A 72,089-nucleotide genomic window follows, 5' to 3' on the forward strand; every position below is an offset into this window, starting at 1 on the left:
GTGGGATTTATTAAACCACCGGGTAGCAATCTCTAGGACGATGCGTCAGTCGTGGCTTGCTCTAGAGCAGAGAAGAAGCACGCGATCTTCTTTTTCCTCCAGATTGAGAGCCGCTCTTGCTGTCGACCTACTACGTGCTGGTGGCATTATCCCCCCTTCCGAAAAGGAAAAAAAACAAGTCCCAAAAAGAGGAAAGAAAAGTACATAGCATCACCGTGATGCTACTACATAGGCACGTGAAAAAGAAATTGAAAATTCGGATAAAGTGAAAGTAAAAATTGAAGAGCATGCCAATATAAGAAACGTCAATAAACGAGAAAGCAAGTTCACACAAATAAACAAAAGCACAAAGAATGCTGTACGGTAAAGGAAAAGTTACGAGCAACGCGCAATAAATGGTTTCATGCGCAACACATGAACGACGTCCGGCCTCAGTCGTGTCCTGCTCCGTGCATGGGGTGTTGAGTCCGTAACCACTTCGTAGTTCTCGTTACTGACGCGGCGTAATACTTTATATGGGCCAAAGTACCGGCTCAGTAACTTTTCACTAAGGCCACGGCGACGGACGGGCGTCCACACCCAAACTTGATCTCCGGGGTTGTAAAACACTTCTCTGTGGCGGGTGTTATAACGTCGTGCATCTGCCTGCTGTTGCTGGCCGATGTGCAGTCGTGCAAGTTGCAGGGCTTCCTCACCACGCTCTGTGAATTCTTCGGCGTCAGTTGCCAAATCGTCTTCGTCTTGACACGGTAGCCTAGAGTCTAGCAAGGTCTGCACTTCGTGGACGTAGACGAGCCGAATAGGCGTGAATCACGTGGTCTCTTGCACGGCGGTATTATACGCGAAGGTCACGTAAGGTAAGATGTGGTCCCATGTTTTGTGCTGTACGTCGATGTACATTGAGATCATGTCTGCGAGGGTCTTATTCAGTCGCTCGGTAAGTCCGTTGGTTTGCGGGTGGTACGCAGTTGTCCTTCAGTGTCTGGTGTTGCTCAGTTTGAAAACTCTTCCTAAGCTGCGCCGTGAATGCCGTCCCTCTGTCCGTTATTACACTGGAAGGAGCACCGTGTCGTAACACGATGTGGTGCATTAAAAATTGTGCTACCTCAGAAGCCGTGGCTAGTGGGACCGCCTGCGTCTCAGCGTAGTGTGTCAAATAGTCTGTCGCGACGATCACCCATTTGTTGCTGTCCGCAGACAGGGGAAATACCCCGAGAATGTCCATGCCGACTTGGTCGAACGGCATGCAGGGTGCTTCGATGGGCTGAAGCGAACCGGCTGGTTAAACAGATGGTTGCTTTCGGCGCTGACATTCCCGACAGCTCTTGACGTACTGCTGGATGCTTGCTAAAAATCCTGGCCAATAGCACCTCTCTCTTACTCTGGCAAGTGTCCTTGAGTAGCCCAGATGACTGGATATGGGTTCGTCATGGCAAGCGAAGAGGACGTCATCTCGCATGTCTCGAGGAACCACCAGGAGCTAAGCACGGCTGTTCGAACGAGCGTACTTCTTGTACAGCACACCGTCTCGCAGGCAGAACGGCGTCAACGAACGGGATAAATGACGTGGTATGATAGCGCCATGGCCCTCTAAATGATCAATGATTGGACAAATCTCTGCGTCATTTTGCTGCCGTTTGCTGAAGTCTGATGCGCTAACGGCGCCCAGGAAGCCTTCGCCTTCCTCTGCTTCCTGACTGACGACATGAAGGGGTGCGCGTGACAGTGTGTCAGCGTCTTCATGCTTACGGCCGAACTTATGGACGATGGTGACATCGAATTCCTGCAGCCGCAAGCTCCACCGTGCTAGCAGTCCTGAAGGGTCACGCAGGCTTGCCAACCAACAGAGCGCGTGATGGTCCGTCACTATCTTGAAGGGATGACCATAACGGTACGGGCGAAACTTTGTGATTGCCCACACGACTGCGAGGCACTCTTTCTCTGTAGTGGAATAATTCGCCTCGGCACGGGATAGAGCGGCCTGCGTAGGCTATGACTCTTTCGGCGTCCTCTTGAGGCTGCACGAGCACTGCACCGAGCCCAATGTTACTAGCGTCGGTATGGACCTTCGTGTCAGCATCATCATCGAAATGAGCGTGAACGGGCGCTGATTGCATGCGCTGTCGCAGCTCATCAAAAGCTGCTTGTTGCTCGTGTTCCCAGCCAAACGGCACGTCGTTCCTTGTGAGACGAGTTAGAGGTTTTGCTATCTGTGAAAAGCCATGAATGAACCGGCGATATTAGGCGCACAAACCAAGAAAGCGCCGGACGGCTTTCTTATCGACAGGAGCTGCTAATTCGGCAACAGTGGCAAGCTTGTCCGGATCGGGCCGGATTCCTTCGGCGCTAACTACATGTCCAAGAAATTTTTCTTCTTTATAGCCGAAGTGGGCTTTAGTGTGAGGTCCGCTGATCGGATAGCCTCCAGTACGCTGCGCAGGTGGTGAAGGTGCTGCTCGAACGTGGTAGAGAAGACCACCACATCATCAAGGTAGACAAGACAAGTCTGCCACTTGAGCCCTGTGAGGACAGTGTCCATCATTCGCTGGAAAGTTGCCGGCGCTGAACACAAGCCAAAAGGGAGCACTAGAAATTGGTAGAGGCCGTCTGGAGTCACGAAAGCTGTTTTCTCATGGTCTCGCTGATTTGCCTCGATTTGCCAATACCCGCTTTTGAGATAGAGAGAAGTGAATTAATGGGCACAACGAAATCTATCCAGCAAATCGTGGATACGTGGCAGCGGATGCATATTCTTTTTGGTCACGTTGTTAAGCTTTCGGTAGCCGACGCAGAAGCGCAGCGACCCGTCCTTCTTTTTGACAAGTACGACTGGAGATGACCACGGGCTGTTAGATGGTTCAATAACGCCATCGCCAAGCATCTCGCTGACTTGCGTACGTATGGCTTCACGTTCTTTAGCCGACACGAAGTAGGGGTTCTGGTGTATCGGGCGTGCGTCCTCGTACGTGATGATCCTGTGTTGAGTGATAGACGTCTGGCGGATCTTTGAGCAACTTGCGAAGCAAGACCTGAACTCGAAAAAGAGCACTCGTAGCGCAGTCAGGTTATCGGTTGACAGATCAGGATTGATGTCAATATTACTCATTGACGTGTCGGTGGTATCCACTAGTACTGACGTGAGACAGTTTGTGACGTTTGCTACTTCGTGGGCAAACGCTATCGAAGTGCCACGGAACAGATGTCGATGCTCGTTGCTAAAGTTGGTTACGAGCAATTCAGATCGGCCATCATGAAGGTGTATTACACTTCTAGCTACACAAATGCCTTGCTGCAGGAGGTGTTCTAAAGTTGTCTCGGCCACCACATCGCCATCGCCCCAACCGCAGCATGTTACGTCGACTAGAACACTTGCTCGTCGAGGAAGCGTCACGCTCTGTTCAGAAATACGAAGTACGTCGACACGCTTTCCGTCATCCTGCACGTTGATTGCTCGCTGGGCTAAGAACGTGACGCGGCGCTCTTGCAAATCAATGATAGCTCCATTTTCCTGTAAAAAGTCAACTCCCAGGATGACGTCAAGGGAATATTCGCGTAGAACGAGGCAGCTTGCTACCAATGTATACCCTTCGATCTGTACTCTAGTTGTGCAAGCACCCAGTGGAGTAACGACGTGGCCACCAGCTGTCCGAATCTGCGAGTTGTGCCACGGCGTGATGACTTTCTTCAGCTGCGTTGTCAGTTTCCCGCTCATTATGGAATAGTCGGCGCCGGTGTCGACTAACGCATTAACTGCACAACCATCAATTGTCACTGCTATGTCGAGTGAAAGTCGGCCATCTTTTGCAGCAGTATGTGATGTCGGACCGGTTTCTGTACGGTTCTGCGTCAATAGGAGGTCTTCAGCGCTTCGACGTTCAGCGACCCCGCCCAATGAGGTCGCTTGGGTTAGTTGTCCCGGCGGGGGCTGGAAGGTCGTGGGGTAGAATACCGCTGGGGCGTTGATGAAAATCGCCTCGGTGATGGCGAGCGCGACCTGCGCCCGGCAGACGGTGGTGCATGCTGCTGGGCGAGGTAGTTTTCGAATTCGCGCGGTCTCTGGTAGTAACGGGGTGGCGGTGAGTACGCAGAGAAGCCGCGAAGCCCAAGACGGCGATATGGGCACTGGCGGTACAAGTGATCAGCTTCTCCACAGTGAAAGCACAGAGGCCGGTGATGAGGTGTTCACCAAACATCAGACTTCCGAGGAGACGTGCGCCAATCGTCGATGTACTGAACTGGTGGCACCGAACGATGGGCGACAGAAGCGCCAGGGACAAAGGGCAAAGGCGGTGGCGTGTACGTGCCTTCGTAGTACGGTATGGGCTGTGCTGACTGGAGTGCAACAGCAGGACCAGGGTGGACGAGTAATGGCGGCGATGCAGCAGGGCGTTTCTAGGCTTCCGCGTAGGCTGTCTCACGGCGGTATTCAGCAGGATCTGGTGCAGCTGTATCAGGAGGCAAGGTGTTCCGGAGGGCCTGGTGCAACTCATCCTTGATCACAGTTGCAATTGAGCTAACCGTAGGATGAGGTGTTACACCAGCCTTTTGCAACTCTTCCCGTTTTATATCACGGATGAGTTCACGTAGAGAGTCGCTGCTGGTTCTAGTGGCGGTGAAAATGTCGGCAGTAGACGTGCCACTGACTTGCTTGTCGTAATGGTTGGATCGCTGCTGCAGCATTTTTTTCATTGTCAAGGCCTCGGACAAGAACTCCGCGACCGTCTTCAGAGGGCTGCGCACGAGGCCGGCAAAAAGCTGGTCCTTGACACCGCGCATCAAGAGACGCAACTTCTTGTCCCCCGTCATTCTTGAATCGGCCCGTTGGAAGAGGCGCGTCATGTCTTCGACGTACGTGGTCACAGTTTCATTTGGCAACTGGACGTGGGCCAGAATAGCTCGTTCAGGTCGTTCTTGGCGATCAGCACTGGCATAGGTCTGCAAAAGTCTACGAGAGCATTCGAGCCACGTCGTCAGCTGCTCGTCTCGGTTTCGGTACCACGTACGTGCCCCGTCTTCGAGATAGAAATAGACACGACCAAGTTTCGCCACCTCGTCCCACTGATTCAATGTGGCTATATGCTCGAAGTCCGCCAATCAGTCCTCAACGTCCTCGTGCTCCGTGCCATGGAACCTCGCCGGTGCCCGTGGGCTTTGCAACGTATAGCGGTTCGACGTCATGCTTTCCGTGCCTGTTGACGAGGTTTGCACCGAAGCGCTGGTCATGTTTGTCGACGTGGTTGGAGCAGTATCGTCGATTTCCGAAAGCGATCCCCTGATTCGGCGGCTGGTCCGATGCATGGGAGTATTGATTGGCACTGGACTCGTATCACCGCTTCCTGGGGGGGTCTGCAGCATCCGTGACACTACCCAGCATCCCCACCAGTTTGTCACGATGAGTCACAAGTACTGGGGGATTTATTAAACCACCGGGTAGCAATCTCTAGGACGATGCGTCAGTCGTGGCTGCCTCTCAAGCAGAGGTGATCTTCTTTTTCCTGCAGATTTAGAGCCGCACTTGCTGTCGACCCACTACGTACTGGTGGCAATATATATATATATATATATATATATATATATATATATATATATATATATATATATATATATATATATATATATATATATATTTATATATATATATATATATATACATATATATATATATGGCATCTTGAGCTTTGGTTATTAACCTCTGCTCTAGGCTCGTCTCATTTCTTAGGGAGTTTAGATGGTTACATAACTTTGCAGCTGCTTTTTTATCATTTTTATATACTTTTTCAGCCACTGAGCCCCCTATCTTCAAACTTTTTCATTGATCAGAAGGAATGCTTCTCTTCTACAGCTTACAAAGATTTGCCTTTTTTTTCCACATCATCTGTCACTTCACTGGGCTGCTTATCATGTCTGTGTTTCCTAGAGGCTTCCTGACGTTTTGCTATAGCTTTCTTAACTTCCTCTTCCCATCAACTCTTGTGTTTGTGTCTCCTTTTCCTGGGTGACATGTCACGTGCCTTAGCAAGGTCTAGCTCAACCAGTCTAATTGGGCTCGTGTATGTCCACTCTGTTTTATTATCCTCAGTGATTACTTTCTCAATTTGTTTAGTAGCTAATTCTATTTGCATTTCTTAATAAAAAGTTTTCTGTAGTTGCTCATATTGTCTCCTTCCTATTTACTTCTCTTCCAAAACTTAGCTTGAAACGTTTGTGATCACTACCTAATCTTCTGGAGCCACACTACTTTAAATGCATTCCCCTGAGCCTATCATACATCCTATGTGACATCACTGCGTAATCTACCGTGGACTGCAGCCTTCCTACTTACCATGTTATTTACCCTTCACACTTCTCAGTACTGTTGCAAAATATCAAACACGCCTATTTCACAATGATATGATTATTTTGCCTGTTGGGTTGGTATACTCATCTATATTGTCTAAGTGCGCATTGATGTCTCCTAGTGTAATTATCTCGCACTCTATTCCTAATTCCTCCATGTGCTTTGATATACACTCTACCATTACCTGGTTTTCCTCTCCGGCCTTTGCTTTCGTCCACAAGTACACCAAACTAAGGAGTGTCATTTGCCCTGCCACTTTCCCTTATAGCCATAAATGTTCTTTGCACTCCTGCTTGACCCTTTGCCAGTCTGTACTTTTATGATTGAATGCCCCATTACCACCCCTTTTTCTGCTGCCTTCTGTTCGATTGCAATATTCCCACGCGTAGTCCGGATTGTTAGGAGGTTGTTTCATGTCCCTAAGATGTGTTTCTACGGAACCGTATACCATCGGCCTCTCCTCCCTTAGCTGTTCTTCTATTCCTTCCTCACTTCAGCCTGTTCCTGCCACCCTGCATGCTAATATACTCCATGTCTGATTTGGCTCGGCCCTATACGCTACGTGTATTTCTGCTCCTGACTTTACCTATTTAGATACTGGTGCCACTTTGGAATTGTAACTGTCCATGTCACCTGTCAAAGATTCTCTTTCGTTGCTTTCCTCGTTACTAGCTATCCTGTACCTCGAAGGGCCGGCATTTCCCCCAAAAAAGCTACTGCACATCGTACAAGTCGCCAACCCACCTCATGACGTAGCCGCCTATCGATATAAATTTTGTCTCCTTGAACCCCGCCCGCCCCCAATGCACCTCTGTGTTTATTTCTGCCACCTCAAATCCTTTCTCTCGACTCATCCGCCATATCTCTTGGTTTGAATTCACGAACAGTCTTTGCAGGTTGCCGTCACGCACCGGTACCTCCGGTATTATGTATATCATTACATGAACCTGAGGAGAAGCGGTGCACATGTCATCGACCCCTTTCGCCAGTTTGGTCGCTCTTCCTGCTGCATCTTCATTTATGACATCGTTTAAACCACCTGAAATCATCTAGAGGTTTCGTCTATCAGCTGTAGTTTTGAGGTTTGCGCTCGCTTGCCTCAGGGCTTATTCGATCTTGTGTCCTGGGAACGTCCCAACTGCAACCCTCTTGTCACCTCTTACCCTCTCTTTGATTGCTCCTGCACATCAATTTAAATTCGAGTCCCCGGCGATTATCACATGCTGTGGCTTCTCAGCTGCAGCTTCCTGCACCTTGGGGTCACTTGAACCTGCGACACCGCCAGCGTTTTCGCCTCCCAGCCCCAACACCACTTCGAAGAAGCTGGGTCTTGTGACCATTTAACCGTCTGAACCTGTTTTTTAAACTGTCTTGCTTTTTCTTCTCCGCCGTTCTGTTCTCCCCTGCCCTTCTGTTCTCTACGTCGTCTGGTCTTTTGTTCACCTTCGCTAGTGCTTCCTCGGTGGACTTCAGAATTTCTCTCGTAGCCCTTGTTGTCCCCTGCTCTGTCACCAACGCAGTCTCCAGCTCGGCGTTTCTCATCAGCAGTCCACTCTGGGAACCATCCCTTTCTTCGTTTTTCCTCGACCTCACATTGCCTGCACTTGGCGTCAGCGTCCTCTCTATTCGTTTCTGCACTTGGGTTCATTTTCAAACCCACCCCACATCTTGAACACTTTACAGCCTTTTGAATCATGTTTTTAAACCAATTGCCCTTCTGAATTGTCTCGCTCAATAACTACAAAATACGTTCCCTGCCCTGCGAAAAAGAGAAAGATTAAGCTTTACCGCAAACATTTGCGTGTGCAACGTACGTGCACCTTCCCCGCTGGGTGGCAAGAAACAAAACACAAAGAAATAAACACACACACATACACAAACTAGTGCATCTTGGTCATTCGCCCTCCCGAAAAAGCCGTACATTGTAATAAGTACTACAAAGATTTTAACTGCCGTCTTGTTAATTTTAAAGGCTAGCTCAAACCATGAAAGAAACGCTTATGTGTGCGGTCGATAGGGAGCGCTCAAAAACACGTCCATCCACCGTGCCAGTCAGAACTGTACGTGCATACAGAAGCACCACCTATAGAAACGCCGCCATCCAGTGGACATTCCAAGGATAAACGAGAGGTGGCGCACGCACACTTTCTTACGGCTTGCGCATGCCATTGGCTGCTACCGGAGAGTGCGAGACAGGGGAATAAGGCTTTTAGTTAACGCGCACTCTGCGAATTTCTTCTTGTTCAACAACGCAGACGAGAAATCTCCCACCGGCACCACCTTGCCGGTCAAAGCGTAAGACATGTTACGTACTACGATGAGGGACTAACGTGTGCCGCTTTAAAGAGCTTCGCCCCTAATAAATGATAGAAGTATGGAGGAGATAGGAAAAATGGACATGGTCGCAAGAGTCGGAGGACGGGGCACCAGTCAGCGAGAGCTCTTGTCGGTGGCAGGAGATGGTGTAGGGTGAGCCAGTAGGCCAGAGCTGCGCTGTCGTTGAACGTCGTGGGGGCACAACTGGTTGGCATGGAATCAAGGCAGCGAGTACCCCATCATCGTTGATTTCAAGAGAGCAATTGAAGAAGATGGGTTATGCCAAGGTGCAAACGGAGGCCGTTCACCGCTCTGAATTCCACACTGTGCCAGCATCGCAGTCTTTCGACAAGATCCACTGATACTATACCAAGAGCTGCGTCTCATGGCAGAGCAGCGTTTAGCTGCCCACATACTTCCCAAATTACTACAGCTCGCTATGCAACCTGCACGAGCCTTTAATGTCAAGACCATCAAATTCGCAGTCATCCACCTCAAGCTCTGCACTCTATCACGGCGATCTGTCGATACAAGCCCCATGCGCCATGGTCAGCGCTGCTCCGACTCCAAGCCGACGCGAAATGACGAACGTGCCACCGCTATTAGAAATGAACGATCAGAACAAGGGCAAAAAAACGCGACATTGAACAAACTCACTGACCAACTACGCACAGTATCAACCGCTCTATCAAGAAGCTGCCCAAGGAAGTTATCTTGACGGTGTCCCTGCAGGAAAATCACTAACCCTAGCATGGATAATAGTGGTAACATTGTTGGCATGCTTATTGTGCCTTATAGCTGCAGTCACATGGGGTCGACATGAACCTTTTATTGCCACTGACAGCAAAAGTTTTGTGCTTTCATTGTGTTTATCATCAAATAACTGATCATCAAATACCTGACCACCGCCCACCCGTATAGCACACATGACGACCAACTCAGAAGAAGATAACCCCCCAAGCGCAATGTATGATAATTTGGCAGGATAGATCACAGCGACGTAGCCGAAAATTATTTTGGGTGGGGGGTGGTTCACACCGACATGAGGGGAACACAGGCATAAGCTTTTTACTGTGACATCACTACAGCCGGTAGTTCAAACGGATGGTGTACATGTATACCAACTCATGAGATTCCCCCTCTCTCTATACGTGTGAAGAGAGTCAGTACTGTAAGAATGATTGATTGATATGTGGGGTTTAATGTCCTAAAACCACCATATGATTATGAGAGACGCCATAGCGGAGGGCTGCCGAACTTTAGATCATCCGGATGTCTTGAACGTGCCCCCAAACCTGAGCACACGAGCCTACAGCACTTTCGCCTCCATCGAAAATTGAGCCGCCGCATCTGGGATTCTATCCCTTGACCTGCGGGTCAGCAGCCGAGTACCTTAGCCGTGAGACCACGGTGGCGGGGTAGTACTGTAAGAAGTACTGTAAAGTACAGTGAACGACCGGTACCGTGATCGTTTCGAGCAACGGCACCTCGTCGCATCATTGAATGGACTAGCCTTCGAAAACTCATTATTACGATAACCCACCAGATTGGAGAAGACATTGTTAAACTCTTTTAAGCGTAGATGGCGTAATCCTGGTCGAGGCAAAGTGCGTTTCACAGGTCAAAGACGGTTCGGCTCACAACGACGAATGAGAGGTATACGCAGCATGTATTTGTACATTCATACTCAAGTTTTGGTCTGTTTACTCTGCTTAGCGAATTTCTTACTGTCAGTGTCTGTGACTGAATATCTATGGAAAATAATATTAGGTTAAACTCTATATGTCAAACAGCGCTGACAAGGTGGTAGGTTTTAGTCAACATTTTTTTTACTACGTGCATCCGAGCATGCTTGCGATATTCAATAAGTGATTTGTTTATATATGCGGCACGTTGTCAAAACAATTTGGACACGTTACTTTTCGGGCAGCGTTTCAGTGTCACTGTGAATTTTGATAGCAATGAAGTACTCCAATTGCAGAGGTTTTATTGTGAAATCTGCGAGGACAAGGTGATTGATGAGAAATTTTCACTTCGTATCAATTAAAAGTGCACTTGCGACCGGACAACCCCTACTCGCATAAAACCATCTGGTTCCCTGCGTATACAAGGTGTTGCCCATAACTTGAGCCAAGAATTTCAAAACAAAAGACACCTCAGCGGCGAATTGAATTAAACGCGTACTACTCGCACTAGCCTGTAGGCACTCAGGCCGTTCTTAATACTCCCAATGTTAAATAAATAACATATCAGATAGTCTTTCTGGGGCACCTTCGACGCAAAAATTTTGATCTGTCTGTCTGTCTGTCTGTCTGTCTGTACATTTGTCTCTTCGCTCACTGTTACCGGCATCGGGTACTTGAAACGACCGACACCATCCGCAGCGACCACCAATGTTGCTCTAGATTGAGGGTTCATGCTTATGCAATAGTCAATTAAAAATCAATGATTGCGAATGTATGGTACCGCATAACAACACACATATATTCTGCATATGTATCGCTCACTAGAAAACGCACACATACGTAATTTTAAGGACCGTAGCACTTATCGCTGCACTTACCATGCAACGCTTGCACGGAACGGGGAGTGTTTCCAACGCTTCGCTGAGACAAGATGGTGGTGGCACCTACTATTCGCCTCGCGTTCTACAGCTTATCACCTCTGAGACGGGCGCGCACAGCCACGCGCTTTGTTTTCCAAAATAAACTGCCAGATGGCGCTCGTGCCTCACGTGTGACGTGACTTGATGCGCTCATTCGCCTCAGTTTGCACGCTCGAGGCACTCTAAGGCTGTGCCTCCGGAATACCATTCACCAATTTTCTTAAGCAGAACATGAAAAAAATGTTTTGTTCACTTTCTCTACACGCAAGACTATCATCTTTCGACGACATTTGCAGATTACATGCAGATATGGGGCCAATTTTTATGTTTAATTACCTAATTTTTTTAAATTTTGAGCTCGTAACCCAAACTCTGAACACTGAGATGTGGAGAACTTTCAGAAACCACCGACCTAATTGTTTCTTGTACGATACATCTAGTGCTATTTTTTTCGCGTTTTGAAGAAAGTCTACAACAGCACCACAACAGTGCGCTCGCGGTCCCTCACACGGCATCTTTTCACAATTTTTTGTTCGATGCACGGTTTTGTGCGATGTACCCACTCCTGCCATAGCCCCAAGAGGGGCTGCAGTATGTTAAAATAAATAAAATAAAATAAATGAATAAATAAAATTCGCGGGCTTTTTTGACAACATGAAAAAAATAACAGTGCGAGGCGTATCGTACAGGAAACATTTTGGTCGGTGGTCTCTGAAAGCGCTCTACATCTCAGCATTCATATTTTGGGTTTCCAGCCCATAAATAAAAAGTTATATTATTAGGATTTACTATTCAATTAATACGGGGATAAACAAAAAAAGGCCTGAGTACCTACAGGCAATTGAGGGTAGTATGCGTTTGCTTCAATTAGCCTTCTAATTCCCTTTCACTTTAAAACTATTACTCAAGTTATGTGGGACACCCTGTATATGCGCTAAATAACATAAGTACGTGCGAAAAACGCAGAATGTTCTCGTTTATTTTGTAGCTTTTCTCACTCGTCTCACTGAAACGACAGCGTCTCAGCGAGGTTTCTTCTGTCGTTTCCAAGCGTGCAGCCGGAATTTCTATTTTCGTCAACACATTAAGAAGTGTACAGATGATTTCACCGCGCAGCATATTTGCATTCATGTTTCCAGCATTTACACCAGCGTGAACAGGAGCAGCCTCGAACCACACAAAATCTTCAGTGATCAGTTCACCAGCGATAAAGCAATGAAATCCGGAGTTTTTCAGAGCCTAGTGCACCATATTACATTTTTTCAGAACGCGTAATCTCTGCGAGAACTGCCGGCGCATGCAACACGAATTTATTTACGTTCTACTGTGCACCGTCCATGCCTGTTGGTTGTGTGTTTCGAGCATTCTGATGAGAGTTGCTGAAGTTGACTGCTGCCACCAACTCCTTCGTATTCATTCACGTTTGCGGTTTTCATCACAACGCGACACAAACTACCAGACTTCCATATGGGCACGATCACAAACGTGAGGCGTCTCGCGCACAGAGTAAGATGCTTGGCGATCGCGACCTTACCGGCACCTGAGGGAAGCGGAGAAAATGTATACCCGCGAATCTTTCCGTCAGGCGAGAAACAAGCGCTAGTGTTTAAGGTGGAACTTTACTGGCCGACATGTAGCGTCGTTTAGGTTCTCGTTTCTCGCAGTCAAGGTCACTGCCTGAACTTTGCTGAGCGCGTTCCTTCATAGAAATTCGAAGTCATACCTTGAAATATGCTGCCTACATGTATTGCTAGGTTGTTCGTGTCTCGGGTAGATCAGGGCCCTTCAATGAGACTAGATGGTCGCGCCTAAACGCCCTATGTAATAACACTTGATCATTTTTTCTCGAAAGGCGACGCTGCTCCAATTGCACTCTTGACAACTGGCGAAAATGATAATGCAGCTTGACCCAGGTAGGCAGGTTCATCGAAATAATGTGCCAGTAGAGAGCATTGAAGAGCACTTTAACCTTCCAGTATTAACTGCGAAGCATTTCTTAGTGAACTTCGGCGACATTGAGCGTATCTATCTATCTATCTATCTATCTATCTATCTATCTATCTATCTATCTAGCTACCTATCTATCTATCTATCTATCTATCTATCTATCTAGCTACCTATCTATCAATCTATCTATCTATATATCTATCTATCCATCTATCTGTCTATCTCTCTATCTATCTATCTGTCTATCTATCTATCTATCTATCTATCTATCTATCTATCTATCTATCTATCTATCTATCTATCTATCTATCTATTTATCTATCTATCTATCTAGCCGCCTACAACTTTTAGCTCTCCTAGCCGTTGCGATAATGGTATCAATTACCAACCTAATATCAGATAACAAGACTGTATGAAGAGCGTGTTTTACTAGTCGTACCATGAAAATGGTGACACGTATGTCATGAATGTCACGATTTACATTTCATGGTTCTGCTGCTCTTGTGGTGGTTTCGTTCACACGGCATGTTGAAAAACTGGTATGGTATGACATGATTGCATTGCGAACACAAGCGACAGACCCTAACATGAAACTCATGACATGCGTGTCATGTAACATGACTACATTCCACGCTCATGGTGCGCTCGGGGTCATTTCACTAGCGTCACATGCACTAAATTAGGTATTAGAGTTCGTCAATGGATGACAAAGGTGTGTGACTGGTGCAGACGTGATATTCATGAGATGCTTGTCATGTAACAACATGAATACATGCCACGCTCATAATGAGCTGGCAGCTGTTTCGCTAACATCACTTATACCAAATTTGGTATTACGGGACGTGAATGGAAGAAGAGGGTAATATAACGGGGCAAACATGATAAACATGAGCTGCGTGTCATGTAACAACATGACTACATGCTAGGCTCATGATGCGATCACGGCCGTTTCGCTAGTTTCACATGTACTCAACTCAGTATTACCCAACGCGAGCGGACGACCTAGGTAAATTACACATTCAAACATAATCATGACATGCGTGTTATGTAACAACATGACTACATGCCACACTCATGATGCGCTTCACCTATGCTAAACTTTGTATTACGTGCCGTCAATGGGTGACAAAGGTATGTGACTGGCGTTAACATGATAATCAAAGTATGCATGTCACGTGAATACATGACTACATGCCATAGTCAAGGCGCCAATACATTTTGAAGTGACGCGGTGCGCGTGCTTACCAGCGTTCATTTCGTCGCGTCACGCCGGCGTTGCCACGCCAGCCGCCAGTCCTGCCTTATACTGGCGGGCGCGTGCCATGCTGCGTTGCTTTGATGCATGCGCATTTCAGCGCATCCGGTGTTTCTCCGTCACGAAAAGAGGGAGATGCATTGTTGTCTGGCTAATGCATCGGCGCGAAATGCAGCATGTCGCATTTTGCGCCGGTTCCCATCGGGCCGCGCCGACGGACGCTGGTCGCACCGGTCGCGCCTAGCGTCAGACTATAGAGTGCTCGTGTTTTGCTGACGTAGCGTCACTGTACCCAGTGTGTGCGCGCGTCAACGTACGTTGGAGTATATTGGGCCCTTCATGATGTGCTCTTAGCCGTTTTGCTAGCTCCACATATACCGATTTTGGTGTTACGCGATGTCAAGGAATGACGAAATATAGGACTGGTGCAAACATGAAAATCCTGACATGCGTGTCATGCAAGAACTTGACAACATACCACGCTCATAGAATGCTCGTGGTCGTTTCGCTAGCTCCGAAAATACTAAATTTGGTATGATCTGACATGAAGAGATGACGAAGGTAAACGACACATCGAAACTTGATATCATGACACTGAAGTCATGTACGGCATCATTTACCTCCACCTCGTAACGTTGTGCCGATTTTAAAGTGACCTATGAACCTTTCTCATTCGTTCTTCGCATATCATCAATTCTCACTGCACGTGGGATCTGCCAATTTTTTCTAGTCTTTTCTGTACTATTTATTATACCAGGATACATCCCCGTTGTACTCCCGAAATCACGTCAGTAGTGGCTGAATATCGATTCTGGCTGCATATGATAAGTTGCTGCTAGACAACAAGCAATTTTGGTACAATGCAGAGTCTGATAGCGTCGATGAATTGCAGTCGTAGACGTCATTGCTTCATTCCAGGCATGCGCGTCACCCACTTCCCCCCCCCCCGCCCTGCCTCATACCTAAGACTGATCCTGTGTGTTAAAGCCTTGCCATCTTAATCGCAAATGAGCGTAGTTATCTGCATAAGAAAGACGCCATTGAATCTCACCTCTATGGTAACAGCACTGACATTGCAATATTTACGGAACGTTGGCTTCAGCCGCACATTGCAGACCACAAGCTACTACAAGACTGTCAGGCGTATACGCTGTTCACAGGCTTGACAGTGTGGGGTGGAAAGGTGGCGGTATATTGATTTTTATTAAAGAAAGTGTTCCTTCTTACGGCAATAATATGAACTATGAACACGAATCATTCTGTGTAAACATTTCGTTAGCTTCAAGAACGACTGTAATTATTGCTTGTTGCCATGCTCCTGACAGTAAGGCCTCGTTTATTCATGAACTCAGTTCAGTTGTTGTGCATCTTTACTGTCGTTTTCCTTCTGGTAGTTTTACGCTCGGTGGCAATTTTAGTTTTCTAGATATTATTTAGGCAAATTTTGAGTCACAACCGCCAATCAAAAGACTTTCTTGATATAATTCTCACCTTAAAGTTCACTAAAATGGTTAATTCACAAATCCGCGGAGGAAATCTTTTAGACCTTGCTCTTGTATCAAACCCCAATATCATTAAATCACTGTCATCCGTCGATGGTCTAACTGATCACAACTTGGTCCTATTTAACCTCTGCATCTCATGTCCTGTACGCCAGCCCTGCACTAAACACATCAGGGATCATCAGGAACCCGAGACACGAACAACCTAGCAATACATGTAGGCAGCATATTTAAAGGTATGACTTCGAATTTCTATGAAGAAACGCGCTCAGCAAAGTTCAGGCAGTGACCCTGACTGCGAGAAACGAGAACCTAAACGACGCTACATGGCGGCCAGTAAAGTTACACCTTAAACACTAGCGCTTGTTTCTCGCCTGACGGAAAGATTCACGGGTATACATTTTCTCCGCTTCCCTCAGGTGCCGGTAAGGTCACGATCGCCAAGCATCTTACTCTGTGCGCGAGACGCCTCACGTTTGTGATCGCGCCCGTACGGAAGTCTGGTAGTTTGTGTCGCGTTGTGATGAAAACCACAAACGTGAATGAATACGAAGGAGTTGGTGGCAGCAGTGAAACTTCAGCAAATCTCCGCAGAATGCTCGAAACACACAACCAACAGGCATGGACGGTGCACAGTAGAGCGTAAGTAAATTCGTGTTGCATGCGCAGGCAGTTCTCGCAGAGTTTACGCGTTCTGAAAAAATGTATAATGGTGCACCAGGCTCTGAAAAACTCTGGATTTCATTGCTTTATCGCTGGTGAACTGATCACTGAAGATTTTGTGTGGTTCGAGGCTGCTCCTGTTCACGCTGGTGTAAATGCTGTAAACATGAATACACATATGCTGCGCGGTGAAATAATCTATACACTTCTTAATGCTTTGACGAAAAGAGAAATTCCGGCTGCACGCTTGGAAACGACAGAAGAAACCTCGCTGCGACGCTGTCGTTTCAGTGAGCCGAGTGAGAAAAGCTACGAAAAAAACGAGAACATTCTGCGTTTTTCGCACGTACTTATGTTATTTAGCGCATATGCAGGGTGTCCCACATAACTTGAGTGAAGAATTTTAAAATGAAAGGAACTTAGAAGGCTAATTGAACCAAACGCATACTACCCTCAATTGCCTGTAGGTACTCAGGCCTTTTTTGGTTTATCCCCGTACTAATTGAATAGTAAATCCTAATTATATAACTTTTTATTTATGGGCTGGAAACCCAAAATATGAACACTGAGATGTAGAGCGCTTTCAGAGACCACCGACCAAAATGTTTCCTGTACGATACGCCTCGCACTGTTATTTTTTTCACGTTGTCAAAAAAGCCCGCGAATTTTATTTATTTATTTATTTTATTTTATTTATTTTAACATACTGCAGCCCCTCTTGGGGCTATAGCAGGAGTGGGTACATCGCACAAAACCGTGCATCGAACAAAAAATTGTGAAAAGATGCCGTGTGAGGGACCGCGAGCGCACTGTTGTGGTGCTGTTATAGACTTTCTTCACAACGCGAAAAAAATAGCACTAGATACATCGTACAGGAAACAATTTAGTCGGTGGTTTTCTGAAAGTTCTCCACATCTCAGTGTTCATAGTTTGGGTTTCGAGCCCAAAATAAAAAAAAATTAGGTAAATAAACATAAAAATTGGCCCCATATCTGCATGTAATTTGCAAATGTCGTCGAAAGACGATAGTCTTGCGTGTGGAGAAAGTGAACAAAACATTTATTTCATGTTCTGCGCAAGAAAATTGGTGAATGGTAATCTAGAAGCACAGCATTAGAGTGCCTCAAGCGTGCAAACGGAGGCGAATGAGCACATCAAGTCACGTCACACGTGAGGCACGAGCGCCATCTGGCAATTTCTTTTAGAAAACAAAGTGCGTGGCTGTGCGCGCCCGTCTCAGAGGTGATAAGCTGTAGAACGCGAGGCGAAGAGTAGGTGCCACCACCATCTTGTCTTAGCGAAGCGTTGGAAACACTCCCCGTTCCGTGCAAGCGTTGCATGGTAAGTGCAGCGATAAGTGCTGCGGTCCTTAAAATTACGTATGTGTGCGTTTTCTAGTGAGCGATACATATGCAGAATATATGTGTGTTGTTATGCGGTACCATACATTCGCAATAATTGATTTTAATTGACAATTGCATAAGCATGAAACCTCAACCTAGAGCAACATTGGTGGTGGCTGCGGATGGTGTCGGTCGTTTCAAGTACCCGATGCCGGTAACAGTGAGCGAAGAGACAAATGTACAGACAGACAGACAGACAGACAGATCAAAATTTTTGCGTCGAAGGTGCCCCAGAAAGACTATCTGATATGTTATTTATTTAACAATGGGAGAATCAAAAACGGCCTGAGTGCCTACAGGCTAGTGCGAGTAGTACGCGTTTAATTCAATTCGCCGCTGAGGTGTTTTTTGTTTTGAAATTCTTGGCTCAAGTTATGGGCAACACTTTGTATACGCAGGGAACCAGATGGTTTTATGCGAGTAGGGGCAGTGTGGTCGCAAGTGCACTTTTATTTATACGAAGTGAAAATTTCTCATCAATCACCTTGTCCTCGCAGATTGCACAATAAAACCTCTACAATTGGAGTACTTCATTGCTATCGAAATTCACAGCGACACTGAAACGCTGCCCGAAAATTAACGTGTCCAAATTGTTTTGACAACGTGCCGCATATGTAAACAAATCACTTATTGAATATCGCAAGCATGCTTTGATGCACGTAGTAAAAAAAATGTTGACTAAAAGCTACCACCTTGTCAGCGCTGTTTGACATATAGAGTTTAACCTAATATTATTTTCCATAGATATTCAGTCACAGACACTGACACTAAGAAATTCGCCAAGCAGAGTAAACAGACCAAAACTTGAGTATGAATGTACAAATACATGCTGCGTATACCTCGCATTCCTCGTTGTGAGCCGAACCGTCTTTGACCTGTGAAACGCACTTTGCCTCGACCAGGATTACGCCATCTACGCTTAAAAGAGTTTAACAATGTCTTCTCAAATCGGGTGGGTTATCGCAATAATGAGTTTTCGAAGGCTAGTCCATTCAATGATGCGACGAGGTGCCGTTGCTCAAAATGATCACGGTACCGGTCGTTCACTGTACTTTACAGTACTTCTTACAGTACTACCCGGCCACCGTGGTCTCACGGCTAAGGTACTCGGCTGCTGACCCGCAGGTCAAGGGATAAAATCCCGGATGCGGCGGCTCAATTTTCAATGGAGGCGCAAGCGCTGTAGGCTCGTGTGCTCAGGTTTGGGGGCACGTTCAAGACATCCGGATGATCTAAAGCTCGGCAGCCCTCCGCTATGGCGTCTCTCATAATCATATGGTGGTTTTAGGGCATTAAACTCCACATATCAATCAATCATTCTTACAGTACTGACTCTCTTCCCAGGTATAGAGAGAGGGGGAATCTCAAGAGTTGATATACATGTACACCATCCCTTTGAACTACCGGCTATAGTGATGTCACAGTAGAAAGCTTATGCCTGTGCCCCCCTCATGTCGGTGTGAACCACTCCCCCACCCAAAATAATTTTCGGCTACGTCTCTGTGATCTACCCTGCCAAATTATCATACATTGCGCTTGGGGGGTTATCTTCTTCTGAGTTGGTCGTCATGTGTGCTATACGGGTGGGCGGTGGTCAAACTGAGATCAGGTAGTTGATGATAAACACAATCAAAGCACAAAAATTTTGCTGTCAGTGGCAATAAAAGGTTCATGTCGACCCCATGTGAGTGCAGCTATAAGGCGCAATAAGCATGCCAATAATGTTACCACTATTATCCATGCTAGGGTCAGCGATTTTCCTGCAGGGCCACCGTCAAGATATCTTCCTTGGGCAGCTTCTTGATAGAGCGGTGGATACTGTGCGTAGTTGGTCAGTGAGCCTGTTCAATTTCACGTTGTTTTTGCCCTTGTTCTGATCGTTCATTTCTAATAGCGGTGGCACGTTCGTAATTTCGCGGCACGTTCGTAATTTCGCGTCGGCTTGGAGTCGGTGCGGTGCTGACCATGGCGCATGAGGCTTGTACCGACAGATCGCCGTGATAGAGTCCAGAGCTTGAGGTAGATGACTGCGAATTTGATGGTCTTAACATTAAGGGCTCGTGCAAGTTGCGTAGCGGGCTGTAGTGATTTGGGAAGCGTGTGGGCAGCTAATCGCTGCTCTGCCATTAGACGCAGCTCTTCGCATAGGATCAGTGGATCTTGTCGAAAGACTGCGATGCTGGCATAGTGTAGAATTCAGAGCGGTGAACGGCCTCCATTTGCACCTTGGCATAACCCATCCTCTTCAATTGCTCTCTTGAAATCAACGATGATGGGGTACTCGCTGCCTGGATTCCATGCCAACCGGTTGTGCCCCCACGACCTCTACGACAGCGCAGCTCTGGCCTACTGGCTCACCCTACACCATCTCCTGCCACCGACAAGAGCTCTTGCTGAGTGATGCCCCGTCCTCCGACTCTTGCGACCATGACCATTTTTCCTATCTCCTCCATACTTCTATCATTTATTAGGGGCGAAGCTCTTTAAAGCGGCACACGTTAGTCCCTCATCGTAGTACGTAACATGTCTTACGCTTTCACCGGCAAGGTGGTGCCGGTGAGAGATTTCTCGTCTGTGTTGTTGAACAATAAAAAATTCGCAGCGTGCGCGTTAACTAAAAGCCTTATTCCCCTGTCTCGCACTCCCCATGTACAGCCATTGACATGCGCAAGCCGTAAGAAAGTGTGCGTGCGCCACCTCTCGTTTAGTCCTTGGAATGTCCACTGGATGGCGGCGTTTCTATAGGCGGTGCTTCTATATGCACATACAGTTCTGACTGGCACGGTGGATGGACGTGTTTTTGAGCACTCTCTATCGACTGCACAGATAAGCGTTTCTTCTTGGTTTGAGCTATCCTTTAAATTTAACAAGACGGCAGTTAAAATCTTTGTAGTACTTATTACAATGTACGGCTTTTTCGGGAGGGCGAATGACCAGGATGCACTAGTTTGTGCATGTGTGTGTGTTTGTTTCTTTGTGTTTTTTCTTGCCACCCAGCGGGGAAGGTGCACGTACGTTGCACACGCAAATTTTTGCAGTAGAGCTTAATCTTTTTTTATTTTCGTAGGGCAGGGAACGTGTTTTGTAGTTTTTGAGTGAGACAATTCAGAAGGGCAATTGGTTTAACAAACATGATTCAAAAGGCTGTAAAGTGTTCAAGATGTGGGGTGGGTTTGAAAATGAACCAAAGTGCAAAAACGAATAAAGAGGACGCTGACGTCAAAAGCAGGCAATGCGAGGTCGAGGAAAAACGAAGAAAGTGATGGTTCCCAGAGTGAACTGCTGATGAAAAACGCCGAGCTGGAGACTGCGTCGGCGACAGAGCAGGGGAAAACGAGGGCTACGAGAGAAATTCTGAAATCCACCGAGGAAGCACTAGTGAAGGTGAACAAAATACCAGCCGACGTAGAGAACAGGAGGGCAGCGGTGAACAGAACGGTGGAGAAGAAAAAGCAAGACAGTTTAAAAAAACAGGTTCAGCCGGTTAAATGGTCACAAGACCCAGCTTCTTCGAAGTGGTGGTGGGGCTGGGAGGCGAAAACGCTGGCGGTGTCGCAGGTTCAAGTGACCCCCAGGTGCAGGATGCTGCAGCTGAGAAGCCACAGCATGTGATAATCGCCGGGGACTCGAATTTAAATTGATGTGCAGGAGCAATCAAAGAGAGGGTAAGAGGTGACAAGAGGGTTGCAGTTGGGACGTTCCCAGGACACAAGATGGAATGAGCCCTGAGGCAAGCGAGCGCAAACCTCAAAAGTACAGCTGATAGACGAAACCTCGAGATGATTTCAGGTGGTTTAAACGATGTCCTAAATGAGGATGCAGCAGGAAGAGCGACCACACTGGCGAAAGGGGTCGATGACATGTGCACCGCTTCTCCTCAGGTTCAGGTAATGATATACATGATACCGGAGGTACCGGTGCGTGACGGCAACCTGCAAAGACTGTTCGTGAATGCAAACCAAGAGATATGGCGGATGAGTCGAGAGAAACAATTTGAGGTGGCAGAAATAAACACAAAGGTGCATTGGGGAGGGGGGGTTCAAGGAGACAAAATTTATTTCGATATGTGGCTAGGTCATGAGGTGGGTTTTTTTTCAATCAATAAAACTTTATTTTCATGAATATCTATATGTAATTACAGGGATTATTTGGACTGATAGCCTAAGTGGCTAGTGGACGGTCCAATACAATGGGCAACATAAAAAAGTGTACAGGTCAGCTCTGAGGTAACAACATAAAAAAACAAAAAACAATCATATAATACAGATAACACAGTAATACAGTTTTTCTTGCAGAAAAAAATACAATGAAAATCGAATCAAACACACACATGTTTACATGTCTTGACTCCACAGCAAAAATTATTTACATGCCATGTTGAAATTACATGCCGTTTTAATCTCTAGGGGAACCGTGTTCCGTATTTTTGTTCCATTAAACTGCATCAGTCTTTCTCCGTAAACATTAAAACATTTCGGCAGATTGAAATTACCATTCGAAGCATGTCGCGTATTGCGTTTAGGAACTGAAAAAAAGATCAGCAGGCAAAGGTGAATTTCTATGAATTATGTTATTTACTAAAACGGCAATTTTGTAGTCACGCAACATCGGAACCGAGAGAATGCGTTGTGATTGGAAAATATTCCTTACTGATTCACCTTGGCTTATGATTTTCAGTGTACGCTTTCGAAGTCGTTCAAGAGTTTTTAGATAACTGTTGTACGTCACACCCCACGATTCCAGACAGTAACCTATGTGACAATGACACAATGAAAAGTAGAGTGTGCGAAGTATAGCTTGTGGAAAATATTGGCGAGCTTTTATAAGAGAATTGCAGCCATAGGCTACTTTTGCGCACACACTCTGTACTTGCTCATGCCAGTGTAAATGTTCATCAAAATTGACGCCTAAATATTTAAAACAAGGAACTTGTTGAATAGGAGCGTTGTTTATTGTTAGCTTAAAAGATTCAGTGTCAATATGTTTCCTTCGAAAGTGAAACACCATGTACTTTGTTTTAGTGCAGTTAACAGCCAGCTGATTCCTGGCAAACCATTCCAAAATGTTCGATAAATCGATCATCGCGTCATTTTGTAAATCTGCTAAGGAGTGTCCTGTGAAAACTAAAACAGTGTCGTCTGCGTAAATAAGTGCCCTTGACCTCTGTAGGGATCGCGGGACATCATTAATATCAAGAGAGAACAACCCTACTGAAACGTTCCGTATGAAATCTTACGGAAAATATATAGACTCCGTAACATTTCCTTATGCTACATACGGAAAAAATATGGAGTTTTATGGAAATATACGGAAGTTGTATGGCATTTACGGAAGGCTTCTTATGGAGTATAAGGAAGGATAAGGAAATTGTATGGCGTATACGGAAAGCTTATTATGGAGTATACGGAAAGATAAGGAAAATGTATGGCACATACGGAAAGCTTTTTATGGAGTATATGGAATGATAAGGAAAGATAAGGAAACTTATGGAGCATACGGAGAGTTAATGATGGAAGGATAAGGAAAGTGTATGGAGTGTACAGAAGCTTTCATAAGGAAAATGCAGAATGTAAGGTCTTACGGAAATATACAGATTTTGTAAGGTGCTCACGAAAATGTGCAATAGTGTATGAAAGGCATGTGGATTGTTGCAAAAATGTGGAAACTCCACAGTTGTTGTCACATTTTAAGCAGGAAATCCGAGCTCTATAAAGTTATAAATGAATGCAAAGTGACATATATAGTACAAAAGAATAACGCAGCCTAGTCTGTGTTGTCAGTCACCGCTGTTCGCCCTTTTCCAGAATGAATAACACTTCTGCAGATGACCAGGTGCTAAAGTCTGTCACACGAAAAATGTGTCATTCACAAGGAATGACAATAACTGTCATTTTACTTGCATGCTGTCACACAAAAACAAATCAAGCAAAAAAAGCATAACTTCAAGGGCTCGTTTTTTGGTAGAAACAATAATAATGAGAACTAAATTCAATGTGAATGAACTTGTCAATAATAATGAAACTGTTCTCATTAACATTGGCAAAGAGAAATGTCATTTTAAAATATCGGCCATAAGCTTAGCTCTCCTGAGCACCGACAAAAGAAATGAAAATCTATGAAAACTAATTGCATGTAGCCTAAAATAATTTTTATTGATAGTATGTGCTCCTACAATATAAATACAGCTATACACAACTTGCCACAGCTTCACGACAGAAACGAGGTAGGGGCAGAGGAAGTGGTCAGGAAAATAAGTAAGTTTGAGAGCGCAACTGATAGGTACAAACACATAATGGTGCTTATCACTGATGCACGGATGGTCGTGTATAGAGCTCGGTCGTTTTGAGATTGTCGAAAGCATTGTTTCAGACCACCATGCAGATTACGCTTCAATTGTAGTGCTACATAAGACACAACTTATGGGCCAGCTTTAATGAATAAGAAGATTATAGGTTAAACAAATGCTTTAAAATATATCATATCATGGCTGTACAGACGCATACAACCTATGTAAAGCGCAATAAAGTGAGGACGCATGAGCTTCTCTTGATGCTTCAGTCCTACATAGATGCTTCAACTGTGCTGCAAAGAAATTTAACCAATGTCTGTGTGTGCAACATTGTCCATTTTAAACTATCTATATGTATACATAAAATTCCTACTGCGAGTTAAGCTACGTAGCACTCCATAACTCTTCCTTTTATTAAGGGCAATTTTTCAAACAATCAACATTATTCATTTTTTGTCTGATGACTTCGTGCCCGCAATTCTTGGTTTGGCTCGATCACAATTGTGCAGCCCTTATTTTGGAGGAATCAAAAAACATCAACCAAAATATATTTTGGAACTGCTTCTCGGTGATATTGCCTTCCCTCAACTGCCACAGCTTGAGATGAGTCATATAGCAAGTCTCGCGCATACCTAGAGCCTACCCTTGAAGAAACTGGTCCGGCTGTGAAATGCTCCATTTTTCTCAAATAAATTTTCTGGTTTGAGTTTTCTCACTTCTCGAGTCCCTTCACAATCAATCAGACCCATTGTTCCCCTTAGTCCTTAGTTTTGTTATATTATGAAATAAATAAAAAAATTAATATTGAAAATAAAAATCATAATAACTGTTGCGCAAAAAACACAGTCCCACATACGTACTTGAACGCAATATTGCTTTTATTTTGTTTTAGAACCTAAGGCATTAGAAAAGATAGCAGTACAATAAAAACGTTGAAAAAAAACAAAAAAAATTTAAACTTGGCGGGACTCGAACCTGCGCCACTTAGTTGTGCTCGCGTACGTGAACTGAGTGCGTTAGCTTGCTAAGCTATTCGCGCTGAAGGTAGCTTGTTGTTTAAGTTATGTATATAAATTTGCTTTTTACACGCTATGTGTTTGTACATTTATGTACGATATGCGATCGTATCTATTGTTATGTGCATATGTTTTGGGATTGTATATACGTCACATGCTTTTCGCATGTCTTTCAACTATAGATTGCTGCACCGCCGCGGATGAAAACAAGTATTTTTACACCCACACACAAGCTCGAGCAGTTGAAGGTTGTTTCCCGGGGCTCTCTTGCGATTGTGTCGGCCACCACAGGGAATTAGAGTGATACGCCATTAATCCCTGCATCTAGCTGTATTCCACTTAGTAGCTCTATCGCTTGATGACAAATCGAGCGCGGGGCGCGACGCTATTGCGCACGACCATGCCTCGCGTAGCGGCGACATCAGCTGATTGCGCCGGCCGGCTTGCTTCGATTTGCTTCAGAGCAAAGAAATGTCATACCTTGAAAGATTGCATACTGCACTATGTCAAAATGTTGCTGCTTTGTAGCCATCCTATGATTCATTGAGAATTGATAACTCTGATATCACTACTGTAGAGCTTTGCGTCGGCGACACGCACCGAACGTGAAACCGCACTACGTCTGTCGTAGAAGCAGTAGGAGGCTGTCGTCTGCTAGAAAAAAACAAAACAAAGACCTGCGAAAATATTCATAAGTTGTAACTTGTTTTTTGAATAACCGTTTATCACTTTTAAAGTTATTTTGCCAGATAACATACATTTTTTTCAGTTTATAGCAGCGACAGATGTTTTTTTTTATTTTTCTCACACAGCTATCCAAGTCAAATCCATTCACAGCTAAAGCCACATGTTGTTTGTCTTCTTTGTTTCTGTGAGCAGGCCATTTCGGTGCGTGTCTCATGTGTTCGCGCTGCTACACACGAGAGCACGAAATGGTAAATTTACGCAAGGAAGCGCCGTTCCTCGTTCGTGTGATGTGCTAAGATTGCGCCCTATTACCACGGTTGTCCGAGTGCGAATCAAGTGCGAGTCGTCCAAGGAATCGGCGGGTTGGGCGGGCGCTCGAAGGGCTCCGAGGTGACGGCTGACGCCTGTGGTCGCTTCCCTCAGGACAGTGTGAAAGAACCTAAAAGTAAGGGGGACACTTTTTTATGTAGACCAAGTATGCCACTCAGTGCAAGTGTGTGTTGCTGCACTCGAACCAGGCGTCGCGAAACGGCAACCTTACGCGCCTTTGCGAGTGCGGTTGCCGATTCGCTTTGACAACGCTAACGCCAGCAGAGCCATGGCGCATCGGCGCGGCCTTACTGGAGCTAATTCGAGACAACTGCGGCAACGTGCATGTGTATGGTGATCGATTTTTTCATATGTGCAATGTAGTGAGGAAGACGCACACGGCGCTTGCTACGTTGTTGATTAAACGAAGCCTGCAGCGCCATTTCATGCAAAGCAGCATTTTGTTTACGTTCGCGGGCGATACAATTTGTAACTTGGCTCGATTCACCTAGCCAACCGCCTATGTGGGTTGATTAGCATACGTTCACGGTAGAGCGTTATTATGCCCCTAAACAGTGGCGTGTGCTTGTTGAAAGATATAATGTGTGTGCCTAGTGTAGAGAGAGAGAGGTGTTCGTGCAATCTGCATGTGTACCTGCAAGACGCCTTTGCTTGTAACTAATAATGTACCGGCTAGCACCTACATTGTACGCCTGACTTTGAAGAAAACTTGCATGCACAATGTGAGATTTTGTAATCTGCCAGAGTTGCTTTTTATAAAATAATACACTGCCAGCATGTTCAAAATTTGTTTCGCTGCTGTGTGGCAGGGGTGCGGTTATCACGCTGTTGTGTAGTTGCTGATGCAAGCACTTATAGTTTTGATGCGTTAATATTTCTCATCTAACTCATCAGGTGTTTGGCTGTTTCAGCACAAACAAGGCAAAGAGACAAGGAAGACGGGTAATGACAGGACCAGTGCCGACTTTTGTTTGCAGGAGAATACCCATGTTGGTGTATTTATTGTGACAGCCTTTCTGTGTTGCTTTTTTGCCCAATTTATGCAACAACACAGCTGTCAGCAATATGAGAGAGAGCACTGAAATTTGCTTTTAAAGATCATGGAGACTAAATGGCTAGTAACTCACAGCACAAAGTAACAACAAAAGACATCAGTATGATCAATGTGGATGAGTACAGTCTTGCATCTAAAAAATATATTGTGCAAAATGTTGCCTAAGTAAGAAACCTGTCTATGTTTGCAGATAGTGTGACGTCACTTTGAGCACCGTGCCAGCCATTCCCTCCCTCCGTGCAAGGGCTGGTTGGCAAGGAAGTTGTTTGTGACGTTCCTGATAGAACACTGAGATGTATGCGATTCTAAACCTGTAGCCTAATATATACGTAATCTTTTGTGCAGTTACATCGCTGCATCTGACACCTACAACTTATTTGCATATTTACATTGCTCCCTTAAGACCTAACACACAAACTTGTTGTTTGCATTGTCACTTCATGAATATCGAGCGGTAAAGGTACTGAGTATATGTGAAACAAGAATCTCTGCTTATTACATGAAGAAATATGAGGCCTTCGATAAAACGAGTTATACCTTTATTGAGCTTGCGTACTCGTCGGGGCGATTCATACATGCAGCTTCAGCAAATGGTATCTTCCAGCCCGGTGACCTTGCAATTTTTTTCTGCACACAGCGCAAACACCGAGATGTACCCACTCGCAGATGGTCACGTCAAGTGCATATTTACCTTGACTAAAATGTCGAATCAAGTTTTTTCATCGACCGGTCCCTGCCATGAGTGCTAGTCTTCGTAAACAAGACACATTGTTATTGACACTGCACACACCACACTCAGTATTCTCAGTTGAACCGATATTCTCAATACCTTTCAATGCACACTACATGCCGCAATCAACAGTGCACATTTTTGAAGACTATGCCACTGTTGCTCGCACAGGCCACCACGTGTGTTCACTTCTTCAAGATAAACAGACAGCGTGGCAAATATTTTACCACACAGTTTACCACACAGCTGGATGTTTGCTGACACATACTACAGCTAATGTCGACATTGTAACGTGAAGTGTAAGCTTTGAAAAATTAAAACTTGCCCCAAACACCGCACGACTGTACCGGGCTGAGCCACCAGCGGGAGTGTTTTTCTAGCCACACCTTTTACATGTGCCAGTGACATCATGCTGTGACATACCTCGGTAGGGGCCTATCGCTGCATACTTTATGTGAATGAGGGTCCTGTTAGTGAAAGCAGGCATTGTTGATTTCGTAACTTGTTCATGCCCAACTGGACCTTCATTTGCACAAGTTGTCTGACTGATATTCAGGCGAACTTTTGTGTAATAAATTATACAGTTGGCAGTCTGTGCTTGCCCCATACTGTTGTTACTGGTGTTTCTTGTTGTTACTTTGCACTGCTCATTACTACTCACCTACATAAACTAGCCTATCTTGCCGCTGTTTTGGACAAGATGCAGCAGGCAAGTGCGATAGTGTTCATAACTCTAAATTCTCGAGCAAAATTGATCGTTTCATATTCAGTTAGTTGCATTCATATCAGTATATTATAAGAAATCATTGATTAAACATTAATTTTTGTTCCTTTACATAATGCTCACAACTTTTATATCAAATTGAATGGTGTTTATAAAAAACATGGGTTTTAGCTTAACTTCATGCTCTTTTCTCGAAGAGCTGACAAAACGCTATTGCATGCTTACTTGCCTTGAATTGGACTGTGTTCTAAATACATTGCAATTCTTCACCGGACTGCCAGCACACTTCACATTGGGGGAACATTTAATAACCATGGATTGATTAATTAAGAACGGAAAGAAAGAAGCGGCAGGCCGGGATACTTGATATTGGCATCCGTTTTGCTACCCAGCGCATTATCATGCAAACTTCCTATAGAGTGGTTATGCGTCTTGCATGTGTGTCTGTAAACCAAGAACTTTGGGTAGAACTATATTTATCTTACAAATGGTTGCAGGACTGTGGAGGCTGTAGGGCTGCTTAGGAATGGTGAAATCCCTGGACATGTGTTCAACCTTGCTGCATCAGCTCCTTGGTGTTTTCACGGCATCTTTACAGATGTGTTGGGTGAGTAAAGCAAGCAGGTTTCAACACAAGGAAAAGTATAATATGGCAGCACCTCTTGTGCGTGCCTTACATCCCAAGTATATCAAATATTTATCTTGTCTTGTGGCCTGTAATTTTTAAAGAGACACTTCTTTTTGCTTTATATTTGAGTCTTGATGCTTCGACAGCAATGTATTTGTGTTTGACAGCAAGTGTTCTTGAACAAATAACTGATCTCAATAATGACAAAACACCCTTCATACTTGGTCCTTAGCATAAGCTAGCACTTATCTGTAGCAGATTCAATTATTCATTTTTTGCTGGGATGATAATGGGCAAGTAGCAAAGGCAAGTTCAGATTGGAGTGGTCGGTGACGTCTGTTTAGGCTCTGCCATATTGCTTTCAACCAGAGTTACTTGTGGCCACATATACAATGAAGCCACATGACGTGCATTCTAAATGAGATTACCATATCACATTTCACTGCATCTTAGTATGTGCCAAACAAATGCAGATATCATTAGCTTGCCACTATAAAGGGATCCTAAACCAACACAAGGTTGAAATTTAGTCGTGGTGTTGCAGCTGTGTATGACTCTACAATGGATACATAGCCGTGATAATTTGTCGATATGTGGTCGCAATAGTAATGTTACACACATTGTACGATACAAAAGAGGTCCTCGCTTATTTCGCTTTTTATCGCTATGCTTCTTTCTTGTCTCTTCTTGCCATGTGCTCCTCCTTACTGTACAAGGAGCAAGAGCAGTGGGCATACAAACACGTATTTAAAAAAAAATGTTGTAAGGTGAGCACTGAGAAGCTGAACACTTCCAAAAGGCTCAAAGAGGTAAAGGTAGTGTTTCTTGCTACTTCTTGGGCACCCATAGCTAGTTGTGCTGCTGCGGTTAAAAAATAAGTGAAATGTTAAAAATTAATTGGAGATGGTTTGGCACCCATAATTGCAGTTACATACAGAACTAGGTTTCAATGCGTAAGCAAAATCTGTTTACTCTAAATCAATCCTAATGATATCTGAAATTCAGGAAATATTCAAAGAAAAGCTCAAGAAAAGGCTAAGTGGTTGCCCCTTGAATGTGAAGGAGATACCCTTCTTCTAAAAGGTCAATAGACAGTCTTGTAGTCTCGATATTTCATGCACTATAAAATATTCTGGTGTGGTGCTTTTCATGCATGTTATAATGAGAGGGGTTTTTAATAGAACTGTTGTCACTTTGCCCTGCATTGCTGAAATTGTTCACATAGTTATAATACATGAATCACTTTATGCCTTTTGATTTTATGCAAATGGTTTGCTTACCCAGTCGGTTTAACTTGATTTGGATAAAATCATAAATGCTCTAAAATTTTTTTTACTGTACAGCAGGTTTATTTTTAAAATACGCGACCATTGATGTGAACGCAGTTGGTGGCGTGCTTGATTAATCCTTCACTATCACCACTCTAACTACTCCTGCTACAGTGCATAGTGTGACAAAAGTAATGGTACTTAACATTACTGGCAGCATACACTTTTATGTCTCAAAAAAGGTTAAAAAGCCTGGTAAAAATGTGTGTACGTTTTTTTTTCGCTCCAACTAAATATTCGGGTCTACTCAAAGTAGCTTCCACTTTTTTAAGTTCCTCAAACTTTTAGGTGTTCAAAAGAAGTATCAATGCCATATACTTTCTTTGTCAGCCTACTCACCACTCTAATAATGAGAATTACCCGACAACATTACTCAGGAAAATATAGGGATGTTATAAAAAGTAATGTCAATTCAATTGTCAAAAAATGTCAACCCATTAGTAACTTGCCGCCAAGTTACGTTTTCGTTCACTTTTCTTTTCACAATTTTGATAGTTATTTTTGATAACATCACCTATAGTTTGTTTGGCATCATTGTCTGCTAGTTCTCATTATAATGTGTTCAACAAAGACAACAAACCCTTAAATTTATAGTTCTTTCCTTTACTCATGAATCTGAAACAGTGAATCTCAGTAATCTTAGCGGTGTTTGACTTGTTTTTTTTTTTGATCAGTTGTGCATGTATTCAAGTACATGCATTTAGGTGGGAGGGCGAACTATTGCCTCCTCCTGTGACTAGCAGATTTTCTTAGAACAGACAGATGCATAATGCTGCCAAAGAAGTATAGGGATATTGGAAGTAATCGTAACGTAATTGCAATCGTAATGTAATTGCCAGTAGGCAAAAAAAAAGGTGTCCCACACTCGCCCTAATGGTGACAGGCAGCGCTGACTGACTCTTCCATGTATAAATGCACATATATACCGTACAAAATGGAAGAGGGATAGCCGCCATGGCAGCTCAGTTGATAGAGCATCGAACATGTTATTCAAAGTTCGCAGGCTCGGTCCCTGTACAGGGCAGGTTATCTTTGCCCCGCCACGGTGGTCTAGTGGCTAAGGTACTCGGCTGCTGACCCGCAGGTCGTGGGTTCAAATCCCGGCTGTGGCAGCTGCATTTCCGATGGAGGCGGAAATGTTGTAGGCCCGTGTACTCAGATTTGGGTGCACGTTAAAGAACCCCAGGTGGTCAAAATTTCCGGAGCCCTCCACTACGGCGTCTCTCATAATCATATGGTGGTTTTGGGACGTTAAACCCCACAAATCAATCAATATCTTTTTTTCCTTCTACTTTTCTTTCTTCACAATTACAACACTTCTATTCTTCTTGAAGATTTTCTGGTGTAAAAAAGGTAACTTATAATCTGAAGAGGCAAACAGAATGTGCCAGTGTACGAGTTAGCTCTTGTAGTGGTTACAAGTAAAATATGTTTTGAAGAATAAATCATTCTGCCACTTGCCTAAAGAATGGCTACAGGACATGGAGCTGGATGCACTTTGTTATTTTTGAATCAAGCTATCTTGTATTCTATTTTTAAAAATTACATGGGATACACATGACAGTATCACACACTTTAACGCCACAAAGATTATACAGTGAACAATGTTATAAATGCGAAATTGCATTAGGATAAGGTGAAAACTGCACCCTCAACGAGAATGTACAGAAAGCACAGGGTGCAGGCGTCATTCCTTCTGCCCGTGCTTTTCAAGTGCGAGCTGTTTTCACCTCGTTCTGACCAACTAACTAGATTGAGATGTGTTGTTATAGTGCAAGAGGATGCTCCACGGTAAACTAGGTTTGTCTCAAAGTCTGTGTGTGTCTTTCAATTTATATGGTGCCCGGTTCAAGAGTTCATGCAGACCAGATCGTGTAAAACAGGACCGTGTAAAATGGACCGTGTAAATAAAATAAAATGGACCATGTAAATAAACAGGATCGTGTAAAATGTCGTTTTCGTGTGCAACTGTAGTTGTGGTTGTGCTGAATGACCTTTCTTTATATACACTACATAACAAACTTGCTTCTTTAGAGTCGAGTGCATCTTCGGATCGATTGTAAATGTTTGCATATGCGAGGCCTTAAGTTTTATAAGAAATTCCTCAGTGTGCCACGAGGAAATGTGTGTTCAGCGAAAATTTGTATATCATTATATACAACTCTTAAAGCCTCGTCTACAACTTTATGCAGGTTGACCTTGAGCAGAAAACGAGGAGCGGCAGCAGCCCCCAGAAAAGAGCAAGCACCCTCCAAGCTCCCGAAGCTCTCTTCGACAGGAACAGCAAGGTCACTGTGTGGCATTGAAAACCATTGCAAGGAGTGCCTTATCAGTACACTGTGCTGCTCTTTCATCGCAGAAGACGAAGTTGACCACTCCAGAGGAACTTCACGCTGTGTATTGTGAGTGCTTCAGTGGTTTTGTTTTTGTCCAGCCAGCAGTTAAGAAATCATGTGTCAGATTCAGCCAGGATGGCTAGAGGGAGTCGGGCAGGCATGTTTGGACATTTGTCTAGCCAAGTAGTGCCAATTTTCGCACTGGTCCTGTTGGAGTTACTGCCAGAATCACAGAAGCTACGTCACCTCTCTAAATGTACAGATGTGTCGGGGAAGATTAGCTGCATTAGGTTTTTCTATAACTGATAGCTGTCAACATTCTTCATTATACAGGAGTTTTGTTCCTCACTTATGGGTGTAAAGCCCTCTACAGAAAAAATGCAACACGTCTACTTCCAGAAGACTCCAAGGCCCTACTTGTAGGTTTTTTCGGCTTGTATCATAAGCACCTCGTTTGGGGTACATGAACATTATATAAACATGTACAGCGAAAATCTTGGGTGGCTGGTCGTTTTGTCGTTATCTTGTTCCTCGCAGTATTCTTAAGCATGTTGTGCATTACGTTGTCAATCTGGTTCATGTGCATAGAAGACATAACGAAGTTTCAGGCTACAGTATAAAAAGCCTGGAAGCAAGCTATCAATAATTTTTTAACAGAGTTGCTTAATCTGATACATGATACATCACTAAACTTTCGTGCGTATTCATCAATGTAAGCTCGTCTTAGTGTTATCCAAAATGAAGATGTGAGTCGACAGATGGAAACATCTAGTGGGGTAATCAGGGTGAACAGTAGAAGTGCTTCAGACAGGCTGGCCGATGTTGCGATAGGAGGACCTATTTTTAGAAGTCACCTTGTCATCCTTGGCGTGTTAGTTTAAATGGGGTCAGTAATGACATCATCTATTGGTATAGGCGTTTGTGCCTGTTGGAAATGTTTGTCTGAAAAAAAAAACCTATAACGCAGAAGAGTGCAGCCCTTGCTTCTTTTCAAGTTAGGTTGCGCTGATACAAAGTGTTCTCCTGTTGGAGGTTGGGGGTAAGGGAAGCAAAAAAAAAGATAAATGATAGAAAAGAAGAAAAAAGAAGAAAGAAAAAAGGAATGCAAAGTAAAAGTAGTGCTACACTGCTCCTACTTTGCATCCCCCCCTTTTTTTCTTTTTCTTCCCTTGTTTTATTTTTTCACCTTTTTTGTTACATTTGCATTGTCCCATCTAGTGCATGAATCAATGACACATGGCTTTGCTATAGCAAAGATGCCTATGTGGTGTTGGATTGAACAGTGCATTGTACTTCATTTAGTTAATTACAGACTGATCAGTCTTGCAATAAGTGCTTCCTGTCTATCACCACACATGTTCAATTCAAAAGTTTGTGCTTGGCTCTTAGTATGCTGGTATATAGCTTGTGTCTTGGACTACTCAAAATGAATGTTATTTTGCTGCTGTTTATGGTAATGAATTTATCCAACATGAAAATATCTTGCCTTGTGAACTTTGTCGGACCTGCCTTTCTTTTTCTTTCCTATGCAGGCATTGTATGTGAGGGAGGCACTAACAGAGAGGTGATAGCTTGAGCTTCGGAAGAATAATTGCTGGCAGTGAGGCAATTACGCATCAAACATCCCAGCCATTTTGCCAACCGTCTTAAATGTGTTTTGAAAAAAAAATTATTGTGCTCGTTTACTGTATTTTTCTGAAAACAGCAAAATGCTAAAGTATATCGCAGAGAACAAAATATTAGGCCACGTTGGTGCCTTCTGGACTTCCCAGGATGTCGTCTGGGTGTTGTTTGTAAAAAGTAAAGTGTTTTAAAAATACTGCCTCTTCTACACCAAATTCGGTCTTGGTATTAAGTAAAGGTGCTTGTGTGTAGTGCATGAAGCTAAGTAATAATGAGTGCAATTTTTTCGCCACATCAAAAGCAAGGAAGCAGTTCTCTTTATATGGCAAGTTATATGATTACACTTTGTCTTAAAGTAGAAATGAATTTTTGAAGTTTTCTTATTATGGCTGTTTTCTGCATTTGATGCACGACAGCTTCCGTTCCGAAGTTCCCCATGGCCCTCAATAGGAGACTTCAAAAATCATTTTCCTCATTTAAACAAAATTTGTAATGATAACACTTGCCATGTAACAAGAACTGTTTACTTGCTTTCAATTTACATATAAAAGTAATTTTCAATTAGACAAACACACAGCTCAAATTGCATCTCAATGTGGACAAAAACGATTATATAGTAATATTTGTAATCTGGACCTAACATTATTTTTTTTTCGTAAAATAGAACTTCTGTGCAGTGAGTATTTGTGGCTCAAATATTCATACAAAATGCAGTATTGCCATACAAGAAATGCAAACGATAAACAGTTTGGCGGGATTCTTCAAAGCCTACGTAGCAGAAAAATTGCACTAATGTTACTTGACTTCAAATACTTTAAGAAGCATCTTTACTTAATATGTAGATCAAATTTGATGTGGCAAGAAAAAGCGGTACTTTGAAATTTTTCTGACAAATAACACCCGCACGACATTCTGCGAAATTCTGAAGGTACCCACGTGACCACTACTCTTTTCTCTTCAAAACATTTCTGCAAATAACTATTTTCAGAAGAGTAAATTACCATCAATTTTTAAACTATACATCTGTGATGGTCGCCAGGCAGCATGGTTTGTATGTTTGGTGTAGAATAGCCCAGTGCATCATCATCATCATCTTAATATAACATCATCTTAATATATAAGAAAGGAGATGACAAGGACTTGAAGAATTACAGGCCGATCAGCTTGCTCTCTGTAGTATACAAGCTATTTACAAAGGTAATTGCTAACAGAGTAAAGAAAACATTAGAATTCAATCAACCAAAGGAACAAGCAGGATTTCGAACAGGCTACTCAACAATTGACCACATTCATACTATCAATCAGGTAATAGAGAAATGCTCAGAGTATAACCAACCCCTATACATAGCCTTCATAGATTACGAGAAAGCGTTTGATTCAGTAGAAACATCAGCCGTCATGCAAACACTGCGGAATCAGGGCGTAGATGAATTATATATAAACATTCTGGAAGAAATCTACAGGGGATCAACTGCTACCATAGTGCTTCATAAAGAAAGCAACAGAATACCAATCAAGAAGGGTGTAAGGCAGGGGGACACAATTTCCCCAATGCTATTTACCGCGTGCTTACAGGAGGTTTTCAGAAGCCTAGAATGGGAACAGTTAGGGATAAGAGTCAATGGAGAATACCTTAGTAACCTGCGCTTCGCCGATGACATTGCATTGCTGAGTAACTCGGGGGACGAATTGCAACTCATGATTACGGAGCTAGACAAGGAGAGCAGAAAGGTGGGTCTTAAAATTAATCTGCAGAAAACGAAAGTAATGTACAACAACCTCGGCAAGGAGCAGCGCTTCGAGATAGGTAATAGTGCACTTGAAGTTGTAAAAGACTATGTCTACTTAGGGCAGGTAATAACCGCAGAGCCGAACCACGAGACTGAAGTAACTAGAAGAATAAGAATGGGGTGGAGCACATTTGGCAAGCACTCTCAAATTATGACAGGTAATTTGCCACTATCCCTCAAGAGGAAGGTATATAACAGCTGTATCTTGCCGGTACTTAGCTACGGAGCAGAAACCTGGAGACTTACAAAGAGGGTTCAGCTTAAATTGAGGACGACGCAGCGAGCAATGGAAAGAAAAATGGTAGGTGTAACCTTAAGAGACAAGAAGAGAGCAGAGTGGATTAGGGAACAAACGGGGGTTAAGGATATCATAGCTGAAATCAAGAAGAAGAAATGGACATGGGCAGGGCATGTAGCGCGTAGACAGGATAACCGCTGGTCATTAAGGGTAACTGACTGGATTCCCAGAGAAGGGAAGCGGGTTAGGGGGAGACAGAAGGTTAGGTGGGCAGATGAGATTAAGAAGTTTGCGGGTATAAATTGGCAGCAGCAAGCACAGGACCGGGTTAACTGGCGGAGCATGGGAGAGGCCTTTGTCCTGCAGTGGACGTAGTCAGGCTGATGATGATGATGATGATGAGCCCAGTGCAAAAAACAACAAATGGCTGAGCATCCTTTGACGCTCGGGCAATTTCGAAAGCATTTGTTTGTTAGCAGCAATTCAGTTAAGCCCTTGTCTTTATGCTTAGGCCCAGAAACAAAACACAAGTAACTAAAGTAGTCCTAAGAGTCATGTAGTCTCACTGTTCCAAGGCTTGTGAAGCCTAATTTAGTGCAAGCTTCACCATTTTTTTTAAATTCAGATTCAACCAACAGGCTTTGGAGGCACAGTGCATTTTCAGCTAACTTGTTTCACACGAGTTACTTAGATAAAAAGTGGAAAGTAGAGGTGCAAATACGATTTTAAAGGCATTGTAGGTAATAACAAAAAGGACTGCTTTCTTTTTTTTGTGTGGTGCTTTGCTTGAACGCTGTGCTTTTTGTGGTATAGTTCATTGTCTAGTGAACATAGGCCTTAAAAACTAACATTAGCAATGTTGAGGTTGATTTCTCGGTTATAGTCATAGTAGCCGTATTAAAAATTATGACTTCAAACTTGATTGTTCTTATGAATATTTTTTCCTTGCATAATGATATTTGAGAGTCTTAGTCAATTTTGTTACAAGAAAACGTGATGTCATAATAGGGTCACTTTTTGTAGAGTCGTTCAGTTCTACCTTACCTTTTACATTCCTAATAGAGCAGTTATTTTCGATATCGGTATTTGAAATGGAATGAGCATGCTGTATGTAGTAAGGTGTAAGCACTTACAAATAGCACATGCACCCAACTTTTCTGTTGGCAGTTTATTTCTGTTATTCTTGATTTATATGTGGGGTTTCACGTCCGAAAACCACTATATGATTATGAGAGGCGCCGTAGTAGAGGGCACTGGAAACTTCGACCACTTGGGGTTCTTTAACATACACCCAAATCTGAGCACACGTGCCTACAGCATTTCTGCCTCCATCGGAAATGGAGCCGGGGTTTGATACCACGACATGCGGGTCAGCAGCCGAATTACTGTTACTCTTGCTCCCCTATATGTGTGCAGTTCGGTTATAGTTATCTGGCTTGCACAGATTTTTAATGGCACCTGCCTGGTCTTGCTTGCTTTCATGGTGATTTTAACCTTCATAAGTTGCTTAGGTTTAACTCTCAAAATTGTTCAAGATGCCAATTTTGTGCACAAACTGTATAGTATGAAGGCAGCAGATATACATGCACACACTATTAAATGAACACTGAGAGCTTTCACTTGCAGTTCCTAAAGTTTTACTGTGCAGGAAGCGTTTAAATCATAATTTCATAAGGACATAATGATCGATTATCTCTACCTTTGAAAATCGTGACAACCTAGTTATTTTCACTGTGATAAGCATGCTGTTTTTTTTCAATGTGGCAGAACTAATTTATACACTCATTCCTTCTATTATTCACATATGCATAACATGAAGGATTGTGTGCCTTAAATTTGCAGTTTCATTCTGTGTGTTATATTTCTTGTGCATGTAAACTATTGTGCTAACATGTGTCTCTGACATTATTTGTGCCAATTATTTTCATTTCCAGGTGCCTATGAAGGACACATAAGTTCTATCGCAGTGACCTTCGAAATTTACAGTGGTGCCGTAGCCTGAAGCAGCATTTCGCCGATCTCCACAAGGCATTCATGAGATAAACACAGCGCCACACTTTCACAGTGCTATGATTATTATTTATGTTTAAACATTTCGTTCTAAAATTGCTGTTACATTGTGCCACCATCCTGTGGCTTAGGTGGAGCTCGTGAAATTGCGGTGCAGTCACCTCATTTGTGTACGATCAAACTGCAATGTCACTCTTCACAGCTGGAGCATACAGACAAATAAAAAAACATATTGATTGTAGCAGGGCTAATGTGTATATTAATGCTTCTCTATTGATAATAATAACTTTATAAGTTCTTTAAGTCTTGCATAGAACACTGCATTAATGTGTTGCAATGTAACCACCATTTGAGATCGCTAGCATATTAATTTAGTAGTTTTGTAATGTATTTTATTTAAAAGGTAATTTTGCTTCTGCATCACAACAATTAGTAAGATGCCGATGATTCAATCCCTCATCATGCACATTTAAGAAATATTGTGATTTGTACACAGTATTGCATGTACTCAAGATGTGGACGTCTATTCAATTTACACATTATATTGCTTTGCACTAGATTCAGACGTAACATGCACACATTTCAGTAATTTCCGCATGATACGTCTTTCCATAAGATGCGGAGTCCACATCATACGTCTTATGCGGAGCCCGCATCATACGTCTTATGCGGAGTCCACATCATACGTCTTCCATATTCCAATAATTCCGTATGTGAGGTCTCCGCATCTTACGGAACGTTTCAGTAGGGAATATAGGGCCCAAAACTGAACCCTGTGGCACCCCGCATTTTTTATAACCGTAAGATGACTTGATGTCACCAATGACTACCTTTTGTTTGCGTGCCGATAAATAACTAGAAAAAAATCAAGCGAGTTACCTTTTATCCCATAGGAATGGATTTTTTCCAGTAAATAGGAATGAATAATAGCATCAAATGCCTTTCGTATGTCTAAAAATACTGCTATTGCTATGTTGTTCTCATGTAGCGCGGAATTAATATATTGCGTAAGCATCGAAACAGCAGTTGAAGTGGACCTGTTTGCAACAAAGCCGCCTTGCTGGGGACAAAGTACATTCTGTTCACCCAAGAAGCGCCTTAATTGCGACAAAATTAGTTTTTCAAGCGTAGTGTTATTACTACTCAGGACAGATATTGGTCTGTAGCTGTCCGGAAGATTCCCAATCACCAGATTTGTACACTGGTATTACTTTGGCGGTCTTAAGTATATTAGGATATGTTTTAGAGGAAAATGCATGATTAAATATATGGCATAAGGGACCACACAAAACATCAATATTGCCCCGCCGCGGTGGTCTAGTAGCTAAGGTACTCGGCTGCTGACACGCAGGGCGCGGGTTCGAATCCCGGCTGCGGCGGCTGCATTTCCGATTGAGGCGGAAATGTTGTAGGCCCGTGTGCTCAGATTTGGGTGCACGTTAAAGAACCCCAGGTGGTCTAAATTTCCGGAGCCCTCCACTACGGCGTCTCTCATAATCACATAGTGGTTTTGGGACGTTAAACCCCACATATCAATCAAAACATCAATATTCTCCTTTAAAATTCTTGATGATATGGCGACATGACCAGCTGCCTTGTTCCCTGGTAACTTATTAATTACTTGTCGGATGTCATCCTCAGTTACATCACATAGATCGAAATTATTGGTAACAGTACAGGGTGCATTTAAATTCGGCATATGAGCAGGGACATTCCTCGCAAGGCTGAGACCAATATTAGTAAATTAATCGTTAAAGTTGTCAGCTACTTCACGAGTTGGATTATCAGGTATAATGCGTTCTTTGCTACCCATGCCAGTGACGTCTTCAACAATCTGCCATATCTTCTTCGTGTTACCATCATTTTCTTTCACTAGGTTGGTATAGTAGCACTTCTTGGATTTTCTTATCATTGCTACTGACTTATTTCTGTAAAGCGTAAAAATTTGAAGGTAGTATTCATTGCTCCTGTTATTTTTCCATTTGTCGTAGTAAAAATCTTTCAGCTTCAAAACCTCAAGTATATTTCTATTCATCCACGGACATATGGCATGGTCATAATTTCGGCGCGAAGAGCTACGCGTTGATCGTTCAATGACATCCACGATGCATTTTACAATGTTATCACACCCGACGTCCACGTCTTCATCATAGAGGACATCAAAATTCGTACCTTGTAGTAGTTTTTCACGGAATTATAGTCGACACATGTTGTACGCTTAATGGCAGGTACGTCAGGAGCACAAATGTGTTTCTGGGGTAAAAATAGAAAGGTGGGATTGTGATCCGCAATAGCAACAGCGTATACGCCTGCCGATACATCCAGGTCAGCGTTACACAATACGTGATCTATAATCGACTCCGAGTGGTCTGTTATGCGAGTGGGTGATGAAATAACATTTCTCAGATTAACTGATTGTAGCAAAAACACGTAATCATCACATGTATCTCCAGACACGTCTATGTTAATATCACCGCAGACAATAACAGGTGCTTTAGAGGCCACAATGGGTATCATGGTACTTTCCATCACAGTAATGAAGTCAGCCACACTGGAATTCGGTGGACGATATATTACACCGATGATAACACCATTTTGAAGATCAATAAAAGGATCTCTGCCGATGAACTACAGCATGAGCTATTGCTAAGGTGAACGAAACTAAAACAGACTTTGATAAATAGCGCCACGCCCCATCCTCGTGTAGCACTGTTTCTAGGTTGCGAAAGCATGACGTAGCCGGGTAGATGAACTGATTCGCTTTCTCGAAGCCAAGTTTCAGTTATAGCGATGATATCATATTTAAACGAGTGCTGTGATAAGTACGAAAGCAGATGATCGAAATTCTTCTTTATGCTGCGAATATTACAATGTAAGACTGCGAAATGATCCTGCTGCAGCCATATGTTTTCAACCTCAGAAAAAGAAAACGCCATTTAAAAATTAGGAAACTCCTGGTTTACAGAAACAAGCAGGCAATCCTCAAACAACTTTGGAAAGATCCTCAGCACATGTGACGTGAAGCACACGTGAATTATCCGCCTTCCGCATCAAAACCTTTCCACCAGTTACCCAGGTGTACTTCCAGTTTTTTTCCCGCTTTGTCTTTAGAGCGGCTGTTAGCAATTCCTTGTTTGCCGGACACAAGTGCTCATTTATGTATACTGGAGATGCGATGCCCTGAAAACCTAAAGCTGTCGTGTTAAGTCGTTGCTTCTTAGCATTCCTCAAAACATTATCTTTCACAGCTCTCGAAAGAAACCTAACTATGATGTTAGGTGTTGACGCGTTCTTTGATGGCACTCGGTGCACGACGTCTATATCTGTTTCTTTGACTTCAACTTTCAGGTAGCTGGCAAGTTGTTGCATTGTGGAGACCAAATTTTCTCCTTCCATCACAGGAACTCTCTTTATTTCTAGGTTATTGTGTCTACTGTATTGTTGCTGAGCAGCGAGTTCCTGTTTTATTTCCCTAATATCCTTGGCGAGGCGACTGTTTTCGCTTTTAATCGCATGGTTTTCTGCTCGCACCGCAGCAAGCTCTTTATTTGTTTCGCCAAGTTCCACCCTGAATTGCTCAAAGTGCTCATTCATAAAGTTCATTGACTGTCTAAGAGTTTGTAGCTCGCCTTCAATAACCTTTGTGATGTCTTTCTTTAGCTCATCATGTTTTGGTCATTTGGTGGAGAGTGCTGGGCCCTTCTAACTTCTTCGGTTAGCATTTGATGCCCCTGGAGCTACGATCCCGCACCGTGCCTTCTACCATGCACCAAGACGCCGCACAGCAAACGCTTCCTCCTGCGCCGACGCCATGTTCCGGTGTTCCCCGCATCCGCGACCCTCCTGTCTTCACCGGCGCGGATGGCATCGACGTCGAGGACTGGCTTGCTATGTACGAACGCGTCAGCGTCTTCAATCTTCGGGACGAGGCCAATAAACTCGGCAACCTGGTTTTCTAACTCGCGGGTGTGGCCGGCATGTGGTACAACAACCACGCATCCAATTTCCCCACTTGGTCCGCTTTTAAAACCGCCGTCGTCGACGTGTTCGGCCGTCCTGCCGTTCGTAAGCTCCAAGCCGAACAGCGGTTACGTGAACGAGCACAGCAGACCGGTGAGTCCTTCACAAGCTACATAGAGGACATCTTTGACTTGTGCAAGAAAGTGGACGCGAGCATGTCAGAGGCCGACAGAATTACCCATGTTCTAAAAGGCATCGCCGACGATGCACCATGCTCCTGGCCAAGAACCCTCGCACTGTGGCAGAGATCATTACACTTTGCCAAAGTTACGAGGAGCTGCGACGGCAGCGCTCGATGACCCGTCGACCACCCTCACGTGACGCTGATCTCTCGGCCTTGTCAACACTTCCTGACCACACCGCCTTGCTCGCTGAAATCAAGTCATTCGTGCGTGAGGAAGTTGCCCATCAGGTCTCTTCACTGGCTTTTGCTTCCCCGCAACCTGCTCAACAGCCGTCAAGCACACTTCTGCCTCCCCTCCGCCGAGCCATTCAGTAGGAAATCGCGGAGGTCGTTCCTGAATACCACCAGCCAACTCCAGTATCTGCACCACTCAGTTACGCCCAAGTTGTCACCAGGCCACCCCCACCAGTTCCTGTGACTGGCCCCCTTGGTTACACCGAAACCATCGCCAGGCCCCAGGCCTTCGGAAAAACTGTGCCGCCTACATATGCCGATGTCATCCGTGTGCCCCGTGTGCCACCCACTATGCAGTTATATCAGCACCCTCCTCGCCCATCGCGTTCTGCGACATGGATGGGACCCGCGAACCGATGGCGCACTGCGGACAATCGCCCCATCTGCTTTGCTTGTGGTTGCGTCAGGCACGTAGTACGCTACTGCAATCGTGTGCAGCGACCGCAAGTCGCCTCCAATTTTCCCAGCCAATCGAGCCGCTTTTATGACCAACCGCCCCCTACGTGACCGTCGTCCCGCCACGCTCCATCTACCCGCCGCTCACATTCTCCGCGACGTCGCTCACTGTCGCCGATGCGGCCACTTCCACTAGAGGGTGACCAGGAAAACTAGTCGCCGCAGTCCACGAGGCAAGGGCTGCGACGCTGTCGAACTTCGGAAGCCCTCAGGAAAGACCATCGAACTTGATAGACGTGCTTGTGGATGGTGTTCGTGCATCTGCCCTTGTAGATACTGGAGCCGCCGTATCCGTGATGGACGGAAAGCTTAGCCGATTACTGCGCAAAATGACCACGCCACTTTCCGGGCTCTCCCTCCGTACAGCCAGCGCCCAAAGCATTCACCCTACAGCGATGTGTACAGCCCTCCTCATGATTCAGGACGTGATGTATGCCGTCGAATTCATCATAATTCCTTCATGCACTCACGACGTCATCCTAGGATGGGATTTTATCTCCCGCCACGACGCCGTCATTCATTGCGCACCAGCAGAAATAGAGCTGACACCATTCTCTTCTTTGACGCCGGCTGACAGTCCATCTACTGCAAGCAAATTACTCGTCAGGGACGACACGCAAGTGCCTGCAAACTCGTCCGCGGTGGTGTCGGTCTACTGTGCAAGTCTTTCAGACACCGCTGCACTCCTCTCACCATTTCATCGTGTTTTCACCAGAAAAGGCTTGCTGGTTCCTTTCGCGACCGTGCAAGTAACTCGCGGCAGCACCACTATTTTTGTTTTGAACTCATCTTCGTACAGTGTTACGTTGGTGCGAGGGGAATGTCTCGGCAGCGTGGAACCCATCGAAGACGCACAAGTCATGGATCAACCTGATGACGCGGACTGCCGAAGTTCCAATACGCTTAGTGCTGTTTCTACATCTGTTTCATCATCCGCTGATGTATTTGGTCTTTCCATTGCCGACAACCTTACGCTGGTCCAGCGCTCCCAGCTTCTGGCCCTGTTGGAAGAATTCCGCTCTTCTTTCAATGTCTCTCACCCTTCTCTCGGCCGCACATCCACTGTTACGCATCGCATTGACACAGGCGCACAACCACCACTACGGCAACGTCCATATCGCGTATCTCCCACAGAACGCCGTGTAATCAACGAGCAAGTGGACGACATGCTACGCCGCGATGTTATTCGACCCTCTAAAAGCCCCTGGGCATCTCCTGTCGTTCTCGTCGCGAAGAAGGACGGTTCTGTGCGGTTCTGTGTGGACTACCGACGTCTCAACAAGATCACTCGTAAGGACGTGTACCCACTACCGCGCGTGGATGACGCGATTGACAGCCTGCAAGGAGCCGAATATTTTTCATCTCTAGATTTGCGGTCAGGGTACTGACAAGTACCTATGGCTGAGGACGCTCGATCGAAGACCGCTTTCGTCACTCCCGACGGCTTGTACGAATTCAACGTCATGCCGTTTGGGCTGAGTAATGCGCCTGCCACCTTTGAGCGCATGATGGATACCGTTCTGCGTGACCTGAAATGGCACACGTGCCTGTGCTGCCTCGATGACGTTGTAGTTTTCGCTCCGGACTTCTCAACGCACCTTCAGCGCCTGCGGCATGTTTTAACGCGTCTGAGTGACGCCAGTCTGCAACTAAACCTAAAGAAGTGCCGATTTGCAGCTCGGCAGTTGACAATACTCGGCTACGTCGTGTCCAAGGACGGAATTCTCCCCGATCCAGCCAAGCTTCGGGCCGTGACCGAGTTCCCCAAGCCGACATTCATCAAGGAACTGCGCAGTTTCTTAGGACTGTGTTCCTACTTTCGGCGCTTCATCCGAACTTTCGCGTCTATCGTATCGCCGCTGACAAAGCTCCTTGGTAGTAACGGGCCTCTCTATTCGTGGTCATCACAGTGTGACGACGCACTCACAACGCTCCGTCGTTTACTGACGTCGCCTCCCATACTCCGCCACTACTACCCTACTGCCCCTACAGAGGTACACACGGACGCCAGTGGTGTCGGTCTCGGCGCTGTCCTTGCGCAGCGCAAACCAGGGTTCCCGGAATATGTCGTGGCGTATGCAAGCCGTACGCTTACAAAAGCCGAGACTAATTACACCGTCACTGAGAAAGAATGTCTGGCAATCGTGTGGGCCCTTACGAAGTTTCGACCTTATTTATATGGGCGCCCATTTGATGTCACCGACCATCACGCACTATGCTGGTTGTCATCATTGAAAGATCCCTCAGGCCGTCTCGCCCGGTGGGCACTTCGCCTGCAAGACTACGACATCCACGTGCTGTACCGCAACGGAAGGCAACATGCTGACGCCGACGCCCTGTCGCGCTCTTCCTTGCCTGACGACAATGCCCACGACTCAGCGTCTCACCTTGCCGTTTCTTCCATTAGCATTCATGCCGTTGCTAGTGAACAGCTCAAGGATCAATGGATTGCCTCACTGATAGACATGCTGACTGATTTATCCACTCCATCCACTCGCGCGTTGCGTCGTCAAGCCCACCATTTCGCCGTTCGCGACGACCTTCTCCACCGACGCAATTACAGCGGTGACGGCCGCCAGTGGCTACTAGTCATACCCCGCAGTCTGCGCTCTGACATACGCGAATTCTTTCATACTGATCCGCAATGTGCGCACTCCGGCGTATCGAAGACTTACCAGCGCATTCGCCAACGGTACTTTTGGCGCGACATGTACCGCTATGTGCAGAAATTCGTTCGCTCCTGCATAGAATGTCAGCGCCGCAAAACTTCAACGCACCTGTCACCGGTAGGTCTGCAACCTCTACCTTGCCCTGCGAGGCCGTTTGGGCGCATTTGCATCGATTTGTATGGGCCACTTCCACTAACGTCGGCCGGTAACCGCTGGGCCATTGTTGCTGTGGACCACCTCATGCGATACGCCGAAACTGCCGCTCTCCCCGCGGCTACAGCAAGCGATGTGGCCTCCTTCCTGCTCCAACGATTCATGCTGCGACACGGTACACCTCAGGAACTGCTCAGTGATCGAGGCCGCGTCTTCCTGTCTGAAGTCGTCGAAGCCATTCTCAAAGAGTGCAACGTTGTACACTGCAAAACTGCTGCTTACCACCCGCAGACGAATGGCCTTACTGAACGCTTCAACCGTACGCTCGGCGACATGCTCTCCAAGTACGTCGCCGCCAATCACACAAATTGGGATTCCATTCTACCCTTCGTCACCTACGTATATAACACCGCCCCTCAGAGCACTACTGGCTTTTCACCTTTCTTTTTATTATATGGAAGGCACCCGTCGCACACCATCGACACTATACTTCCGTACAAGCCAGATCCGTCAGAGTGGGCGCCTATTTCTGCTACTGCCAAGCTTGCTGAAGAGTGTCGAGAGCTCGCAAGGACCTTTACAGCGCATGATCAAGAGCGCCAAAAAGGCATTCGCGCTGACACCAGCACTACTGCGCCCATGTTCCTCCCTGGAGCGCTCGTCTGGCTCTCCATCCCTACCACTTCAACTGGCCTATCTTCAAAACTATTGCCCAAATACGAAGGCCCCTACCGTGTCGTCAAACGCACTTCCCCTGTAAATTACTTTATCGAACCCATCGAACCATTTTCGGACATGCGCCGTCGAGGGCGTGACATTGTCAACGTGGAGCGCCTCAAAGCCTACCACGACCCGCTCATAGTAACCAGCTGCCAGGTCGCCAGGCGGCTCCCTCTTCGTACCCGGGGTAGTTGTGGTGAAGCCTTCGAACAGTGGGTCGTCCTCTCCAGCGCCTTCTAGTGGGTTGCCCTTTTTAGCAAGAAGAAGAGCAGCTCGTGCAGAGAGTCGGTACCCGCATTGACTGTCACTGTCAAGCATCGTCGACAACCGTCCACCAATAAACGTCTCAACAATACGACGAATTGTATATAAGAAGAATATATAACAAAGGAGACAGAAAAATTTTAGCAAAGTGCCTTATGCATTACAATAGACAATAATGCATCAAGCGGAACAATGGCCCCTTATTCACAAGGAAAGTGGAAAGGGCTGAGAAGAAGGTTCCTAGTAGTACATAAACAGGACCAGAAGGCATTCCAATTAAGCTGATAAAGACATTGGGCTCGAAGTCTAAGCAGACTTTGAGAGAGGCAGTGAGCTAAACAATAATTGATGGTGAAGTTCCCGAAGGATGGAAACTTAGCAGGATGAGCATGATCTCTAGAGAAAAGGGGGAAAAAGCGGACATGAACAACTACCTTTCTAAAACAGGGAAATCAGTGGTCTACAGGCTGGCGATGCAGGTTATAAAAGAAAGACTGCAGGCATGGATAGAATATGAGGGGGTGCTGGGGGACCTGCAGAATGGGTTTCAGAAGCACAGGAGGTTAGAAGTCAATTTGTTCTCACTGACGCAGTGTATCTAAATAGCAGAAAAGGAACACAGGTCCCTGTGGCTAGCATTTGTGGTATCAAGGAAGCGTATGATAGCCTGGTTGAAGAGAACTTGTAGAGAATACTGGGCACACTAGGTGTGGAAGATGGAGTCACTATTCTTTTAAAGGTATCTATAAAGGTAACAAGGTAGGTATAGTGTGGGAAAAACAGGTATCCAAGCCCGCAGATATGAAACGGGGCTCAGGCAGGGATGTCCCAAGCCACCCTTGTTATTCACAATGTACCTACAAGGATTGTTGGCCAAATTTGAGGGAAAGGGATTTGGCTTCAACCTCTCTTTCATCAAACAAGGAAAACTCATTGAACATGCACTACCAGCATCGATGTACGCAAATTATATAGTGCTAATGGCCGACAACAAAGAAGATTTGTAAAAATTGACGGACATCTGCGGTAATGAGGGAGACAGCTTAAATTTCAGATTCAGTGAAGAAAAGTCAGCAGTTATGAATTTTAGTGATAACTGAGGTAGTGAGCTTAGAATACAGGAGGTGACGCTAGAGATAGCAGATAAATAGAAACATCAGGGCGTATGGATAAGCAATGGGAGCCAGTACCTAAAGGAACGCGAAATATATGTGACGACTAAAGGTAACAGGAATGCAGCAGTGATGAAAAACAGGAGTCTGTGGAATTATGATAGGTATATAGTTGTGAGAGGAATATGGAAAAGGGTAATGATTCCTGGTCTGACGTTCGGCAATGCAGTCTTGTGCATGAGATCGTAAGTTCAAGCAACATTAGAAAATAAGCAACGTGGAATAGGTAAGCTTGCTTTAGGAGTTTATGGGTATCAGAGACAGTGTCGCATACAACGAAGTACACCAAATCACGGAGTACACGGTGATATGAGAGGGACATCATTTGAGGGCAGGGAGCTAGCAGCAACATAAAATTAGCGAAGCGATTGAGAGAAATGGGAAGGAGCATTGGGCTAGGAAGGTATTCAGCTACTTGTACATGAAGAATGTCGATACAAAATGGAGGAAGCGAACCAGAAAATCGACTGGTAAATACTTAGAATACAGAAGGGGGCCAAACCAAAAAGAATTATCGGTTAACAAGAAGGTAAAGAAAGCTAAGAACGGTATGTTGAAAATTGGCATGATTAAAAAGTCTTCACTAGAGATCTATTGAAGTTTTCAGCTGAAAATTGCCAAGAAAAGGATCTATGATAAAACTCGGGGTAGCTCTTTACTGTTTGAGGCGAGGACGAGGGTATTAGGAACCAAACCTTATCGGGCCAAATACGAAGGGGTAGATACGGTATGCAGTGCGTCTGGATAGGAGGAGGAAACTGCGCAACGCGGATAATGTTCTGTAAAGGGCTTAACCATATAGTCAGGATGATGGCTCAGAGTTTTTTTAAAGCACTGGGGTTTAACTACAGGAAGGGCAAAACAGACTTTAGGTGGGTAGACTTAACTAGAAGAACGTTATCTGATTTGTTGCTAAAGTCAAGGCATGAGTGAAAAGTGAACCCTTCACGTCAAAGCACGAGTCCTCAACCTCACTTTTTAAAGAAAAAATAAATCTAGTTTTGGTTCACTAAGTATTACGGCTGCGTGGCGTTAGCCACCGCCCGATCTAAAGGGTACAGTCATATCAATCCGATCCGATCCAAGAATATATGATGAAAAGATGTGGGGCGGTGGTACTTGAAGTGTTGACTATATGGACAAATGTACACACAACGAGACGCACGGACGTACGCATGGATGGCTGCATGGACAAATGGGCGCATGTTCAGACGATAGTGCGGATGCATGGACGAAAGCAGGGACGGACGCTCGGGTGGAAGCTCAGACGCACAGACACACGTTCGCAAGGACGGGCAGACTGACGCTCTGAGGGTCACATAGACGGACGCATGGACGGACACAAGCAAGAAAGAATGGACGGACGGATGGTTCGCCTCACTCTCCATCATTCACCCCGTGGATACGTAGCCAGTTTTCTGTCTTTCTGTGTCCTTGCGCCTCGCTCTCTCCTTCCTCTATTTACCTTTTAATCCAAATATTTTAATATTTCCTTACCCCCATCCCTCGTGAGCTACTGTTGAGGTGTCGCGCTCTGATGCAGACAGTTACGGGGATCAAGTTTCTCTTCTTTTCTTTTTAATAATTACATAAGAATCACGTAACGATTATGGGAGTGCTACCTCGAACATGGCTCAGAATCACTCAAGAGAGGGGGGGGGTAGTCTCAGCATTGCTATAAACTCGCTAGGTGCTGTTCACTGCTCTCTCACCCTCTTCAGAAGAGACACTGACGCACTTTTCAAATACACAAAGAACACCAGAAGTGTCCGGCAGTCCGCTGAATGCATCCCTTAGAGACGCAACGCGTGTCCAACAGCTGGCGATGCTCCAATACTCGAGTGTCTTGGTGATTTGAGTAAAGAAAATAGAGTACGCCTGCGAGTATATATATTTACTACGCGGATCGGCGCCTGGCGTGGCATTGCCAGCGTGACCGGACGAATCGAACGCCAGCGCGCACGCGCGCTGGGTCACGTCGTAGTGTTTTGGCACCTTGAGTGTGGCACGTAGTCGTGTTCTTACATGACACGCCTCTCATGATTTTCATGTTTGCACAAGTAACGTATGTACCTTCACCATCTGTAATGGTTAAGGACGTTCGTCACTATGTTTGTTTATAGCGGACGAGAAAGGATTAACATGAACAATTTAAGCGAACAAAAGAAGCTTTATATTGTACACTAGAGAAGGAAGCGACAGGAGAAAATAAAACTATATGTCCAACCCTATACGCCAAGCATCACGCAACATGTACGAGAGTCAGACCACCATTAATATGCGCAGAGTTCGCGGCTACGCTAACTCAGTGTCAAGTGCGTATAGTTTTCGTTTCGTAAGAAGAAACCGCTGTCTCACAGTTTGGATCCCCGTCGTCCCGGCATGATGTGGTCGTCGACGTGCGCGAGGGCAAAGGTGGAACGGCTGGAACGGCTGACGGCCCACGGATGCGCTACCGTGTGCAGCGCCGTTGAGTTGGATGTCGCGGCCAACGCAGCAGTCAGGGTCGCAAATCTTGAGGTCCAGGATCAGGCCATGGCTCACGAGGACCACACTCAGTAGGCCTCGCCCACGAACCTGCTCCCGGCCACTGCACCCAGGCAGGAGCCGTTAAGCAGGCCCCGTCCTTGGACCTTGTACCGGCCGACGGACTCGACCCCGAACAGACACACCGGAGCTCGACCTGGCCGACACGTATGGGTCCCACGTCCGGCTCAGGAACGCTGCCAGGAACTCGTCCTCTCGAGCGGCGCACCGCTTCGTCTCTTGCCGATGTGCGACGCTCTGGTGACACCGGCGCTTGTTGGCATGGGTGCGGCTACGCAGGAGTCAACCCGCATCGGAGACGCGATGCTCCATGCGGGGAATGGCCATCCCGTCCAGCAAAGAGCGTGCACCGAGACGCGATGCTCGGCGCAACCGTGACCATTAGCCAGGCCACGTTTATCGCTGTGCCAAACGGCTGACCATGGAGACGCCTCGCCGAGATCCGCGATGCCCTCGGCAAGGAAAAGAACAGCAGGCCAGGCCGCGCCCCGAGATGCAGTGCTCGTGCTGGCAAAGCCACCCCAGCTGGTACTTGGCCAGCAGTAGCGTGGACAGACGCGTTCCCCGGCCGGAACCTGGATCGCCTGCATCCGACGCTTCGGCCCGCTGTCTCCCGTCTGCCGCTGCTCCGGCTCGTCCCAAGCCACAAAGCTTACCGCCACGTAATGATCACACGTGGCCCAATCGTGTCACGCCACTTCTATGGGCCACCGAAAGACCATCAGCTGATTGGCGCACAGTTGCCTCGTAATCGCACGTGCCTTGTCCCGCACCTTCGTCGTTCTCGTTTTTCTCGAATCCTCACCAAAAGCCCCAACACAAGAAAGTTGTTTCCGCAAAAACCCTTTTGTCACCCAACAAAGTGATGAGGGACAGAAAAACACGCTACTTTCAACAATATCTGGAGATGACACTAATGGCGAAGCCGATCTGTTTTTACAATGATGCAGTCCAGAAGAATGATAACTTTTCAAATTAAACATGACTTGCATACGGGCAACAAAAACCAATCAATGCTCAAGATTTCATTTTTTTATGTACTAAACTGTATAGAGCTTCCTGGTATACACTCATAACTTTTTTGCGCCAAGTAACAACCTTCTGTGAACAGATCGAATGAATGGAAACCGCTATGCGCCTACTGCAAACGCCAACTCACAATTTCAAGCGCTGTTCACTTACAATGTTCTTAAAACTGCCGTTGCCGTCCCTTGTCAAGCGGCTTTTTCCTCCGAAGTTTAGCGTTTTCGTAGCATGATCTACCACTGTGACATCGCCAACTGTAGCAACGCCAGCCCAATAGTTTTCTCGAACTAGCCTTAGAAGGCTCACAAGTGCCTTCGGGAAGCACTGCTATACCGTCTGTAAGCATGTCCCACGCTCTTGCGCCACAACCACGCTACCCTCACTGTCACGTAACGTTAATGCTCCTGTCCTCTCTGTCTGCTGCCAATCATCGAAGTAGCCGAGCAGCCAACCAGCAAATTTTCGCTTTGTCTCCGTATTCTCGGGCCGGGCATCCGTAAACTTCATGCGGTATCCCTTCTCTGTATAACGGAACCGCTGAGGAGCGTCTGCTTGAGCTTTGCGTAGTCCGTAGAGTCTTCTGCAGACATTCGTCCTACCACGGTCAAGGCTTCTCCCGTTAGACACAAGCTCAGTGACAGGGTCCACCTGTCGGTTGGCTAGCCTTGGCTCGTGGCAGCCCGCTCAAATCTCTGGATGTACGCATCCAGTTTGTCCCTACTCTCATTGTAGGGCGCAATCGTTTTGTGTGGGCTGCTGAAACTCTGACCACCACACATACTATCGTCTGCAGAACTCGTGCTCGGACGCTGCGCTTCTGCGACACGACGTCGCTCCTCGAGCATGAGCCTTTCAGCCTCCATGCGAGCTATTTACCGCTTATGCTCCGCCTGTGCCGCTAGACGTGCCTCCTCCCGATCTTTCGCTCTCTGGTCTCTCATTTCTTTATCCTCAGCGCTCACCCATGCCAGCAAAGCCTCTCCACTCAGCCCCATCTCCTTCCCTAGCTCAACTAGCTTTCTCTTGTCGTCCATTCTCGTCTGCCACACAAACAACGTTAGGCTCTCAGATGTAACGCCAAAGCTTAGTCCTTTCGCGGACGCTAAATAATGTGATAGTTAAGGACGTTCGTTTGTCGATAGCGGACGAGAAAGGATTGACATGAACAGTTTATTTGATGGCATTGGTGGAACGGCTGACGCCACACGGATGCGCTACCGTGTGCAGCGCCGTTGAGTTGGACGTCGCGGCCAACCCGGCAGTTAGGGTCGCAAATCCTGAGGTCCAGGATCAGGCCATTGCTCACGAGGACCACACCCGGTAGGCCTCGCCCACGAACCTGCTCCCGTCCACTGCACCCAGGCAGGAGCCGTTCAGCAGGCCCCGTCCTTGGACCTTGTACCGGCCGACGGACTCGACCCCGAACAGACACACCGGAGCTCGACCTGGCCGACACGTACGGGTCCCATGTCCGGCTCAGGAACGCTGCCTGGAACTCGTCCTCTCGAGCGGCGCACCGCTTCGTCTCTTGCCGATGTGCGACGCTCTGGTGACACCGGCGCTTGATGGCATGGGTGCGGTTACGCAGCAGTCAACCCGCATCGGAGACGCGGTGTTCCATGCGGGGAAAGGCCAGCCTGTCCAGCGAAGAGCGTGCGCCGAGACGCGATGCTCGGTGCAACCGTGACCATTAGCCTGGCCACGTTCATCGCTGTGCCAAACGGCTGACTGTGGAGACGCCTCGCCGAGATCCATGATGCCCTCGGCAAGAAAAGAACAGCAGGCCAGGCCGCGCCCCGAGATGCAGTACACGTGCCAGCAAAGCCACCCAGCTGGTAGTTGGACGGCAGTAGCGTGAACAGACGCGTTCCCCGGCCGGAACCTGGGTCGCCTGCGTCCGACGCTTCGGCCCGCTGTCTGCCGTCTGCCGCTGCTCCGGCTCGTGCCCAGCCACAAAGCTTACCGCCACGTAATGATCACACGTAGCCCTATCGTGGCACGCCACTTCTATGGGCCACCGCAAGTCATCAGCTGATTGGCGCACAGTTGCCTCGTAATCGCACGTGCCTTGTCCCGCACCTTCGTCGTTCTCGTTTTTCTCGAATCTTGACACCATCCATTGAGGTGACGTAATACCAAATTTGGCACGTGTGAAGCTAGCGAAACGGCTGTGAGCACATCATGAGTGTGGCATGTAGTCTTGTTACATAACACGCATGTCATGATTATCATGTTTGGGCGTTTTATTTACATATGTCATCCGTTCACGTTACGTAATATTGAATTTAGTACATGTGAAGCAAGCGAAATGGCCGCGAGCGCGTTATGAGTGTGGCATGTTGTCATGTTGTTGCATGAGACGCATCTCATAATTATCATGTTTGCACCTATCACATGCCTTCGTCATATAATCACGTCTCGTAACACCAAAATTGGTATATCTGAAGCTATTGAAACGACTGCGAGCGTACAATGAGCGTGGTGCGTAGTCATGAATCATGACTTACAACAGGCATTTCATGATTTCGACGTTAGGGTCTGTCACTTGTGTTCGTCGTGCAGCCATGTCATACAATGCCCATTTTGCAACATGTCATGTGAACGAAATCGCCGCACAAGGAGCAAGGCCTTGAAATATAATTCATAACATTCATGACATACATATTATAACAGCCATGTTATGATTAGTAGATTATGCTGGTCATACAGTCATGTTATGCCATTTCGAATTTCGTTTTAGCACCAATAAACGGCCAGAAGAGCTAAAAGTTGTAGTTGGCTAGATAGATAGACAGATGGATAGATAGATAGATAGATAGATAGATAGATACATAGATAGATAGATAGATAGATAGATGAATAGATAGATAGATAGATAGATAGATAGATAGATAGATAGATAGATAGATAGATAGATAGATAGATAGATAGATAGATAGATAGATACGCTCATAGTCGCCAAACCTCGCTAAGAAATGCTTTGAATTTGAACAACGCAATCACCGCGCACCACACGAAAGTACCACGCACAACATGACAGCAACGCACAACCGCGAAAATGCAATCCTAGCCCTGTAAATGGGGGTAGAAGGAAGCAATTGACCGGGCATTAGATTATTTGAGAGAGACAGGAGTTGTTGAACGATCATACAGTCTCCGTGTTTAAACGGTTAAACAGTTGTACTAGTCTCAAAGGGGCGGCTGCTATCGGCTGTGGGTGAATTATCACCGGCTTAACAAGGTCATGAGAAAGAATGCCTATGCGTTCTCTGATGTTGACTGAATCGTGCCTTTTCTAGGCTTTGATTGCAACTTCAGCGCGATAGCTGATAGCCACGGTTATCTGAAGGTTCATATTAAGCCGACTGACGCAGAAAAAACGTCGTTCACCTCTCACAGGGGTTTGTACAAATTTACTCGCGTGGTATTTGGCTGTTCTTGAAGTGCGGCTGTGCTTCAGATATGGGCAATTCACCATGGCGCTCCTCGGTGTCCTTATTATCTTTTTTCGAACGTTCGAACCTAGATCACACAGAGGATGCCCTTGACAGGTTGCATTCCACCAGGTCAACTATAACCTCGAAGAAAGCTCAATTAGTTGTGACTCGCTTTTCACTATAAGGCTTTGCCATCGAGAGTAGTCATTATCTGCCATGCAAGGAAAACTTAGAGGCCATTGTGGAGTACCTGACGCCGGCGACCGTTCCCGGTCTGAGGCTGTTTTTGGTCCTGGTGAACTACTACAGACAGTTCATCTCCAGCAGTGCAGAACTCGAAACGTCATTGACCTCACTGCTACCTCGCCGTGGTGGTCTAGTGGCTAAGGTACTCGGCTGCTGACCCGTGGTTGGCGGGATAAAATCCCGGCTGTGGCGACTGCATTTCCGATGGAGGCGGAAATGTTGTAGGTCCGTGTGCTCAGATTTGGGTGCACGTTAAAGAACCCCAGGTGCTCGAAATTTCTGGAGCCCTCCACTACGGCGTCTGTCATAGTCATTTTGTGGTTTTCGGACGTTAAACCCCACATATCAATCAATCAATCAATGACCTCACTGCTGAATGCGTTGGCACGATGGATCTCGACTCGGAGCAAGAGCGAGCTTTAAAGGCACTTACCGACGCACTAGTGGCTATAGGCGATCTGTAGCTAGCTCAACTCAAAAGGGAAGTCGTTGTGCAAGCGTATGTGAGGAACCAGGGCCTCGGGGTGGTACTGCTTGAGGAGCATGGCGGCGTTGAGGACGCCATCGTGCTCCTGAAGGAGTTCCACCCGAGCCGTTCACTCAACGCCACCGAGCGCAGCTACAGCGTGGCAGAGCAACTTTCTCGCTATAGACTTTGCTTCTCGGAAGTTTGACTGTTACGTCGATGGCAAAGAGTTTTATACAGTAATGTCTACAGAGGAATCTGGCGTCGATATTGTGTATTCTCATGAGAATTATGGGAAGTACATCCTTTAGATTGAATCGCGTTAGCCAGTGAACTGTCTACGCATCTTTTTCTACAGTTTCAGTTTCGCTCTTCGCGTAGATTATGTACTGGGGTGGGTGAAAAGGTCTGAAGCTACGCCTTTGTTGCTCAAAAATGCTGAAAACTGCTAGGCCTCTCAATTTACTGCAACGCTGGAACTGTATAAGTCGTGTTTGAAAGTTTAAGCGAGGTGTCGTCCTCTCATCGCTGTGCTTAGATGTAGCGTCCATGCAAGTGCAGAATATTTTATCGAGTTTACTTTTGTTGTTATTGCGTCTTGCTAAAACTCATAGAAATCAACTGAAAAGCTATGGGGACACGAGGTAGACGCACCGCTCCGCCCTTATGACTCGACTTCACAACAAACGGAGAGCTGCGTAGTGCCAGACTACTTGAACAGAGGCACCTGGCATCGCAGCAGATGAAACGTCACGTGTTTCTCATTTAATACTGTGCTGTTATTTCTATAAATAGATATTGCTTACTTTCGATGGCAAAACAAAAATGTTTGTTTTGAAATGTTGTAAGGAACAAAACATTACATCCTGATGCCGAATCTTGAACGCAATGGCAGAGCGATGCATACCCTCGTGGTTAGGTTTGTCCAGGTATCACTTCTATCGCCAAGTCACAAGAACTTCTTACAGTATAGTTTACGTACAAAAAATGAAGCAAGTTTCAATTAGTCATAACTAGATACGCCTTTGTTTCACACTCAGCAAACAAGCGTCACGAATCTCAAGAACGTAATCCAATTGAAGAAGATACGAAGCCTGTACTTCCCATAATTCCCATAGGGGTATGATTGCCGCTGAGGAAGCCTGCGAAGTTACTAGCGCCAGATTCCCCTCTAGATATTACTGTATGAAACTCCATGGTCGATGGCACGCCATTCGCGTTCAAAATAGACGACATAGAGCCTCATTAGTTTAGGCGCTCTTGAGCAAGCCCTCGGGCGGCTTCGCGGGCTGGGCATTGACCTTGCAGCGGTAAATCTTTGTTGTGAGCTATCAGCAAGGGAGTTGAAACTTCGTGGCTGATGCCTTGTGACTAGCCCCGTTTTGGCGTTTGACGCTTGTATCCGCCACTCCCAAAAGCAATCGCACCAACTAGACTCCAACGCATCTGGTCCCAATAAGTCGAAGGGCGTGAACCGCGGAGGTGAAGTTACTTTAGAGTCGACAACCTGGGGCGAGGACGCACACCTGGTAGAGACAGTGACGTGCGGCAGTATAACCTTCAGTAGAGAGGACCTACTCAAGGCACAACAGAAAGATACGCTTTGTCAGCTGATTGTTTACGAGCTCAAAGAGCTGAGCTGCCAAAAGGAGCGTGGCGGTCAACCTCCGGTTGCAACCAGACAGCTGGTATTTTTGAGGGTGCCGAGGGCCAGACGTAAAGAGTATGGCTTTGGACAGGTTGGATTCACATTCGCTTGATGCTGATGGTGTTCTCCTGGGCTGCGTCCCAACTGAAGAAGCTCCCCAGGAGTCTTTCAAGGTAGTGATACCACACAGCCCATAGAAGTCCACTCTCTTGTATTTCCACGGCTACCATTCGGCTGGACATTCTAGTGGCCAAAAGACTTCAAAAGTTGTGCCACTTTGCTACCTGGCCTTGCACGAAGCGTGATGTCGTTCACTATGCTCCCTCACGCCGCGTGTGCCAATGCGCGAAGCTACGCAGGGGCAAGCTTCCTGGGCTTAGGCAGCCAATTGACAGCCAAGAACCGTGCTAGTCACGGCTTGTGGCATGATAGGTCTCTGCCCAAGAAGCCGGAGATGCCATGTTTTTAGGGGCGAAGCTTCTTGCGCTTTGGGTTGTTCCCTTCTCTGTAGTAGTAGTAGTAGTAGTAGTAGTAGTAGTAGTAGTAGTAGTAGTAGTAGTAGTAGTAGTAGTAGACGAAAGATGCACCCACCTCTAGTTTATCAATTTATTTCAATTTTCATTTTCTTTTTATTTATTAAGGACGCACTGAAAGGGTGTTGCATAAGGGGTAGCCCCTACCGAGTCCTACGTCTGTTCTCACCGGTTAACTATAGTGTTGAGTCGGTTCGACCATCAACAGACCGACGTAATCGCGGTCGTGAGACTGTGCATGTCGATCGATTGAAACCGCACGACGACCCACCCATCCTACGCGGTCCATAGGTCGCCAGGATGGCTCCTTTTCTGGAGGGAGGGGGGAGTGCTTTGTAGCATTGATATATGGCACAGGCAGGAGCTTCAGTGAAAGAAGAGAACGAAGATTGATGTTGCTGCTCGCGCTCGCTCCGCTTAACAGCTGGTCGGCTTTACCTCTGCGTTGTCCACAATAAAAGTGTCTTCGGCTCACTGCTAATTGCGTACTAACAAGATATATATATATATTATATATATATATATATATATATATATATATATATATATATATATATATATATATATATATATATATAAGCAGCTGCTACACGTACGAGAAAGCAAGCTTTTCCTTTATAACTTTACGTTTCGGCCGTGGCACGGCTTTTCACAGAATGAAAAGTGAACAAAGCCTGTGCGGCTCAAAGAGCCATTGATATCTCAATAAAACATCAGAAGTTTTAAAACAAACATCGGTGATAATACATTTTGATATGTCACTTCATGTCACAAGATAAGTGCTGTAACTCAAGGCACAGACGAACATGTGGCCGTCGCATTGGTCAAACGCATTGTAATACTTTGACTAAAAACAACGTAGAAGTCTTTTATACTGGGTTCAGTTCCAATAGTATGACGATATCTGTGACTTCATGAACAGTTGAGTTCGGTTTGTCGCCTTAGAGAATACTTTGACTAAAGACAACATCCTGAACTTTTCCATACTGGGTTCAGTTTTAATATTGTGACCGATATCTGTGACTTCATGAGCAGTTGGGTGCAGTTTCTCGCTTTAGAAAATACTTCAACCAAAGACATCGCGTATAAATCTTCCATACAGGGTTCAGTTCCAATATTATGACCGATATCTGTGACTTCATGAACAGTTGGGTGCAGTTTGTTGCTTTAGAGAATATTGTGTAAAGACAACGTTCACAATTCCTCCATTCAGGGTTCGATTGCAATATTATGACCGAAATCTGTCACATCATGGAGTGTCAGGCACAGTTATTTGCATTAGAGCACATTTCGGCTATGGAAAATGCACAATTGCATTCTACGCAATATTTTGTTTCTCTCTTATGACCAATATCTGTTGTATCAATAAGAACCAGGTGTGCTTTGTTGCATTAGAGGATATTTCTAACACACACATCAGCCGAAAGCCTGCAACTGTGCCCTCAATTGCAGTCTTATGACTTAAATCTGTCAGATAATGAAGTTTCAGCCATGACTATTAAGTTGAGTGCAATAAAATAGGAAGTGTTAATGTACTGAAATTACCATCATTTTCATATTGTTAATAAATTTGGTAGTGCAGGTATAGAAACCCGGTGATGTGTAAACCTGATTAGGAGGGTGGCGGCCGCCTCATTCATCGAACAGAGGAAGGGGGGGGGGGCTCGATGTCAACTCCTTATATTACCATTATAGGGAGATAGGGAGGGGGCGCTAAGTCAGCCCCTACGTGGACATAATAGTAATGGGGAGTGGCACTGCGACGAACTTTTACACCCCCCCCCCTCCTAAGGAGAACCCTGCACACGCCTCTAATAGACGCACAATATTCTAGAAGCAAATTTTCATTTACGGGAGTGGCGCACGCACCGATGTTGATTTCCGGTGCATAGCGCTGTAGTTACTTTGGGCACTGGAATGTTAAATACTTCAAATATAGTCTAAACTGTGGTGGGTGAAGCACTATCAATTTTTTAGCGTGTTGTAATATCCTCTAAAACATACAAACCCCCTCCAGTTAAGAACGTACCGTTCTCTGCTAAACTTACAGTTATAAGCCAAAAGAGCAAGCAACAATGTGCATCGGCCTCTGACGCGTGGGCGTCAACGCGGTTGACGGGTGCCAGTGGTTGCGCGCCCTTTTCCTCCACAAGCGCGACTACACGTTTTTGACGCGTAGGCGCGTGCATACGCGTGCCAGTAGTTGGCACTTAAGCCAAACCGATGCGAGGAGTCAACCCGCTGCGTTGGGTCTCGGAAGAGGCCTATTGATGCACCTGCTGAAAGTGTCGTGATGATTACACGGGGTCATCACAGTGACGTTCTTTATCCTACCGTGATGTGACCCACGTGAGAGTGGCTGTTTTTTCCAGAGTTATCAAGAAAACATAAGCCACCAGTAGTCATCTCAGGTGTTTAGGCACCCGAATTGGGCACCGCAGTGTCTGTGCGGTAAGGGCTAATTCGGTTGTACGCTTCTAATGAGTGCCATCAAAGCAGTGATGCATGCTGAAGCAAATGCAGCGCAACGGCTGCCATGTCTCCACAAGCTCAACGCACAAAGTGAATAAAAGTAAACCCAAAACTATTTCGCTACAACTTAATACTCTGGTCCTACAGTCTAGCATGTCAAGCAACAGGACCTAAAATACAGACAAATGTCCTTTCAAGATTGAGCGGCACAATCGCCCCATCACCTTCAATTATTGTATTTGAGTATGTATTTGAGTGATGGAGCTGCCAGATGATAAGCCTGCATGTTTCCTTTGTTTTAGTTTCTTTGTTTTCTTTCTCCTAACAGTGTTTTGGCCTTGCAATGCGTAGCCAGGCATTGCAGTGAATGCAGCAGTGTTTGCTTATTTGATAAAGTGTTACACATGTATTATTTGACTGCACTACTACCTAACATAGATGTATGTTGGTTGGTTTGTATTTGGTTGTACCCACCCTCTAAGAGCCCTCGAGAGAGGTCTGGCAGTATAATGAAATAAATAAAATAGAATAAAAGAAAGTAAATAAATTGCGTCTCAGCACTCCAGCATGCGTTGCAATTTGTGCATGTTTGTTACAATGTCATGTCCCATAATACCGCGTCTTTGTGAATACCCGACATTTCTTTGATGACATCTTGGAGTGGCTGCGCTAATACTTTCATCGACATGTTGTAGTCACAGCTAGTTAACCTGTACCGATATCACGAAACTACTTTCACGTTGTCTGTATTTTTGTGTTTTCGTATCAAAATAGTATGTGCCTCACTAAAGGACCGAGGCGGCCATTCTAGTTTAAACCACTCGTTTAAACACTTCCGGTAGATCTCAGCGTAATTCACGTTTAAATACTTGTAAAACAAAACAATGAGGACAGCAGGCCTGGGCGACTTACCAGTATTTAGGTTATATATGGCCTTTTCTACTTTTTTTGCTGTGCAGGAGATTCTAACGCTGCTCTTGAGTCATCTGACAACCGCAACGTTCTCCCGAGAATTGACTCTTTAAATACCTACTCATAATGAGGAGGCATTGCCATTCAACCTAACAATGCTTACAGGCCTCCACTGTTTAAGGCGGCCCGTATGGCATGATGTCATTGTCATCCCCAATCAAGACCTGTAAGAATGTACTTTCGAGAGAGCATATCGAAATTTATTGAACTTCAGAAAGCACAGGAGCCTGAACCAGGTGGTTGTCCTTCACAGTTCTCAAGAAATTTTAAAATTGGTGTCTGCCTAGTAAGAATGGCACTATTTTTTGTTGTCTCAAGCTCGTCCTTCCTGATGTACAGTGCTCAACTCGGCTGGGTATAACGACGGAGCGTCGCGCTCGGAACTGCACGAGTGGCATCTGCAGTCGAAAATACGCAACATCTGGGCATTGCTGGCGCCAATGATGTGCCTGCCGTGCAGTTTTCACCCTTCTTCATCTCCGCGGCCACGATAGCTGCTTTGCCCGTCGAAGCGCGCTCAACAATAAAAAATTGAAATAAAACAACAACAAAAAGAAATATTCTCGCCCCGAGATATATCACAGCGACAACGGTTTTACTTCGTCTTTCTTTCCTGTTTATTTTGGTTTTTCGCAAAATTGCTCAGAGTGCTTTCGATGGCAAAAACCGTTGCTGCATCCGTGGCGATAAACAGGGATTAGTAAGGCGAGGCAGGCACATCACTGGCGCCGCGCATGCTCAGATGTGGCATATTTCCGACTACAGATGTCGCCCGTGATGTTTCGCGAAGGACGCTCCGGCGTTGTAGACAGCCGAGTTGAGCAGTGCACATAGTGTCCGTGAACAAACAGTAATACAAATAAAAAGTGATAATAAAGCAGTGAATAGCATGTCCAACATCTGTTGTCATGAAACCGTATAGCGATGTCACAAAGTGGTCACGTAGGCAGAATATATCTACCTGCAAAAAACTTTCCTTTTCATCTGACGCTACTTTGCGGATAGTTATGATGACGAAACTGATGATGACGATTTGAGGCTGATCACTTTGTTTCGGGCACGCAGGTGTACTTGTCCTACTAGACAAAAAAGTAGGCGCCTAAAACATACGTAAATAAAAATGCACAAGCCTACAGGCCTCGTAATATTTTTGAATAGTTATGCACGACAACAAGTACCTACTAATCACGGGAGGACAATTATTCAGATCCGGATTATTTACGCTTTCATGCTGTGTCTCCTTGCTTATTCGGCGGCTACACACAACAGCCACTTTGTCTGAGTGCAACAAGATCAATGCCCCAATAAGAAGCGTCATTAGGCTGGTCCTTGGCATTCCAATTTGACCACACACGGAAGATGTTCTCAAGTTTGATATTCACAACGCATTCAAATATACTGTCGAAGCCAAACTGTTTTCACGTTTTTTGGGTGGTACGGCTACCAAGCGGGTAGTGCCACAGACGATCTGTTAGGACGTAACCGGGCTGTTGTCGGTCTTGATATTATGAAGCTGCTCAACGCAGTAAGGTCCAAGACGTTCATACAGTGAATGACGTACAATATGGATACTACCTACAACGAGGCACAACGACGAGCGTCAGTAAAGCTTTGCTAGCCAGCGCCTGCTTAGAAAAAGAACAAGCCTGCTTCGTAGGTGTCGCATCGTACGCTACAAAAGAAGCGTCTTTTTTTTCAGTTGTCGTTGAACGTGATTCGGAAGTAATCAGTGGCGCTGCATCCGCACTTCTAGCTGCAGCGTTGCAGAACAGGTTGTCATTGCTCTCGCATTGATGGACAGTGTACATGAGACAGTTTATACAAACTCGCAGACTGCTATCAAAGGGATGCAAATGGACAAGGTGGCTCCTCAGCCTCCCTTGCTACTTAAAAAGTGAAAGACAAAAAATAGCAATCAGTGGTCTTGTTTCCTGCACCACTTGCAAACCTTGAGGGTGCATTGATCAATTTTAATGAGGAGGGACACTCGGCTGCTGGACGTTTGACTGATCGTGTTCCGGGTATCGTGCCATCTCGTGGGCGACCCGAGCCTCTCTGCTAGTACAACGAGATATGGATTCATGACTATGTCTAAAAAAAATGAAGGCTGGCTCTGCCATAGTCCTTCTTTTCGTTGCACTGTACATGCGATTTGGGCTTGTACCATAGAACCGCGCCTCAGCCAATCCCCTCTCTCACTAAGAGGAAATGAAGAAGGTCGTAAAGGCTCAGGACCATATCCGTAGATCTTGGCTGTGCAGAGGCCCCATGCTACCTCGAGGGGCCAAAGCCAGGTTACGTCGAGGTAACTCGCCTACTGTGAACCGAATAAAGTGTTTTCACTCACTCACTCACTCACTCACTCACTCACTCACTCACTGAAGCCGTATCAGTTCGTATAATTATTGGGCGTGCTTTCGATTCCCGGTTCATGTGCTACATGCACTCGCCGTACTGCACTTCAGTACGCCGTCACTACGCTTATTTTTGTTCTAAAATGGAACGTATAGTTCACGTTCTCTACTGTGCACAGAGACGTTCTCTGTTAACACTAGGTCATTCAGGCTACAGGTTCACACCGAAGCGCAGAAGCTCACGGAAATACGTAAGAACACACAAACAGAAAGATTTTTGTATTTATTGTGATCTACCACGCCGAATTAGCATACATTGAGCTTGTAGGGATCTTTTTTTCTCAAGTGTGCTGTACGGGTGGCAGGTAGTCAAACTGATAGTGGTTATTTTAGCACATAGCACAACGAAAGCACACAGATGTTGCTGTCAGAGGCAATGAAATGTCCATTTTGACCCCACACGATGTCAGCTATTAGGCACAAAGAAATGCCAACAATGTTGCCTCTATTATCCATGCTAACCTCATATATTTTCTCCAGTGCTACTCTCAAGATGTCTTTCTTGGGCAGTTTCTTGATGGAACGATTGATACTGTGTGCAGGTGGTTGGTGAGCCTATCCGATGTTGTGGTTTTCTACCATTGTACTCATCGTTCATTTCGAATGGCCTTGGCGCGCTTGGAATTTCTCGTCGGCAAGGAATCGACGCTGCAATGCCTGTGGCGCGTGGGGTTCGGAAAGTCACCCGTAATAAACTCCAGATCTTAAGGCTCACGAGTGCGAAGTCGGTGGTCTTGACATTGGAGACTCCTACAGGTTGCGCAGCGAGCTGTAGGCACTAGAGCAACTATGTGAGCTGCTCAACGCTGCTTGACCAGTACACGCAGGTCTTTGCGTATAATCAGAAGTTCTTGTCCGCGAAAGGTTGCGATGCTGGCGCAGTCTTGAATCTAGCGTGAAGAATGGCGTCCCTGTGCGCCTCGGCAGGACCAATCCTCTTCTAGCGCACTTGAAATTAACGATGATGGTGATCGTACCTCGAACATGGTTCGTACGCACTCAGCCGGATCGGCTCAGCATTGATATGTGAGTTTGTGACACATTTTAATACTCGACATCGACAGCTAAGAGAAATAAATTGCTGCCATATTCTCAAATTTAATGATCTAGGGGAGCTTGCTCGGAATCGATCGGGTAAGACCCGAACATTCCGTATACACATCTTGTATCATACTATATAGACGTGACAACGTTTTTATATATACATAACATACGCAATGCTTATTATTTTCATTTGGAAGCACTCTATGTATTTTCACAAAATATACACAATATATACAAAGTGCAGCCGCAGTGTTTCGGGGGCTAGGAAACTGGGCTGCTGAGCCGAAGGTCGCAGTATCGAATACTGGTTGCGGCGGCTGTAATTTCGACGGAGGCGAAATTGCTGTATGCCCATGTGCTCAGATTTGCGTGCGCATGAAAAAAAAGGGGTAAAAATTTTCAGAGTCATCTAATACGGCGTCTGTCATAGTATTATTGTGGTTTTGCTACGTTATGCCGCCTATATCCATCTATATAGCATACACAAACAAAAGATGTTCTTTGCAAAAGTACAAGGGTGTTTTTTGACGAGCTTGGGGACCTATGTTCGTTTAAAGATGATGGTTTTTGTTGGACTCCCGTGCAACTCTGCTGCATAACGGTAGTTTGCACAGCGACGTAACCTCTTGCTGTCTCGTGTCGTCGCGAATACGCGACAGACCAAAAATGCCACTCGCATCTTTCCGCGGGGAGAATTCGTGTAAATGCGTCACAGAGACGGGGAGGGGGTATCGCGTAATTGTTACGTAACTAGGTATGGTTAAGGACTGTCAATCGGCTATTTCGTCTTTATTATTCTTTTTTATTAATTGAAGAAGTGATGCCTTCAACGAGTGGAAGGACGCTGACGTGTGATCCAGTGCCTACATATCTGGTGTGGCCAGTGAACGGTTGTGCACCTCGAGCAGACAATTTCTCTAGCAGATGGTGCATGCATCCGGCTAGCGAGGCAACACATGGCTCGGGAATACCTAATTGTTAGTTCGTTTTTAATATTTTCGCTTACAGATCGAAGGAGAAGCGTCACCTTCAACGAGTGGTGGGACGCTGACGTGCGATCGAGTGCCTACATATTGAGTGTGGCCAGTGAATTATTGTGCACCCCGAGCACATAGTTTTCACTGGCAGATGGTGCCTGCGTCATTCTTGCGAGGCTAGACATGGTTGAGTAATACCTAATTGTTAGTTCGCCTTTATTATTTTTATTTGCGGAATGAAGGAGGAGTGTCGCCTTCAACGAGTGGTGGGACGCTGACGTGCGATCTAGTGCCTACATATCTGGTGTGGCCAGTGAACTGTTGTGCACTTCGAGCACATAGTTTCACTAGCAGATGGTGCCTGCGTCAGTCATGCGAGGCGAGACATGGTTTGGGAATACCCAATTGTTAGCTTGCCTTTATTATTTTTATTTACAGAATGAAGGATAACTGTCGCCTTCAAGGAATGGTGGGAGGCTGACGTGCGATCCAGTGCCTACATATCCGGTGTGGCCAGTGAAGGATTGTGCACCTCGAGCAGACAGTTTTCACTAGCAGATGGTGCCTGCGTAAGTGTCGCGAGGCAAGGCATGGTGTGGGAATACGTAATCGTTAGTTCGCCTTTATTATTTCAATTTACGAAATGAAGGATAACCGTCATCTTCAACGAATGGTGGGAGGCTGACATGAGATTCAGTGCCTACATATCCGGTGTGACCAGTGAAGGGTTGCGCACCACAAGCAGACAGTTTTCACTAGCAGATGGTGCCTGCGTAAGTCTTGGGGGGCAAGAAATGGTGTGGGAATACATAATTGTTAGCTTCCGTTTATTATTTTTATTTACGGAATGAAGGATAACCGTCGCCTTCAACGAATGGTGGGAGGCTGACGTGCGATCCAGTGCCTACATATCCGGTGTGGCCAGTGAGTGGTTGTGCACCTCGAGCAGACAGTTTTCACTTGCAGATGGTGCCTGCGTAAGTGTCGCGATGCAAGGCACAGTTTGGGAATACGTAACTGTTATTTTGCCTTTATTATATTAATTTACGAAATGAAGGACAACCGTCACCTTCAATGAATGGTGGGAGGCTGACGTGCGATTCAGTGCCTACATATCCGGTGTGGCCAGTGAAGGACTGTGCACCTCAAGCAGACAGTTTTCACTAGCAGATGGTGCCTGCGTCAGTCTTGGGAGGCAAGAACTGGTGTGGAATACCTAATTGTTAGCTTCCCTTTATTATTTTTATTTACAGAATAAAGGATAACCGTCGCCTTCAACGAATGGTGGGAGGCTGACGTGCGATCCAGTGCCTACATATCCAGTGTGGCCAGTGAACGATTGTGCACCTGGAGCAGACAGTTTTCACTAGCAGATGGTGCCTGCGTCAGTCTTGGGAGGCAAGAAATGGTGTTGGAATACGTAATTGTTAGCTTCCCTTTATTATTTTATTTTAGTAATGAAGGATAACCGTCGCCTTCAACGAATGGTGGGAGGCTGACGTGCGATCCAGTGCCTACATATTCGGTGTGGCCAGTGAACGATTGTGCACTTCGAACAGACAGTTTTCACTAGCAGATGGTGCCTGCGTCAGTCTTGCGAGGCAAGACATGGTTTGGGGATACCTAATTGTTAGCTTGCTTTTATTTTTTTTATTGACGGAATGAAGGATAACCGTCGCCTTCAACGAATGGTGGGAGGCTGACTTGCGATCCAGTGCCTACATATCCGGTGTGGCCAGTGAAGGATTGAGCACCTTGAGCTGACGATTTTCACTAGCAGATGGTGCCTGCGTGAGTCTTGCGAGGCAAAACATGCTTTGAGAATACCTAATTGTTAGTTCGCCTTTGTTATTTTTATTTACGGAATGAAGAAGAAGCGTCTGCTTCAACAAGTGGTGGGACGCTGACGTGCGATCCAGTGCCTACATATCCGGTTTGGCCAGTGACGGTTGTGCACCTCGTGCAGACAGTTTTCACTAGCAGATGGTGCCTGCGTCAGTATTTCGAGGCCAGACATGCTTTGGGAATACCTGATTGTTATTTCACCTTTAATAATTTTAGGGGCGAAACTCCTTATGGCGTGGCTTGTGCGTCCCTCGTAGTACATAACCACTAGTGGCACATACCCGAAATAGGTATAACATTTGACCTCCAAGAAGGTGCCGGTGAGAGATTTCTCCTGTGCGTTGTTTAACAAAAAAATAGTGCTCAATGTACATGCCAATGGCTGCTAATGGGGAATGAGAGACAGGAGCATTCGACTTTTAGTCAACGCGCACGCTGCGATCCCCATTAGCAACTATTAGCATGTACATTTAGCACTATCGGACAAGAAAGGGGTGCTACATTATACTCGCTGGGTGTAACCTTCTTAGTTTTAGAAAGGTTTATTGAGCGTTGAGTCGCAGGGCCCTGAATACAATGAACTAGTATATACCATGAATTACTTCGAGGTGGTTAAAGGGGGGAAGCAGATACGAAGCGCAAGCCGTAAGAAATTGAAAGCTGCATCCTACTGTCTCTCATTTCACATTAGTAGCCACTGGCATGTACATTGAGCACTACCTGACAGGAATAGGTTGCTACGTTATACTCGCTGGGCGTAACCTCCTTGGTTTTAAAAAGGTTTAGCGAGCATTGGGCTGCAGTGCCATGAATACGGTGAAGAAATATATACCAAGAACTCAAGGTGGTTGAAGGTGGGAAGTAGACCCGAAGCGCATGCCGTAAGAAAGTGTGCGTGTGTCACCTCTCGATTAGTCCTTGAAATGTCCGCTAAATGGCGGTGATTCTATATGGGGAATATATGAGAAAAAGATGCGAGATGGTGGGACTTGGAGTGTTGAATACATGGACGAACGGACACACAGACAGGTGCATGGATGGACGCATGAACGGACGCAGGGACGGGCGCACGTACAGACGCATGGATGGTCACACAGACGGACGCATGGACGGACGAATGCTTCCCCCCACTCTCCATCATTCACTCCGTGGATATGCTGCCATTTTTTTTATTTACGGATAGAAGGAGAAGCGTCCCCTTCAACGAGCTGTGGGACGCTGAGCCGCAGTCCAATGGCCAGTGATCGATTTTGCAGCTGGAGTAGCCTGTTTTGCCTTGCAGACGCTGCTTCCGGCAGTCTTGCGAGGCAAGAGAAGGGAGGAGCGAAAAGTTGAAACTAGACGTAAGCATGCGGCCCAATACGCGAGGCGAGAGCCTGCGTAACGGGGGTGTGCTCGCCGACGACTAGTCAAATTGTGAAACTCGGAAATGCTCCGCATTTAAAAGTCCCAGCTTTGTCACAAAGGTGAAGAAATTAACGCGATAGCAATAATTTGTAAGGTTAGAAGCAGAATGGTCAGCCGGCTGAAACGTGCCCCGCGTTTCTCACGCACAAATGACGCACGAAACGTACTCTGAGGTACAGACGAAACAAATAAGCATATCAGTTGCTAAATCGCTGTATCTGAAAATTGTGCTCTCATCCCAAACTGGGACTGTGCAACAATTGTAGTGATCTTTTTGCGCCTGCTAATTACAAGAGAATCGTTCCCGTGAAAGCCGCCGGTCGGCCAAGACGTACAATATTCTCCTTTGCGAGATATGGGCCCGCGAGTGAGCGTCCACCCCCTCATCTCTGCGAGGCAATGTACTCGTGAAAGATGAGAGCGCACGCCACCGCGCGCTGATTCTGCCATCTTGCTGGTAATGCTAAAACATGATAGTTTTAAGCGAGATGCCTTTTGAAGGACGTTCTCCTCGGTGGCTCAATTCACAATTTGGTGGCCCAATCTCGCAGTCACGTTGCAGAGGCTCCAAGTTTGATTCTAGCGCCGCAGTCATTTTCTTGATTATTTTTGTTTCTTACGTTTTCCTATATACAGACGCGTATACATATGCAGCGAGTGAAGGCGACGTCCACGCCGGCGCCGGGCCACCAGCAAAATCCAGCTGTGAGTGTTCACATAATCGCTACCGCAATAAAAAAGGGCTGCTCCTGCCACACTCCTTTTTGTGCAAGGACCAAGCTGACACTTTCAGACTGCTCCTAACAAGCACCTACCAGAGCCCTGCGACATTGCACACAACATACCCCGAATGGTTGCCAAGGCGCGATTGCCCTCTATTTGGTGGTTATGCGGAATTTGAGCATGTACCGCGTGACTGCACCTCAGCCAGTCCCCCTTTCCGCTAAGAGGAAATGAAGAAGTTTAAAAAGGCTCAGGATCACACCCCTACAACTTGGCCGTCCAGAGGACCCACGCCACCCCGAGTCGTCTAAGCCAGGTCACGTCGAGGTAACCCACCAATTTTTGACCAAACAAAGTTGTTACACTCAACCACTCACTCACCCACTCATTGAACCCGTATCAGCTCGTATTTAGTGGGCACTCCCTCAATTCCCGGTTCGTGCACTACCTGCAATCACCCAATTGCACTTCAGTACGCCACCACTACGTTTATTTGGTTCTACATTGGAAGGTGTAGTTTACGTGCTCTAAAGTGCGCACAGACGTTCTTCGTCGCCACTGAGATACTTGGGTTACAAGTTCCCGCCGAAGCGTAGAAGTTCATGGAAATACATAGGAACGCACAAACAGCAAGTTACTCGTGATTATTGTGATATACCAGTGGCGTAGCGAAGAAGGGGTTCATCTTCTCCCCCTCCCCCCCAAAAAAAAGAGTTTCGGTCCACACCACCCTTTCTTGCCATTTACTCAACTTAGCTTTTTTCGTCGCTTCGCGCTGACATGGTTTAGAAACTCAGAGCTGCTACTATAACAACATTATTCCTGGGCACTTTTACAATCAATAATGCATGCATGTGGAAAAAACCGTTGAGATGTTTCTCAAGGCTTTGACACTCTGTGAGCTTTTGGGTAGGAATCTCGGCCGCGAGCGTTTTAAGGTGTCGCGGCGATGGAAATCATGCTTAAGGGGTGGTCATATTTGTACCCACGGGAACAGATCTCGCTGGAGTTGATCACTACAATAATGTTCCATAGGTAGAGCTTCGTTTTAATTGAAAATCCAAACACAGAGTCAAGGTCTGTTAGAATAGGTTAAAGCATATCGAAGGGTGACTCTTCGTACGTGTGCTGAAATATACTCAGGCTAGATAATAACATTTCTACTGAACCTTTGCACGTTCTGCTAACACACACACACACACACACACACACATGCGCGCGACCGGTAATTCCCTTCATAGCCTAACTTGTCTTGTATGTGAGTATACAATATATTTGTACATATCTTCACCATGCACTAAAAACTAAAGGCACTACGATATGGTGTCTAGTGACAGAGATACAACACAGACAAATGTGCAGGCCAATGAAAGCCTCAGAAAGGCCTATAAATATATTCAATATGAAAGTAAGGCTCATAAATAAATAGATTGTGGTCATAAAGCCAAAGCAGCGTAACGATAAATGCAGCGCGAGCACAGTGAGCATAAGTCTCATTGTCAGCACTGTTGCAAACAGCGAACAAATAAGGAACATATAGCTTTAAAACTATACGACAAATTATATATATTGACTCGATTTACCTGTTAGTTTCTTTACATTCACATGACTAGAAGAGACACCGAGCTATTTGTGCAACTAGCAACATG

Source organism: Rhipicephalus microplus, chromosome 8 (assembly GCF_043290135.1).
Source record: "Rhipicephalus microplus isolate Deutch F79 chromosome 8, USDA_Rmic, whole genome shotgun sequence".
Lineage (NCBI taxonomy): Eukaryota > Metazoa > Arthropoda > Arachnida > Ixodida > Ixodidae > Rhipicephalus > Rhipicephalus microplus.